This window comes from Palaemon carinicauda, chromosome 16 (genome assembly GCF_036898095.1).
Source record: "Palaemon carinicauda isolate YSFRI2023 chromosome 16, ASM3689809v2, whole genome shotgun sequence".
Lineage (NCBI taxonomy): Eukaryota > Metazoa > Arthropoda > Malacostraca > Decapoda > Palaemonidae > Palaemon > Palaemon carinicauda.
In genome coordinates this window covers 28,350,606-28,405,605 of record NC_090740.1, presented here as the reverse complement: position 1 = coordinate 28,405,605, position 55,000 = coordinate 28,350,606, and the positions used below count along the sequence as shown (strand labels likewise).

At 34.5% G+C, this 55,000-nt stretch overlaps 2 protein-coding genes and 1 long non-coding RNA gene across 3 annotated transcripts; 1 reads left to right on the top strand and 2 right to left on the bottom strand.

Annotated features, from left to right (window-relative positions):
- The first annotated feature begins 9,145 nt into the window (after positions 1–9,145).
- LOC137654982 (uncharacterized) lies at positions 9,146–11,341 on the top strand. The gene is made up of 3 exons (XR_011046771.1): positions 9,146–9,243; positions 10,219–10,412; positions 11,147–11,341. It is a non-coding gene; the product is annotated as an uncharacterized lncRNA (long non-coding RNA).
- An 8,528-nt stretch (positions 11,342–19,869) lies between these two features.
- On the bottom strand, positions 19,870–21,633 carry LOC137655708 (phosphatidylinositol 3-kinase 2-like). Its single transcript, XM_068389713.1, has one exon. The coding sequence runs from the start codon at positions 21,631–21,633 to the stop codon at positions 20,638–20,640; it is 996 nt and encodes a 331-aa protein (XP_068245814.1). The 3' UTR covers positions 19,870–20,637.
- A 101-nt stretch (positions 21,634–21,734) lies between these two features.
- LOC137655170 (mucin-2-like) lies at positions 21,735–47,546 on the bottom strand. The gene is made up of 12 exons (XM_068389052.1): positions 47,499–47,546; positions 37,638–39,355; positions 36,627–36,704; positions 36,125–36,228; positions 35,793–35,860; positions 35,131–35,606; positions 30,962–31,459; positions 28,409–29,974; positions 28,093–28,146; positions 27,476–27,538; positions 22,126–23,307; positions 21,735–21,924 (listed from the first exon to the last, which is right to left on the bottom strand). Exons 1-12 carry the CDS (start codon positions 47,544–47,546, stop codon positions 21,735–21,737), a joined length of 6,045 nt encoding a protein of 2,014 aa, XP_068245153.1.
- Between the last annotated feature and the right edge of the window lie 7,454 nt (positions 47,547–55,000).

The following is a 55,000-nucleotide window of genomic DNA, read 5'->3' as shown; positions in this document are numbered from 1 at the left end:
AAACAGCCGTAGACTTAGCATGGAGTTCAGAATGACTCCAGAACAGATTCTTCCTGGAGCTCCCTGAATGGCACCTGAAGAAAATTTTCCGAGATCTTCAAAAGGCTTCAGAAGACATAGCCGTCAACTTAGCATGGAGTTCTAAATGACTCCAGTACAGAATCTTCACGGAGCAGTTCTGAACGGCTCCGCCCCGAGATTCAAATGACTTCTGAAGACCTGATCTCTTTTTTTTTTCAAACTAAGCATTCAACGCAGTAAACATTGTTAATGGCTATTTTTGGAATAGGACGCTGACTGTGAGAATTGTGTATTACAACTACAGGATCAACAGGAGGCTTTGAAGAACATAATATACGCGCCTTGAATGATCCTTTGCTTGGGCTTTTGCAAACTATTGGAACTAAGGAAATAAGGACGGAGACAGAATGGTTCAACTGAACGGTGAGCGACCTGTGGTTCTTCAACAGGATAGTCCCAAAATTCGACATTGAAGAAAGGACATATCCAGATCGTTTTGGTAAATATATTATGTTGCTCATCGTTTGCTTTAGCGTGATGACGTATGGAGAGAAAATTTATAGCATCCCTGTCTTTACCTATCGCCCAGATGGACAAAGACATAGATGCCAACGATTTCTCTGAGGAATCTGACGAAATGCAGACACACGGCACTGAAATCTCTCTTGAAATCTAGAAGGCAACTGACAAGCTAGGACAGAATACGATGAAATCAAGAAGGAAATTGACGAACTAAGGAAACTGGAAGATGAAATATCTAAGGAAACCAAAAACCTAAAGATCATGAAAAACTAGAACAGACAGAGGAGAAGAACAACGAAGAGCCTTTAAACGAAGACGTAAAATAGCCTATAATGCTAGAGGTAAGTCACCTTGAAATAAAGGTAAAAAAACCCTAATACGAGAAATAAGGTACCTCAAAATAGAGGTAAAAACTCTTTAATGCAAGAAATAAGGCACCTCAAAATAGAGGGGAAAAAAAACCCTTAATGCAAGAAATAAGGCACATAAAAATAGAGGTAAAAGAGCCTATAACGCTACAAATAATGCACCCAAAAATCGAGGTCAAAAAGCCCCTAATGCTATAAATAAGGCACCTAAAAATAGATGTCAAAGAGCCACTAATGCTACAAGTAAGGGACCTCAAAATCGAGGTAAAAACGCCCCTAATGCTATAGATAAGGCTCCTAAAATTGAGGTCAAAGAGCCTCTAATGCTATAAATAAGGCACCTAAAATAGAGGTCAAAAAGCCTCTAATGCTAGAAGTAATGCACCTCAAAATCGAGGTCAAAAAGCCCTTAATGCTATAAATAAGGCACCTAAAATAAGAGGTCAAAGAGCCCCTAATGCCAAAAGTAAGGCACCTTAAAATCAAGGTAAAAAAGCCCCTAATGCTATAAATAAGGCACCTCAAAATCGAGATAAAAAAGCCCCTAATGCTATATATAAGACTCCTGAAAATAGAGTTAAAAAGCTCCTAATGCTATAAATAAGGCACCAAAAAAGAGAGGTCAAAGAGCCTCTATTGCTAGAAGCCCCTGATGCTATATAACAGGCTCCTACAAATAAAGGTAAAAAAACCCCTAATGCTAAATATAAGGCTCCTAAAAATAGAGGTCAAAGAGCCTCTAATGCTTGAAGTAATGCACATCAAAATCAAGGTAAAAAAGCATCAAATGCTATAGATAAGGCACCTAAATATAGAGGTCAAAGAGACTGTAATGCTAGAGGTAATGCACCTCAAAATAGAGGTAAAAAAACCCTAATGCTATAAATAAGGCACCTAAAATAGAGGTCAAAGAGCCTCTAATGGAAGAAGTAATACACATCAAAATCGAGGTCAAAAAGCCCCTAATGCTATATATAAGACTCCTAAAAATAGAGGTCAAAAAGCCCCTAATGCTATAAATAAGGCACCTAAAAATAGAGGTCAAAGAGCCTCTAATGCTAGAAGTAATGCACCTTAAAATCGAGGTAAAAAAAAGACTCTAACACTAGGGATAAGGCACCTTGAAATACAGGTAAAAAATAACCTCTAATGCTAAAGTTAAGGCACCTAAAATAGAGGTAAAAAAGCACCTAATGCTAGAGATAAGGCACCTTGAAATACAGGTAAAAAAAACCTCTAATGCTAGAGATAAGGCACCTAAAATAGAGGTAAAAAAGCGCCTAATGCTAGAGATAAGGCACCTTGAAATACAGGTAAAAAAAAAAACTCTAATGCTAGAGATAAGGCACCTTGAAATACAGGTAAAATAAACCTCTAATGCTAGAGATAAGGCACCTTGAAATACAGGTAAAAAAAAAAACCTCTAATGCTAGAGATAAGGCACCTAAAATAGAGGTAAAAAAGCACCTAATGCTAGAGATAAGGCACCTTGAAATACAGGTAAAAAAAACCTCTAATGCTAGAGATAAGGCACCTAAAATAGAGGTAAAAAATCACCTAATGCTAGAGATAAGGCACCTTGAAACACAGGTAAAAAAAAACCTCTAATGCTAGAGATAAGGCACCTAAGATAGAGGTAAAAAATCACCTAATGCTAGAGATAAGGCACCTTGAAATACAGGTAAAAAAAAAAAACCTCTAATGCTAGAGATAAGGCACCTTGAAATACAGGTAAAAAAAAAAAACCTCTAATGCTAGAGATAAGGCACCTTGAATTACAGGTAAAAAAAAAACCTCTAATGCTAGAGATAAGGCACCTTGAAATACAGGTAAAAAAACCCTCTAATGCTAGAGATAAGGCACCTTGAAATACAGGTAAAAAAAGACCTCTAATGCTAGAGATAAGGCACCTTGAAATACAGGTAAAAAAAAAAACCTCTAATGCTAGAGACAAGGCACCTAAAATAGAGGTAAAAAATCTCCTAATGCTAGAGATAAGGCACCTTGAAATACAGGTAAAAAAAAAACCTCTAATGCTAGAGATAAAGCACCTAAAATAGAAGTAAAAAAGCACCTAATGCTAGAGATAAGGCACCTTGAAATACAGGTAAAAAAAAACTCTAATGCTAGAGATAAGGCACTTAAAAATAGAGGTAAAAAAGCTCCTAATGTTAGAGACAAGGCACTTCAAAATATAGGACAAAAGGCCACTAATGCTAGAGATAAGGCACCTCAAAATAATGTCAAAAAGCCACTATTGCTAGAGGCTAGAGATAAGGCACCTCAAAATCAGAGGTCAAAAAGCCCATAATGCTAGAGATAAGGCACCTAAAAATAGAGGTCATCTTCTTCTTCTTCTTTGTCTGCATCTTTTCCCACTTTTATGTGGTGTCGATGTTTCTGGCCAGCGTTCTCCATCTACCTCTGTCCCACACTTCATCACCGGTTAATCCCTTTGATCGAAGGTCATAAAGTCACTAAAGCTAAAGTTAAGGCACCTCACAATATAGGTAAAAAAATACCCTAATGCTAGAGATAAGGCACCTGGCACTTAAAATCAGAAGTCTAAAAGCCCCTAATGCTCGAGATAAGGAACCTTAAACTAGAAGTCATAAAATCCCTAACGATAGAGATAAGGCACCTCAAAACAGAGGTCAAAAAGCCCCTAATGCTAGAGATAAGGCGCATAAAATAGAGGTAAAAAAGCTCCTAATGTTAGAGATAGAGCACCTAAAAATATAGGAAAAAAGGCTCTAATGCTAGAGATAAGGCACCTTAAAATAGAGGCAAAAAAGCCCCTAATGCTAGAGATAAGGCACCTTAGAATAGAGGTAAAAAAGCCCCTAATGCTAGAGGTAAGGCACCAAAAAATAGCGGTCACAAAACCCCTAAATCTAAAATTAAGACACCTAAAAATAGAAATAAAAAGCCCCTAAAGCTAGAGATAAGGCACCGCAAAATCGGAGGTCAAAAAGCCCCTAATGCTAGAGATAAGGCACCTCGATATAGAGGTCATAAAGCCCCTAAAGGGACCTAGAAGTAGAGGTAAAAAGCCCCTAATGCTAGAGATAATGCACCTAAAAATATAGAGGTCATAAAGCTGAAGTTAAAGTACCTAAAATAGAGGTAAAAAAACCCTAATGCTAGAGATAAGGCACCTCGATATAGAGGTCATAAAGCCCCTAAAGGCACCTAGAAGTAGAGGTAAAAAGCCCCTAATGCTAGAGATAATGCACCTAAAAATATAGAGGTCATAAAGCTGAAGTTAAAGTACCTAAAATAGAGGTAAAAAAACCCTAATGCTAGAGATAAGGCACCTCGATATAGAGGTCATAAAGCCCCTAAAGGCACCTAGAAGTAGAGGTAAAAAGCCCCTAATGCTAGGGATAATGCACCTAAAAATATAGAGGTCATAAAGCTGAAGTTAAAGTACCTAAAATAGAGGTAAAAAAACCCTAATGCTAGAGATAAGGCACCTCAAAATAGAGGTCAAAGAACCTCAAATGCTAAAAGTAAGGCACCTCAAAATAAGAGGTCAAAAAGCCCCTGATGCTAGAGGTAAGGAACCTCAAAATGTGGGCCAAAGAGGTGCTACAATTAAATAGAGCATATACTTCAGGTATTTTTTATGAATGAAATGACCCCTCTTCAGCCAGGTGAGTAGCGAACTAAACAGCCAGCATACCTCCCCTCACCATGCAGGCTCCTGCTACTTAACACCCGTTAGTGAGTCCCAGACCTTTCATATATAGCCATCCATGTCTAGACTCCGATAGATCGGACACAAATAGGGTTGTAACTTGGCAAGTGAATATATATATATGTATATATATATATATATATATATATATATATATATATATATATATATATATATATATATATATACTGTATATATATACAGTATGTATAATATGTATATATATATATATATATATATATATAGACTAACACTTTTGATTTTAATTAATGTAAATATCAACCACAATGGCATTTAATATCGAATCCTATCTTTGAGAGTAAATATCCATTAGAAATTCATTTAAGATAACAGCCTCTGGCTGGGCATAAATTCGAACCTATGCCTCTTAGCAGCAACCATGTTTGCAGACTGTAACCAACCATGCTATCAAGACAAATACAAGTTTATTACAAGTCTACCGTACATATTCCTGTCGAATTCAGGAATCTATTCTTAGATTTGAAATAAACTCATCTCCACTATGATAGCTGATTAGTGTTTGGAACACCGTATTATTGATATATATTCATGATAAATAACCACGCGTTGCAAACACACTAATCAGCTATCATAGTGGAGAAGGGTTGCTTTCAAGACTAAGAACAGATTCCTGAATTCGACAAGAATATGTACGGTAGACTTGTAATAAACTTGTATATATATATATATATATATATATATATATATATATATATATATATATATATATATATATATATATATATATAGAGAGAGAGAGAGAGAGAGAGAGAGAGAGAGAGAGAGAGAGAGAGAGAGAGAGAGAGAGAGAGAGAGAGAGAGAGAGAGAGAGAGGTCTTATCTCTTATTCTTTCAAGAAATGCAATCGTTTTCGAAAATACTTATCGAAAAATATGATGACACCGATATATTTAACTTCCTTATTGCATTTTTATATGGAAAATCCTTAAATATTGTGGGAACTGACTATTCCAATTAATATACGTCGGAATGATATATCCTTTGTTTGCATTATTCTAGCAGCTGCTCTCTCTCTCTCTCTCTCTCTCTCTCTCTCTCTCTCTCTCTCTAGAATAAGTTAGATAAGATCATAAGAACTCTCCAAATGCTTAAACTAAATCTTTCTACCAAAGAGCAAATGGAATCTGCGAATGGACTAAAAAGTCTTTGAGACATCCAAAATCCTTGTAACACTTTCTCTCTCTCTCTCTCTCTCTCTCTCTCTCTCTCTCTGTATTATAAATACATATATATATATATATATATATATATAAATATATATATACATATATATATATATATATATATTGTATTTCTTTCGGGTGAAGATTCTCTTGTTCCAAAGATGTTCAATGACCACCTAAAAACAATGTTAGAACGATATATGCCTGTTTTCATTGCGAGTTGGAATCATTGATATTTAATGTTATCAATAAGGGTATTACCATCATCATCATTACTTCATAAATGTTAATAAGCAAACCTCGTCAAGCCATACATTAAGATCACCCAATTGCCACCTCTCTACCATCATCTTTAACCCCCACCTGGTTATATTCTTCTACCCCAATCCCCACATGTTTGAGGTTTAGAGGTCTCCCAGTTATGATGAGATCCTTCTGGTGGAAGTTTTTTAGTAAATGAAAAACAAAATACTAAGATGACAATATTTCATACAGATTGTTTTCCAGGTGTTTAAAATTATATCAAAACTATAGATAACGAAGTATATATGCGAAAGATTGATTGAACAAATATCGAGAGTAATGGATTTCTTGAAGAGCTTACCGGGGGAACACTATTAAGGTGTTGGACATCAGGACAAGAAACGACAAATAAAATCGTAATAATACGAATACTCAACGCTAAGGAAATATTTCCTTTTGCCTTTGGAAGGGTGAAGCCAGCTAGACTCGGACCTTTGAGCATTGAGCAATCGTCACCAGGGAAGGGGGTTCGTTTGGAAGTGAGCGACTTGCCCAGATAATTTGATTGATTGATTGATTGATTAGGAGTTTTTTGTCATCCTGACATCTGAGGTTATTGATGCCGAACCAGATAATATGAGTAAACAACGTGTTGATAGTTTAATCTGTTATACCCTACATCCTATATACCACATCATCACTATGATAATGCACCAATGAACTTTCATTGCATGTCATTTCACATATTTTATTTTCACCAATCACTTCTGAAACAATATAGATTATGTTAACTGATGATGCATTTTAAATCTCCAACCTTAAACTAATATAATTGATATAGCAAATAATACCATTTTCTCTAAGAGGGCCGGAGCTAAGTAGCCCGTGACAAAAGCTGACTACAACCACACGGAGCTACGTGGCTCATGATCGAAATCAAACGAAAACACTGAAATTAACAACAAAACCTTTAAACCTCATTACCTTCGAAAATTTTAACAAAGGCCATCTATTAATGATTGGTGACCCAATAGGTGCTATTTGAAACGATACATTATAAGCCACTACATATAATGCATAGGCTGCAGTGTGTATGTATATGGAGAGAGAGAGAGAGAGAGAGAGAGAGAGAGAGAGAGAGAGACAGAGAGAGAGAGAGAGAGAGAGAGAGAGAGAGAGAGGAATTGCTTATGAAAATGCAAAATGAAGGATATTTCCATGTTATGAAAATTAATATGAGTAGTCAGTTCCAATATTATTCAAGAAAATTTTATATAGAAATAGGATAGGAAAATTTACATAACAAGTTATGATTAAATCTTTTGATGAATTAGTTTCGAAATAATATTAGATTGCATTTCTTAAAAGAAAACAAAAGTTCTCTCTCTTCATCGCATTTCTTCGAGTGATATCGATAATTTTCCTCCTCACATTCGAACCATCCTAACGATGTCTCGGTTGTTTAACGTCGGCCACCTTTCAGGGCAAGAGGGGCATGATCTCTCCAAGTTCGGTCTGGCCAGGCGACACCGGTTTTGCCGCTGGGTGTACATATAGCTGTTGAATTCATGAATCTGTTCTTAGACTTCAAATGAACCCATCAGAACCACCCCCCCTCCGTCAGAGCCTTTTCAAACTTTAGACCCCCCAACCGCCAGAGCCTTTTCAAACTTAAGCCCCCCCCCCCTCCCCCAACGTTAGACCTTTTCAAACTTTAGTCCTTACCAACCGTCAGAGCCTTTTCAAACATTAGTCCCCAAACCGTCAGAGCCTTTTCAAACTTTAGCCCGCTCCCCCTCCCGAAAAAACCTCCTACACTTCTGATGAACGACATTTAAACCTTTAGAAATGGATTTAACATTAGGATCCAGGTACAATAAATTCCGCTGAAAGATATCTCTGAAAATACTAACAAAATAAAGATACTTCTCAAGTGTTTGGGCATTGTGTTCCCATGCTGATTCAGATTATTATTATTATTATTATTATTATTATTATTATTATTATTATTATTATTATTATTATTATTATTATTATTATTATTATTATTATTATAGTAGGAAATGCTTTAGATGTTTTAAAAAAGGTACACAAGTTTAAGGGAAGTTGGTGGCCTGTAGGAACCAATCCATTAAGGTTATACAATATATTTATATATATATATATATATATATATACACATATATATATGTATGTGTATATATATATATATATATATATGTCTATGTATTCATTTATGTACATATATACCAACAAAATATCCTTAACAGAGACATTACAATAGTTCACAGGAAAGACCCAACTTTATAAATCTTTCTCAGATACTAGGCAAAACACTCTTGTTCGTGTATGAGAATGGGATAGAGGTAAATATTTCTACATTAATTTCATATTGAATTTGAAGCCTATTAATTTGAAGCGGTTTAGATATATCTAGGAAAAAGTTAAGCTGTGATATTTGTTATTCTTGGCTGAGAGGGATTATAGGATTCTGCATGAGTGTAAATCAATAATTTTATATTACAGTATCATCGAGTGTCCTTGGAATCTACGTAAAATGATTTCATATTTCAAAAATAACTTCTTTTTGGTTATCGACAGAATTGAGCAGGAATCTGAGGAGCGAATATGCAGAGGAGGACGTATGGTGGAGAAAATTTATTTGTGCAAAACACCTTCACCCGCAATTGGCCCCACTTAAGCTACCTGTTTTGTACAGGTGAGGTTTAGATTTCAGGCTGTCTCAAGCTCCGTTTCGTTTTATAAGTGGTAGTCTCTTTACACATGATTAGTTGGCTGGTGAAATAATGTTATGTAAATATGAAAATTTGTAGATAATTATGGAATAGACTAAATTGCCTTCCCGAAAAGGCAGCACTGATAGGAAGGTCCGGTAGGATATGAAATTTGGCAGAATATGAGAAAATGGAGTTGCCGAGCAGGCTATTCTTGGTCTCTCAATCTTTAAAACACTAGACACAAATCCAGCATAGAATCTCTCTCTCTCTCTCTCTCTCTCTCTCTCTCTCTCTCTCTCTAACCAACATTTATTCATATTATGATTCATCAAGAGAGATTTTCTTCTTAGCGATGTCACCCCTTCGAGACATAAATACAACATATTCCTAGTGGAGTCCTCGTGTGTCCGGCGACCAGCATATCGTTCGATCTGCTCAGTTGAGAGGTTGGTTGAAAAAAATAACATTTTCGTTTAATTTCTTTTCTACTGTAGGTGTACGTTCTTGCCATAGTCTTATTTAAGAAAATTTACATTACTTCAAATGGTCTTATTCTAAGATTCCATCTCAATTGTTTCAGTTGTATTCAATTTCCTATATATTACAAACAATGCACATTTCTATGAAGAGCCAGTTATAAGTTTCATGTTAAAAGTTATATAAGAGATCATGAAAATTTAGAGTAGTGATATACAGAAAAAAACCCCCAATGAATAACTGTAATCGCTTAATCATTTTGTATAATTTAAAACGACTATACATCGGTGCTACATATCTTTACCTTTTTTTTTTAAGCAATGAGACGTATTTTCTATTTATTGTCAGATTTCTAGTTGATTGCACACAGATTTTGAAAAGCGTTGAAATGAAAACAGAGAAACTTGCGAAATCTTTCGTTTTTATTTTAAGCTAATATTGAAGTAACGTTAAAATAAATCTGAAAACCAGAGGCATTTTCTGTTTGCATATAATAGATTCTGATTATTTTAAGGAAAAAAGAAAAGATTATTTCCCCTAATTGGCAGTAAAGTATTTGACTTCATTTATCTTATAATAAATCTACTCTAGATTTGATTCCATATGAACTTATCTATAATACAAAAAAGAATCTATAATTTTATTTAAATTTTTTTACCCAAGTAACAGAGGCTAATTAAACCTGACTTCCAATGTTTGATAATGATTATTTTATGACCATTCACACATTTACTATAAATGCAATGTTATAGAATAGTCTGTATTACAGTCTTTATATTCTCAAACCTTATTTTCAATTTTTGACAATGGTAGAGTTTTCCACATATTTTTCGGAAAAGCCAGCTAATAATGATACGGATAAAGAGTAACTTGATAAAAAAAGAGGAATATATAGACACTATCAGCAATTCTATGTCCGTTTTTTCCATGCCTCACATCATCAGCTATGCCCGGCAAAACCCCACAGCTGACGTGTGGTACGTGATGATAACGCCCGAAGCTGACAACGCTGACGGTCTCCTGACGGAACTACCGAAGCGGTACCCAAATCTACGCCTTGTCTCGGCTGACCTCGACCTGCTCTTTCGAGGACTTCCTACGTACAAGCTATTCTCCTCCCGTCTCTGGATGAAGTCTCGTTAGTGTTCATTCATTATTATTATTATTATTATTATTATTATTATTATTATTATTATTATTATTATTATCGTAGCTTTATTTTATCTCCAAAATTCAGGTTCAAGATTCTAGAGTAATATGTATACATTAGTGTACGTGACCCGTCAAAAATAACTGCTAGATATTAAGATAGACATTCACACACATGCACACGCATGCACACACAGATTGAACCCTTCCCACTCGTGCCACCTTTTTCTTGGCTACTATACGCTAGTTTGAATAATTTTGGAAGATTGTTGTTTTTCGAGTGGTTGCCGTTCAGCGTGACAGGAATATGTATATATATATATATATATATATATATATATATATATATATATATATATATATATATATATATATATACGCGTAATCATACACACATATACACACCCACACCCACACACACACAAACACACACACACACACACACACACACACACACACACACATATATATATATATATATATATATATATATATATATATATATATATATATATATATATATAAGCATACATTCAGACACTTCCTTTTTATCATATAAGGGACATACTGTAGATGTTAAGGAACAGAGAAGTAAAGCTGTGTTAACGTTATGAAAGATATTTTCATATATAAAACCAGATCTTTTTTATTAGTCAATGGTATAATCCGGAGAAAAATTAGAACAAAAGATAAATCATAATGATTTCCCATTTCGTCCAAAAGGTTGGCTTGAAATCCACCTGTCAGATATGATGAGGTTGGCCCTCCTAGGTCAAACAGGAGGTCTCTTCAGTGACACCGACACCGTCTGCATGAGGGACGTGACCTCCCTGACTAACTTCGTGGGTCTTGGGACGAAAGGTATGATCAACAACGCAGTATTCCACTTTCGTCGTGGAAATCAAATCCTGGAGAAGAATCTTCGGAGGCAAAATGAGATCTTCGATGTAAGTAATTATCTATTTTTTTTAATAACTTTATTATCAAATTTGGGAGAATTTTGAGTCAGTGTGAAATTAATGAAACCTAGAAAGCATAAAATAAGCACCATCACCTTCTATTTTTCTCTCGATATGAAAATAATAGCTGTCCTTTTCCTAATTATTCTAACTAGATATATTGTAAAGAGAAAAATGCAGCAAGAAAATTCTCTCCAGTGTACGTCAATGAGGACATCTTAATGTTTTGATAATCTAAAAACTTTATGAAACAAATTTTTCTTTTTAGTTTGAATTAACGAATATATATTCAGTAGCTGAGTTAAAGGGACGGGGGCGTTGTTGGTGGTTGATAGTACTCAGTGAGTACAATATTGTTTTATGATGAAGATTAGAAATAAATAAATTTTGGTACAGTGGTGATGATGACGCAAGCGATTATCTTTAGCTTTACCTATATTACAATTGTTCTTAAGTAAATGTTAAAGCTGTTAACTTATTGAGAATTATTACAGGAAATTTACCTTCATCATCAATTTTGTCATGTTCATTAGACGTCTCATCTATGTACTGTTAGGAGTTTCCATGTGCTATGAGAATTTACTATTTCAAGTAGTAAACAAATATTTCCATAATTCTAAGTCCATGATTACTCAAAAGAGGATATCTGCCCTTTTAAAGGTCAGTAAAAAAACCGAGGTTCAAAGGTCGCTCATAAATAGCAGAGGCAATGGACAGTAACGATTCCCTAGCTAGCAGGACAATTCCCTAGAGATTGACATTTATACATATGATCAGCGCCCAAGCTCCATTTTCACTCAAGCTAGGACCAGGGAGGGCTAGATAATGGCTACTGATGACTCAGAAGGTAGAACTATAAGATCCCCAACAAGGATGCTAAGGTTGCAGGCACTATTAGAAACTATTGAGTCGAGTAGGTCTTGAACCCCAGTCCGGCAGATCGGCAGGCTATTTACCCTGTTGGAGCCCTAGGCTTATAGAACCCTGCTTTTCCAACTAGGGTTGCAGCTGAATAATAATAATAATAATAATAATAATAATAATAATAATAATAATAATGAGGACGTTTCCAATAGGACACCACAGCCCTAGTAGTATGTCTAGTATTTTCCTCGAATTACGTACAATGAATCGAATACCAATTGATAGGATTCTTTTTTCTATTAACCAAGTAACCAAAAAAATTTAATTATTTATGTTTTACACCACAAAAAAGTAATTCTTTATGTTTTGCACCGCAAATAGGTGATTATTTATTTTGCACCACAATAAAGTAATTCTTTGTTTTTCACCACAAAAAAGTAATTCTTTATGGTTTGTACCTCATAAAAGTAATTCTTTAGGTTTTACGCCACAAAAAAGTAATTCTTTATGTTCTGCACCACAAAAAAGCAATTCTTTATGGTTTGTACATCAAAAAAGTAATTCTTTATGTTTTGTACCACCAAAAAGTATTTCTTTATGTTCTGCACCACAAAAAAGTAATTCTTTATGTTTTGTACCACCAAAAAGTATTTCTTTATGTTCTGCACCACAAAAAAGTAATTCTATATGTTTTGTACCACCAAAAAGTATTTCTTTATGTTCTCCACCACAAAAAAGTAATTCATTATGTTTTGCGCCACAAAAAAGTAATTCTTTATGGTTTGTACATCAAAAAAGTAATTCTTTATGTTTTGTACCACCAAAAAGTATTTCTTTATGTTCTGCACCACAAAAAAGTAATTCTTTATGTTTTGTACCACCAAAAAGTATTTCTTTATGTTCTGCACCACAAAAAAGTAATTCATTATGTTTTGCGCCACAAAAAAGTAATTCTTTATGTTCTGCACCACAAAAAAGTAATTCTTTATGGTTTGTACATCAAAAAAGTAATTCTTTATGTTTTGTACCACCAAAAAGTATTTCTTTATGTTCTGCACCACAAAAAAGTAATCCATTATGTTTTGTACCACCAAAAAGTAATTCTTTATGTTCTGCACCACAAAAAAGTAATCCTTTATGGTTTGTACCTCAAAAAAGTAATTCTTTATGTTTTGTACCACCAAAAAGTAATTCTTTATGTTCTGCACCACAAAAAAGTAATTCTTTATGTTTTGCACCACAAAAAAGTAATTCTTTATGTTTTGCACCACAAAAAAGTAATTCTTTATGTTTTGCACCACAAAAAAGTAATTCTTTATGTTCTGCACCACAAAAAAAAGTAATTCTTTATGTTTTGCACCACAAAAAAGTAATTCTTTATGTTCTGCACCACAAAAAAAAGTAATTCTTTATGTTTTGCACCACAAAAAAGTAATTCTTTATGTTTTGCACCACAAAAAAGTAATTCTTTATGTTCTGCACCACAAAAAAAAGTAATTCTTTATGTTTTGCACCACAAAAAAGTAATTCTTTATGTTCTGCACCACAAAAAAAAGTAATTCTTTATGTTTTGCACCACAAAAAAGTAATTCTTTATGTTTTGCACCACAAAAAAGTAATTCTTTATGTTCTGCACCACAAAAAAGTAATTCTTTATGTTTTGCACCACAAAAAAGTAATTCTTTATGTTTTGCACCACAAAAAAGTAATTCTTTATGTTCTGCACCACAAAAAAAAGTAATTCTTTATGTTTTGCACCACAAAAAAGTAATTCTTTATGTTTTGCACCACAAAAAAGTAATTCTTTATGTTTTGCACCACAAAAAAGTAATTCTTTATGTTTTGCACCACAAAAAAGTAATTCTTTATGTTCTGCACCACAAAAAAAAGTAATTCTTTATGTTTTGCACCACAAAAAAGTAATTCTTTATGTTTTGCACCACAAAAAAGTAATTCTTTATGTTTTGCACCACAAAAAAGTAATTCTTTATGTTTTGCACCACAAAAAAGTAATTCTTTATGTTTTGCACCACAAAAAAGTAATTCTTTATGTTCTGCACCACAAAAAAAAGTAATTCTTTATGTTTTGCACCACAAAAAAGTAATTCTTTATGTTTTGCACCACAAAAAAGTAATTCTTTATGTTTTGCACCACAAAAAAGTAATTCTTTATGTTCTGCACCACAAAAAAAGTAATTCTTTATGTTTTGCACCACAAAAAAGTAATTCTTTATGTTCTGCACCACAAAAAAAAGTAATTCTTTATGTTTTGCACCACAAAAAAGTAATTCTTTATGTTCTGCACCACAAAAAAAAGTAATTCTTTATGTTTTGTACCACAAAAGAGTATTTCTTTATGTTCTGCACCACATAAAAGTAATCCATTATGTTTTGTACCACCAAAAAGTAATTCTTTATGTTCTGCACCACAAAAAAGTCATTCTTTATGTTCTGCACCACAAAAAAGTAATCCTTTATGGTTTGTACCTCAAAAAAGTAATTCTTTATGTTTTGTACCACCAAAAAGTAATTCTTCATGTTCTGCACCACAAAAAAGTAATTCTTTATGTTTTGCACCACAAAAAAGTAATTCTTTATGTTCTGCACCACAAAAAAGTAATTCATTATGTTTTGTACCACCAAAAAGTAATTCTTTATGTTCTGCACCACAAAAAAGTAATTCTTTATGTTTTGCACCACAAAAAAGTAATTCATTATGTTTTGTACCACCAAAAAGTAATTCTTTATGTTCTGCACCACAAAAAAGTAATTCTTTATGTTTTGCACTACAAAAAAGTAATTTGTCATGTTCTGCACCACAAAAAAGTAATTCTTTTTGTTTTGCACCACAAAAAAGTAATTCTTTATGTTTTGCACCACAAAAAAGTAATTCTTTATGATCTGCACCACAAAAAAGTAATTCTTTATGTTTTGCACCACAAAAAGGTGATTCTTTATGTTTGCACCACAAAAAAGTAGTTCTTTATGATTTGCAGAACAAAAAAGTAATTCTTTATGTTTTGCACCACAAAAAAGTAATTCTTTATGTTCTGCACCACAAAAAGGTGATTCTTTACGTTTTGCACCACAAAAAAGTAATTCTTTATGTTCTGTACCACAGGTTGAAGAAAGAGGCACCAATGGCTTGATGGTGATGACAAATGTAATTAAAGAAGCCTGCAACTTTACTATCGCAGACAAAGGAGAAGATATGCCTGGTATGCCTGATATGCCTGTGAAAAGATGCCTTGGTGTCTGCTTAATGCCAAGTAAGGCATTCTACCCCATTCCTATGTCCAGGTGTGGAGATATCTTCATGGAAAATCTTGGAGAAGATCTAATGAAAGTATGTTTATTATGACATATTTCGAGTTAAGTTCTCTTCCTTTGGAGATGGTTACATATTGTATTTGTGCTTAGTAATATAATGAAATTGATATCCAGTGGCTATGATGACTGGAGACTCAGTGATAAAAACTAATCATTGAAAATTAATAATTGTAAAATTAATGATGGAAATTGATAATGCTGGTTGATCCTAGAGGAATGTATCCTTTTCAGTTTTAATTTATATCTATGACATTTTTTTTATCATAAGTATGGCGTCATAGCTTAATTCCTCCTGCCTTTTTATGGCAATATCCTTGAACTTCTTTGTAGTTTTAAAACGAATACTTAGGAAATTCTATAGTTTTCATTAATATCTAATATTTTTGTGACTAAAAAAATATTACTTATTGCCTTAATTGGTAATGATTTCATATGTCTACTTCTCAATCTCTATTCGAAGATAGTGTTTTTTCTCTGATTTTTTTTATTCAGCTATTCTTCCTCAAAAGAAACTAATTTATCAGTTACAAGCTTTATTGACTGATTATCATAAGAAATCTGACACCACAATACAACGAATATTGTTTTTTTTTCTTTAATTTGCTAGGTGTAGTTTATATAGATATGATAAATGTGACTTGATGATACGTAAATCTTTACCTTTCTTGATTGCCAGTGATAGATATCTCAGAAACATTTAGTAGTCAGCAGAGAAATGAAAACATTACTTGTCCCTCTGCAATAACTCGCGACATCAAAGTAGTCGTGCCGTTTTTCTATTGCTTGCTTTCATTTATTTTAAGTCTATGCTTCGTGAGCAGCTGTGCAATAGTTCTCTAATGTGTTTAACTTCAATACGAGAGGATCACAAGTTTATCGTTTTTATATGCAACAAATTTCACGTATAATGAATTACCTGTTTTTTTTTTTTTTTTTTTTTTTTTTTTTTTTTTTTGTCAACTAGTTCATCTTTGAAAGAAACCGATGAAATATATAATTTTTTCTTATGGAAAATTTTGTAATTTCTTAATTCTAGACAAAGAAAAAAAAAATTATATTATCGCTTATTCTCTGAAGGAAATATTTAACTTTTATTGGACAAAGGGCAAGGACAATTTAACCCTCCTTTCATATATATATATATATATATATATATATATATATATATATATATATATATATATATATATATATATATATATATATATATATATATAAGAATCTCTAGATAACCTCTTTATAGGCGTGTTAGAAATTGCTTTCTGATCAGGAGAAAACTCATGATGTCACTTTATGTTTTGCAAAAAACAAGTGATCATGCTGAAGTATGTAATGTATAACCTCTAACTAAAAGGACTGTACATAAATATTTTGGCCCTGTTTTCTTCACAATAAGAAAATATTGACATTATCCCAAACTGAAAGCAGTGCCATAGCCTCTGTACCATGGTCTTCCACTGTCTTGGGTTAGAGTTCTCTTGCTTGAGGGTATACTCGGGCACACTGTTCTATCTTATATCTCATTTCTCCTCCTCTTGTTTTGTTAAAGTTTTTTAAAGTTTATAAAGTGATGATTATTTTAATATTGTTGCTCCTCTTAAAATATCTTATTTTTCGTTGTGCCCTTTCCTCACTGAGCTATTTTCCCTGTTGGAGCCCCTGGGGTTATAGCATCCTGCTTTTTCAACTAGGGTTGTAGCTTAGCAAGTAATAATAATAATAATAATAATAATAATAATAATAATAATAATAATAATAATAATGACTTGCTTCTTTGTAGGAAATATCTTCAAGTTACATCGTCCACACCTGGTCTGGGATTTCAGCTCTCTCACCTATCAGAATTGGAAGCCGGAGTCTCTACGATACCCTTGCAGCTTCGTTTTGTCCTTTGACTCGAAGTACTGCAAACTCTACTAAGGATGCCATTAGATACTTCGGAGAAGCCTTGCCCGGTCGTGCGTGGCATAAGGGAGTTGGAAGGGCTTGAGTCACTTGTCATTTTCTTATGTTCATTGTTAAAAATTTGCATTAAAAAACGGTAAATATCTGGCAACTTATATTCCAGGATTTTTACCGGCTTAAAAACGGATATGTTGACGTAGAGGAGTGATATTACGGTCACCAAAGCCGTAAAAGATGATAACAAAGTATGGTGAAATTATGGTCGCCCGTATTTTATTGAAATACGGCTGAGAACAGTATATTTTTACTGAGAATTTCCGCTTAAAATTCCGGGTTTTTAACAGTGTTTAGAGTGGTCAATACAGGGTGGATATCCATCCTAGTGGAAAATCTGCCCTTTTAGTAACATATGATTTTTTTTATATACGAACAGAGTGCTGCTTTATTCCTCAATAAAGTTTACAGTTTTTTTATGGATAATAATATCGTAATGCGGTTGATCTATAGGAATTAATCTTTATTATTCGATAAGGACATATTTTGATAAACAAATAGAATGAAAGAAACTCTGTATTTCTTCTGTAACGTAAGGGTCAAAGTTGTCTCTAGTAAAGCTATTCGTAGTATTTATCAATTATTGTATTTTCAGAGCCAGAAAATTAATTTAGCTAAACGTTTCTATGAAATATTTAAAGCTCTTTTCTTGTAGCTTAAATATCTTTCCCCAGATAAGACCATTCATTTCTGTTGCTTATGTTTAGTAATATACCAAAGACTAAAGGCAATAAATGTTTTTTTTTCCTCCACTATAAGCTTCCCCAAACCCCCCAACCTTAACTTACAAGGATGGTAAGGTTGCAGACACTAATGGCACTAACGAGTCTGAGCGGGACTCGAACCCCCGATTGACAAACAGTACGGAGAGTCGTTACCTATCTGGTCACAACAACCTTTAGGTTGTATGGCATACTACCAACCACCTAACGCATCATTTATTGCCTTCTTAGAGATGATATGCCTTGGCATACCTAGAGAATATTATTACCTTCATAAGTCCATCTCAACATCAAGTAACTATTTACTGCAAATCATTATGCTCTCTCTTTTATCGACATTTTTACACATAATGAAAATTGGTTAGCCATGACCACTTTTCTGTCTGTCCATGGCATATTGATTTACTTACATCATTGATAATTGGGAATAATTCGATTATAAGTTCGAATCACTGAACCTAGAAATGGTGAATTTATACCAAATTTAAAATAGATAATGGTAAACTCTCTATTACTCTCTTGATATTTTATTCTACAGAACCCTTTCTAAGTATATCTCTACGTCTTGAAATCCTATTTTTTCATTGTCTGGAATTTTATTGGTGGGCTAATGAGTTGTTTTTATCCCTCTCTCTCTCTCTCTCTCTCTCTCTCTCTCTCTCTCTCTCTCTCTCTCTCTCTCTCTCTGAAATATAAAGTGCAAGAAAAACTGATATTTGAAATGAAATTGTTTAGACGATGAACATTAAAAAATGCATAATATCAATTCTTATTTCTTCAGAATGAAACAGCCTTTTTATTTGATTATTTACTCTACTGTATACACGTGCAATCAAATCATTAATCATGAAGAAAAGGCAATGCATGACTGGTCGATTCACTGGAAAAATGTACTAAATGGTCTAAAACCAGACATTGCCGTTTACAAATCTAATTTAACAGATATGAACAACTTCTTTTTTATTATTTATTTTTTTTAGCATTTTTATTCTTTATTCTAATTACAGCTGTGAGTTAAAGGCTAAGGGCAGAAGATGTGTCCAGTTATAATTTAAGAGTAGATCATCTCCTCCTACACCTATTGACGCAAAGGGCCTCGGTTAGATTTCGCCAGATTTCGTTGTTACTGTTTTTCGAATGATTTATCGTTAATTTGTTCTCATCATTTGTTTATTTCCTTTCCTCACTGGGCTATTTTTCCCTGTTGGAGCCCTTGGGCTTATAGCATCTTGCTCTTCCAACTAGGGTTGTAGCTTAGCTAGTAATAATGATAATAATAATAATAATAATAATAATAATAATAATAATAATAGTCGTCTCTATCTTAAGCTCACTTGGCTAGTGCCAATTGCCGACTCGTCCAGCGAGAGAATGAAGCAGGTCAGATGCATATGGTTCTCTGTCAAGTGACTGAAGAAAAAATGCAGTTGGAAATACACATTCAGTCACAAGCTGAGACAATTCAAGAGTAGATATTCTAAGTAAATCGCATATAGAAGTTAACTATAGGAGTGAATTACAGAAGATACCGTCAAGAGGATAAGGAAAATTTGCATTAAAAGTGAGATTTGTACTTTATTTACAAAAGAAAATTGTCTTATATAGACCACAGAAATGTCATGCTGATCAACAGCATAACCCTTAAAATTATCGTGAGGCAGAAAAACAGGATTACCAACCTATTTCTTTAGAAGATATTTACATTTCAGAATTCATTTCCTGATTAGTAATAAGTTATAAGCATTATCTAGACAAACATAAAGAAATAATGGATTTACTCAAATCTTGAGATACCACCAACTTGCGTACAGTAATACTAAAAAGAAATGTACAGATTTCATAAGTTGGTAATCCTGGTAAAAGGGTGGTAACATGGCAACGTATCTGGGCTACAAAAGTGACTAATTCTTGAAAGTTTATCAACATTTCACATGATGTACTTGAATTACATCATGCCGAGTTAAACTCGGAATTGCACATTGAAATGAGTTAAGTTCAAAGTTCTGAATGTATGTAGTCACCTTATAAGCCCATTACTTCTTATAGTACATATTATTCCAAAAGAGTTTATATGACTGTACAAAAGAAAGGAATATTTTGATTGACATTCCATTACACATTGCATTACACAACCAATAACAATTATAAATATCAACATTAACGATATGAGAAATAAAAACATTTTCTCCTTGAGCAGAGGATTTCCTTCTTAATAAAAAAAGTTTGAAGGAATTGTTTTCTTTAGCCATGAGTTTCAATGACAACTGGATATCTTGCGAACCTGGACTGAGTGAGAAGATAAATAGAAGCTATATACAATATATGGCGATGGATTCAGCAGCAATCTATCTAATCTCATATGACAGAGGTGAAAATGTACTTAATTAATGCGCTGCAACTCAATTATATTGTTCTTAATAGTCTCTTCCTCGGGATCCTCCCCTGGGAATCCCTCGGGAGCTGCGGCCTCAGGAAAGTTTTTGATGTAGTCTTCTGAAACAGGTCTTTGTGCCAGTCGGGTCAAAGGGCGCGTTTTTGGTGTAAGAGGACGTTGCAGAACTGGCATCTGATGGGACAGCAATGTTTTGCCGACTCCTTGGCTGACAGAGTTGAGGACAGTTGTCGGTTTGACTGAAGTTGGAAATAGTTTAGCTCTGGAGATAACTTTCCTGGTTACGGGTAAGGGATTCGCCGTAGTGTCTGGCTTCTTAGGTGTATTTTGGGATGAAGAAGAAGAAGAGGATTCCTCTTCTTGCTCACTAATTATGCTGTTGCTGCTGCTGTCTTGTGACTGACCAAGAAGGGGTTCAGTGTTGCTTCGGGAAAAATGGGAGCTGTTCATGTGGTGCGATTCCTCGTGTGACATTGACGAAGATGACGATGATGAAAAGGAAGAGGATGCAAATGATTCCCCATTTTGGTGGAGTGTAAAGGTTCCTGGAATCTGTTGGCTCGGGAAGAGACGCTGGAGGTGTGGTGGGTGAGTCGATTTTGTTGTAAGATGTGGATTTGGTGGAGCTAATATTTCACTAGGTACAGGTGGAGGATCAGATGTATCATTATTAGCAGGTGAGATAACTGAAGCAACAATGAAAGGCAGATTAAGCGGTGCCATAACAGGAAGCGTATCTAGTTGGAATGCTGCTGGGGATGGGTTAAGCTCGGATTTGTCAGTGGGAATGTTATTGGGGAGTTGAGGCTTTGATGGTGTGAGGGATTTCTCTGACTGGAATATTTGAAAGGGTCGGGTCTGGTCCAATGAATTAGTAAGGGTTTTTGTAGCCTGCAGCACAGGGAGTGTCTTGCTTGAGGTTAGTGGGGAGGGGCCTGGAACGAGGTCATAAGTTAGCCAGAAAAAAAAATAATTTAAAAGCATAAAATAGTCAGTTGCAAATTGTGTTACCTTTTAAGTCTATCTGCTACTCCAACTTAAGTCTAGTCACAGGTGTCATGCAGAGGCGGTATCAAAATGTGTTATTATTTACCAGCTGTAGGGTTAGTAAATGGGGAACTGGGTCTTGGGCGGGAAAGGCGTGTTCCAAAGGGCAGGATAGGATCACGTCTTTGAGGAAACACAAAGCTATTTCTTTGTGGTAAAGCAAATGAGGATTGACCACTTGAGATTGACTTTGCAGAACTTCTGACGTCTACATTACCAACAACAGCACTGAAAAATAGAGAAAATTGTTAATGGATTATATAAATGCTATTTCATATAATTCTAATTAATTGCTAAAAAAATGACGACATCTTATTTAGGGAAAGAGTTAAACATTGAATATGTTCTCTGTCAATGAAAATGTTATTTGTTCTGTCTTAATGTCTGCTACGCTTAAAATATGTCACACCTATGATGAGTCATACTTACTTCTGGGACTCGTCTGTAGTCCCTGCAAGAGGGTCCTCACTAGAGGTTTCCTCTTGATCTATCACTTTATTATTGGATTCTTCAGAATTACCCTTTTCTAAAGCTTGATTGTTTTCATTATTACTCTCACTTTCAGTATCACTGATAAGCTTTTTCTGTAACCCATTTTCTTTCTTCAATTCGTTGGCAAGGATCACAGGTCCATTATGCCTTTGCCTGGAAGCTGTACGGCGCCTTACGGAAAAGAGGCTAGTATTCTGCTGCCTAACTTGGGGACTGCCTTCATCAGCAGGTGACTGTGTACTAGAAGTAATTGGGCGACGAGAAAGAGGTCTGCGTAAGCGTTTACGTCCACGGAAACGAGGCTTAATTGTTGTTGTCTTTACTGTGGATGTACCAGTCTCTGGAATAGTAGTGAGTTCTGATGTTTCAGTTGTTGTTGTTGAGGGAGTTTCTGTAGTGGGTTCAGTCCTAGTAGAAAATGTCCTTATTCTAGGTGCTTGCTTTTCAGTTGTAGAAATTGTAGTAGTTGTGGGTGTTGGCGTCGTCGTCGTCGTTGTTGATGTTGTTGTTGTTGTTGTTGTTGTTGTTGGTGGTGGTGGTGTTGTTGTTGTTGGAGTAGTAGTGGTTACAACAACAGTATTAGGAGAAGAGGCCTCTGTGGTTGTAGGAGGAAGCTGCGTTGTAGTTGTGGACGATTTTAGTTTTGGTAGCAAGTTATTGTTTAGGTCGCTATCTTTTGAGCTACTTTTGTTTCTGTTTCTATTAAAAAGTGTATTACCAGGAGCACCATTAAGATTCACTGTACCTATGTTTCTTGCTGGTCTCGGATTTTCATTATTATCCCTGCTTGAGCCGTCAGATGATTTTCCAGCAACCTGGATCCGACTGGGAAAACCAAAGGATATCTGCACTCTTTGACCAGGAGAAGAATATTCAAATCCTGATAAGTCTCTACTAAGTGGTTCAAATGTTTGTCCATCTGTCAGTTCTGATGATTGGGGTTTTCGCACAGGTATTGGTCGTAAATTAATGCCATTAATGTTTTTATGACTAATAACACTATGTTGACTGTTTATTATATTAGTAGTTTGAGACGGAAATACACTCTTGGCTACTCTAGTATTGCCTGCTTCTTGCGGAGATGAGGCACGGACATCCACTACATTGCCAAGAGGAGCACTGTAAAATGATTGAATTCCGTCAGGAGAGGTCTTTCACAGTTAAGGCTTAGGTAATGAATGATAAGAAGAGGTTGAATGATACTTATAGGAGGAATGAGATTGAAAGTGACCGTGATGTTTGCAACTCATGCAAGATTATACGAAAGGAATAAGCCTTATGAAGAATTTTAAGAGGCCCATATTTCTAAGAAATCGTGCCCTTATACTAACAACTGCTACATACTTCTCTGATCGTGCAAAATTTGCCTCTAAGAAATGAAAATGGAAGTACATGCGTAAGTACACACTCGTGAAGAAAGTTAATAGAGATGTGTAGAGACATACTGAAGCCTTTCAAGAGTAAGAAGTAAGTTTCTAATGTTAGAACTACAATGTAACTTTCATCTGTGAAATAATTTCTTATTTGGCTATACACAGATGGACAGATATATTTACTATCAATGATTTCATGCTATTGTTCTGTAGAACAAATTTCATTATACTTTGATATTTTCAAAAAGTTTTTTGTTCTTTAACTATTCATGGATTATGACATCATGAAATGTAAGGTTAGGCCTACAAATTCCGAAACCTGACACTAAGAAGTTTTTTTTTTTTTTTTTTTTGACAATCTTTGAGAAGAAAATAACTGCCTGTAAGTTTAAGGCCTCATTGCAAAACGAAGATGATGAATTCGTGAAGGGTATTGGCCATCTAAGTTTTTTTAGATAATCAATCATATTCAAGTAGAAAACTTCAAAAGCGATCGTGTACTGGCTGTAAAAATATCTGTGAAGTACAGATTAAGAGTGTGCAACAAGAGGTAAAAATCATCACATGCTTATTTACATGCATTTTAGGGTATATTGGTAGGGGCAGAATTAATATTGAAAACAGTCTTCTTCACTGGATTAAGACAAAAATCATCTGTTGGATGATTTAATTTGCCTGTTGAATGAGATGAATTGGAGTGTGCTTATACAGTAAACGATGTTTTTTTGTAGTACTGACTACAAATTGAATTGTTTTGGATATTTTCTTTTCCTTGGTGAAGTCCCATTGTCCGGAGTTGCAAAATGACGTCCAAATATTCCGGACAGAAATTTGTTTCAAAGAAATCTTAAACTTTCTATCGTGAGCAATGTTTTTCCATGGACTTTTCCGACACACTTGGCTCAGGAAAGTTTATGACGTAGATTACTAGTCATTCATAATTGATAGTCTGTTTTCACTCACGAAGAAAGAACATATATTTTATCAAACAAATGAAAACAAATCAATTGTCCGTATTCCGTCTCTTGTCAGTAACCACAATACCAAATACACTTTCTTACCATTTTATCAGAAATTGGTTTATTTCCCATCAGTGTCACATTTAGTTCGTATGATTATTGAAACTATCTTGAACAAATCTCTGAAGATATTAGAATTACTGTAGATTTGATTTATTGATGAACTAAGCAATGTGACATAGGCCTACTATTTCATGCTTAGCAAGAAATATAATACTCTTTTTAGACAGCCTATTCAAGTCAGCATGGTTATTGATGATCTATGTTACTTGAGTTGATAAAAACATTATGAATCATATTTTTCTATGATGGATTTCATGGTGAAGAACTCTAAAGACTGAAAGTTAATCATAAAAATGGAAGAGCATCAACATTCTTATTCATTTAAAAGCATTGCAATTTTCTTTGATTTATTTAACTCTGGAGTCTCCAATCGCCATTGTAATTTAAGACCGATCCTCTCCAATAGAAGTAGCCAACATTATCATTCTAGTTGGAAAGGGATAAAATATTCGCAGAGTTTTACTGATCTGTATTATTAGAAAAATAAAACAGAGAACTTCAGATATCAAACTCTTCAAGTGATGCTGGAAAAAGGTAAAATCTTTGATTTTAAACTCTTTTAAGGGATGCTGGAAAAAAGTAAAATCTCTGATTTCAAACTCTTTAAATGATATTGGAAAAAGTAAAACAGGGGAATCCAGGTTTCAAACTCTTAAAGTGATACTGGGAAAAGGTAAAATCTCTGATTTGAAACTCTTAAAATGATGCTAGAAAAGTAAAACAGAAAACTCCAGATATTAAACTCTTTAAGTGATGCTGGAAAAGTAAAACAGAGGACTCCAGATTTCAAACTCTTTAAGTGATGCTGGAAAAGTAAAACAGATGACTCCAGATTTCAAACTCTAAGTTCTAAGTGATGCTGGATGATAGGCTGCCTTTACAAAGAATGCGTTAATTGCTGTGTATATACAATAATACATTAGAACCAAATAACGAAGGATTCTTGTTCAGTGAAGGTGTTATAAGGTTAATGGAAGTATTAACTCATAGTGGGCTTATTGTACTGTTAGTTATAATGGCAATTTACAATGAAATGTTAGACTACGCTTACAGAGGTCAACTTATTAATGTTATTAGATGGTCATACATAATGATACTTTATTATGGTATATATATTAATCTACCTACTTATCTGCAGGCAAGCAGAATTATGTACCAATGAATTATGATATATATATATATATATATATATATATATACATATATATATATATATATATATATATATATATATATACATATATATATATGTATATATATATATATATATATATATATATATATATATATATATATATATATGTATAAAAGCTGTATATGTGTGTGTGTATTTGTAGATACAAATACATACACAGATATACAGATACACGTATAGACAACCCAGGATATTCCACAAGAACAGTTTTCTTAAAAAATTTATTGTTTATATAGGAAATATTTATTTTAATGTTATTACTGTTCTTAAAATATTTCGTTTTCCTTTGTTTCCTTTCCTCACAAGGCTATTTTCCTTGTTGGAGCCCCTGGGCTTATAGCATCCAGCTTTTCCAGCTAGGGTTGTAGCTTAGCAAGTAATAATAAAGATAATAATGGTCATAGTAGTAGTAATTGAAACCTATTAGAAATAAACCCATGAACTTCATCCATTTAGATAACCCTTAAGGAATAAAGCCATCCGTAATCATATAGTTTATCATAGTATAATAAATACAGTTATTTGTTATTTTATAAATATAATAAATTTTATTTCCTCGTTTTGTTAATCAACAATTAACAATTAGTGTTCTTTTGAGTAATGTATGAGTAAATATCGAGGGTTGACTATATATAAAAACAATGGCATCTTTACTATAATCATTTGTATTATTCTAACATATATCATTGGGCTGCTCATGAAAATTATTTGCTTCAAAATATAAATAAGCAATTAAATATAAAGATTAAAAAGAAATTATTAAAATGTAGTTTATATTTAAACATTGACGAGACGCCCACAGTTGTATCAGAATTTTGAAAACAATAGAGAATAAATATATGACTATGTTTATTATGTGACTTCGTCCTATTAATTTCTCGAAATGGTAAATGTCTCTTCCAAGAACCTCTTTTGGTATATTGTAATATTTAAATTTTTTTTATCCATGTAAAGAACAGGATGTTGGCCTATTAGTTTAATATTGAAAGAATTCGTTTGAAATTGGTTAATCAGTAGATTGAATATAAATACAGTATATATATATATATATATATATATATATATATATATATATATGTATATATATATATATATATATATATATATATATATATATATATATATATATATATATATACATATATATGTATATATATGTGTCTATATACACATATATATATGATTTATATATATATATATATATATATATATATACATATATATATATATGTATATACACACATATGTATTCACATATTTATATGTATATATATGCATGTATACACACATATGTATTCACATATATATATATATATATATATATATATATATATATATGTATATATATGTATATATACATACATATATATATATATATATATATTTATATATATACATATATATATATATATATATATATATATATATATATATATACATATACATATATATTACAATTCATCTCGTCAGTTTAGCAAATCATTTTGTAAACCAAGTGTGAATAATTATTTATCTTGATTGAGCAAATCATTCTGTGAAGTAGTTCATGGAGTGTGTTCTTATAAAATTGCGAAGAGCCATTTTTTCCGAGAATGTAAACGAAGCTTAAATTTGATAGCAATGGAAGGGTAACTCACCTGTTAGTGGGAGGGAGGTAGGACAGCTGTGGAGGTGTCTCTCTTATGTTTTGCTGGAAAGACCTAAAGTACATGGAAGGAAAAGCAGTTTGGGATTAATCATCTAACAAAAGTTACTATTCAAAGTACAGAAATAATGTGCCTTTGAATAATCCTGATTTTTTATTCATCATACAGTTTTAGTTTGTATACCATGAAGAAAATAACTGAATCCACTTTTTTTTTAACACATACAAAAAATTCACTTATCTTGTCAGTCAGGTCAACCTTATGTCCATGAGAAAATTTCACCTTCACTTATGTATGCTGTTTCGTCTCCTTCTAATGATACCTATTAACCAATTAACTTACAAAAGACACAAAAGATAAAATCAAAAGTTAATAGTCCTTTTTTTTCTTAAAGTCAAACCAGAGTTAACCCGAACTTTGCAATGTCTAAACTACAAGAACCCTCCGTCACCTTGTCTCCATTTCTAGAAGGATGAAAAAAGAAAAAAAAAGGAGGTTGTTTGGAAAAATGTCACCCTGGGAATGCTGAACGTCGTATAGTAACCATTTTGGAAGTCATATGAGCTACTTATCCGTCCTGTTTATGTCGCTGAAGCAAACGAACTTACGGTGCAAAGGTGTCTTGAACTACAATGGCTGGTTGCGCTGGGACATCGACAGTACTAAAAGACATTAGAAATAAATGTTAGTATTAGAACTGATGTAATGAGACTTTTTTTATTGTAAAACATATCTGGCAATATCTTTCTACAGTGCAATATAATGAATTTGAAATTAAGAAAAAATTTATAAACTGATAACCAATTTAATCCAAATCATAGAGAAATTGAGTCAATAAATATAGTAATAAATGATTGAATTTGATTTTATGATTACTCAGAATTATCTTGTCTGAGGTAAGAAAAGTCTTCTGGTCTAACTTACTTGACTGGCTCGTTGGCTATGTCTTGAACAATGGAAAATGGCGGGAATTCAGGGGAGGAGGATGATAATGAAAAGGATGAGGTGTCTGCAAGTGGCAATGTGCTCATATCTGGCGTTTTAACTTGCGCAGATGTTGAGGTAATTGAAATACCAAGAGAATCTTGCAAATCAGCAGATGAAAAAGTAGAGTGCAGTAATTCTGGCTGTGATACAAAGCTAACTTGGGGTTCAGACAAGGATACCACCTGACTATTGCCAACGTCACCAAAACTTTCTCCAACAAAAGTCGGACCTGATATAAACTGATTATTCCCACTTGAAATGTCCTGTTGTATAGAGAAATTGTTATCTAACTGAGGCGAAGCTGCATTTAGGGGGACACCAATAAAGCCCTGATTGCCACTAAATAGATTCTGATTGTTTGTGAAAGAATCTTGATTGCTGATAAAAGATCCTTGATTGATAGAGGAAGAATCCTGACTGCTAATTGAATGAACAAATTCTTGCTGTGGGGCAGGTTGTGCTTGTGACTGGGATACAGATATTACTTGATTTTCAACAGGGATTCCAATTGATTGGTCGACAAATGAGAATTGGTTATCTCCCGCTGAAACAATGTTAGAATTAGAGAAGGACAATTCTGCTGGGATAACTGACCCCTGTGAACTTTCAAAGTTAGAGACTGTTCCTACCTGATTACCAAGATTTGTTTGCTGTGGTGCTGATAAAATCTGTTCACTACCTCTAGAAAAAGATCCAAGGTCATGTGAGGATGATGCTATAACATCGGCTTGAATTATTGAGCTACTAGGATTTGAATTGGAAACTAAAGATCCTGTCTGAGCTAAGCTGTGTCCTTCCCTTACTCCCGAAAATGAGTTCAAGTTTGGAGGGGAATAGGACAATAATTCTGCTGGAATAACAGATGATTCTACACTCTGAGATGAGACAGATTGACCCTCTTGCCTAAAATCAACAGTTTGCCCACTGGACACAAAAGGCTCAGGATTTTGGAGAGATGAAGAAATAAGCTCAGCATTGATTATTTGGGCAGGAGGTTGTGCTGCTTGGTTACTATGACTAATAAAATTATTCTCTTCCACTCCAGAGAATGAGCCAAAGTTTGGTGGTAATGATGAAATTAATTCTGCAGCAATGATAGACCCATCAGAAGTTTGTGAAGAAGAATGTGACTCTGTGCCTTGAACAAAAGTAGACTGTTGCTGTAAACCATTATTACTGAACTGAGATCCTTGAGCCACTGTTGCAGACAATGGAACTCCTACATTGCCAGAAAAAGTTAATACCTGAGGATCACTCACAGACACTATCTGAGGGCTGTCTATTGACACTACTTGACTGATCCCAGGAGTCCCTTGGCTTGAACCAATAAACTGGGGAGTACCAACACTCAAAACACTAAAACCGCCATCAGTTATTTGAGATTCAAGGTTCTGGAACTGTGCTACTTGCAGACCTCCAGGTGAGGAAGATATGGGAGAGGAGTGAATTGTGCTGATCTGTGGAGCGACGTTGTTTCCGTCAGGCTGTGTCACGGTCACTTGGCTGAGGGTACATGCAATGATGCAATTAGCATGCATTTTACTGGTAAGTCCCGAATCATGGGAGCCATAGGTACAGTCTACTACCACCAAATAATGAAAATGATTTGTATACAGTCTTAGTGCATGATAAACTTATAAAATGCATTTTAGAACAATTTCCAGGTTTTATGATATTGCTAAATCTGTTTAAAGACATGGATACCTTTTTATGATTGATGTGATGTATTTTCATTATACAAATAGAAAACATTATGCCTAAATATGGAGATTTAATGGAGGAGAATACCTGGAAATTGTTACAATTAAGACAGGAACAGAATTACCTTGATGAATATTAAGATATTCAATACAGTAATGATTATGTAAAACATGCTAAAATAAACTTTTGCATTCACATAGTCTTTATTCAACCTTCATTACTTCGTGCAAGTGCCGAAATTTGTCAAATGAATAATTATGGTGTCAAACATGCACATTAAAATTCATTTCAGTTACCACAGAGCACAACTAAAATAATAAAGGTAATAATTTCAAGTATTCTAAATATTACACAGAACGAGCTCAAGAAGATTTTTTTCTTTGTGGTATGTTCGAAAAAACTAAGTGATTGAATTTTGTGATCTTAATAAGGTGATATCGATGACTTTGCTAAGATTAAAATACCAGAAAAATCTGCAAATGGAATGCTTTCAGATGCTAAATTATACTAATGATGTAATACAGTTGTTAAACATACAAAAAGGTGCTTTAATAAAAAAAAGACTAAAGTGGACTTCTGAAGAAATGAAATGTGTTGTAAGTATTAGATTGGAAAAAATGTTGCTGTGGATTGGTTTTTATGTGCAATACATGATAGTTTGTTTAATGTTAGTAGAACTTGTATGATTGATATTTAGAAAAATCTAGGTGTATTGTTATTGGGCTAATTTGAGACTGGAAACGGATAAATGTTGTTATATTACGTTATTCCCTCAATTTGGCTACATACCTCGGCTGCTGCTGAATTGCTTGAAACTGGGGCTGTGAAACAGATAGAATCTGAGGCTGAGAGACAGAGATTACTTGAGGTTGTGAGACGGAATTCAACTGAGGCTGAGACACACTCAGAGGTATCCCTTGTTGTGGTTGTCCAAAGCTTTGGTCTATGAATTGGGGTTGACCCACATTGACGACATTTGCTGCTCCGATATTCTGGTTAACATTTGGGATGATGATTGGGGTAAAGCCTTCTTGTACCTGAACAGCGCCTATATCTGTTTGGGTTCGTGGCTGCTGGACATTCACTACATTAGGATCAGAAACAGAAATAGACTGTGGTTCCCCAACACTAACAACCTCTGGATTACTTATTGATACAAATTGAGAAGGACCAGCGGTACCCTCACTGGATGAAATGAACTGAGGTTGACCAATATCTGCCACCACAGGATCTGTCAGCCTGAACATAACATCATTTGGGTTGAGTTCAAATGTATCCTGAAGAACACTGTAAAAATTAAAGATTATATAAGTTTTGTTTTCCTATTAGGGGTAAGTGTATAAAAATTACATTACATTCATTCAAAAATATATCAAAAATATAATATTATGCAATTTTGAAGGTATGAGTATCATGTAGTTAACGTAAACATGCTGTTTAGTGTTATATATTTAGATCCATGCAAAAAGAATTAGTGTGCAAACATATAAGCATAGGAAATTTTCCAGCAAACACCCCCAACCTTCTATCTGGATGATCTTGGAGGCTGATGCTTTTTCCAATAGTTTTAGCAACAGGACTATTCAGCCTTTCGGGCATAACTTGCTGCTCATGAACTGGAGCTATAGAGTTTTTCTGATGTTCTATGGTGGGTGGAATTGGGAAAAGGAAAAGTGGTAAAAAGGCCTCTGAAGAACTGAACTCCAGTAATTTCTGTGCCCCATTAGCAGGCAGAAACACGGGAATATTTACAACAGGGAAAGGTAGAGATTCCATTATTTTGAGGGACTCTTTACTAGGTGGTAAAAGGGTCTGCAAAAGACTAATATCAATAAATGCTGACGCTGAACCACCTGGTGGTCTCGTATCTTGATTTCCTGTTTCCATGAAAGGTATGGAAGCTGCTGATTCGGAAAAGCGAGGATCATGAAAAGTTTGTTGAAATTTGACTTTTTCCACTGAAGTTCTTGATGACTCTTGCAATCCCTGGTTACTTGAAAAATTCAAATCAATACCACCTTGCTCAGTTACTGAAGATTGAGATAATTCCTTGCCATTGGCAACAAAGTGGCTTTCATGTAAACCATTTGACATCACTCTGGAATCTTCAATTGTCAAAATGTCCTTTGACATCTTATTAAGTACTTCTTCATTCAGCAACCCATCATCAATATTATCACTACTAATTGCTGCTGGGTTTTCATTTAACTCTAAACTAAGATCATCTTCCGTTGTGTTTTCTATATTTGGATTTCTTAGTTCACTGATGGGTAGCAGCTGCTTGTTATTGTTATGAGAAGTAAACATTTCATTTGTCAGAGGATTGTTATTTGATTCAATTAAAACTGCTTTTGCTGACTTCTCATTTGTGTTTACATCCATATTTGAAGAAAAGGAATCAAATAACATATTTGAATGTTCTTGAGTCACTGAGGCATCTTGCAGATTAAATGTTGTATTTGTTAGAACAGCAAACTCAACTTCCGGGAAGCTTAGCTGTCCCAATAAGATACTTTGGTGAACTCCGCCTGAAGATTGACTCTCATTCGCTGACAAGTTTACGTTAAATGAAGTATCTGTAGATTTTACAGAACTACTTTGTAGAGGTTGGGTAGATAACTCCGCAGCATTCCCTTGAGATAAGGGGATATCTAGTGGTATAAAAGATGGAGGTATTATTGAACCATCATTGTGCATATTGTCAACAATTATCATAATATGTTGGCTGTCTATTGTATTTAGATTTGGATTGATGTGGTTTACATCATCTGCATTTTTAAACCCTAGATCCAGTGGTGGATCTATTAATTTTGAAAAATTAAATGACATATCTATAGACTCCGAATCTGTTGGCACAATAGTAGTAAAACGGAGACTAGCTAATTCATCTTCATTAATAATCAATGGAATATCAGTTGATACCTCAAGGGACTCTGGACTATAAGTTACTGTTGCTTCCTGGATTTCATTTGTAATGGACATTGTATTCACATCTACATCCGGGGAAATTGTTTCATACTCTGCTTGATCCTCTTCTATGAAATTGGTGAAAGCCTCGCTAACAATAGCAGAGGAAATTGTTTTGAATGATTCGGTTATTGCCATATCTGGTTCAACAGTATATGAAATTTCAGTTCGATTCTCCTCCAAGTTATCTTGAGATGCTAAAGGCTCCTCTACCATTATGATAATGTGTTCTCCAGTCATACCACTTGTTTCCTTGGAATGTTTTAGCATTCCTTCGTGAGAAAATTCAGAAGTTAATTGTTCATCTAACTCTTCACGAAGTGTCACTGGAATAGCCTGATCAGTTGTGGGCGACTCTACCATTATGATAATGTGTTCTCCAGTCATACCACTCGTTTCCTTGGAATGTTGTAGCATTCCTTCGTGAGAAAATTCAGAAGTTAATTGTTCATCTAACTCTTCACGAAGTGTCACTGGAATAGCCTGATCAGTTGTGGGCGACTCATCAAAATCACTCTCAGAAGTGGTAGATTCAAGGGTCGGAGGCACCAACTCTGTTGTCGTGATGACTAAACGTCCAAAAGGTCCCAAGTCTACATTGCTAGGCTGTTGATATCTGTTGATTCACGAAAGGGGTTAATAAGGAGGAAAGCAATGACTTTAAAATCCACGTAAGAGCATTATTGAATATGTTATTCTGAGGAATTAGTGGAATCAGTGTCCTTTTAGGGTTTATTCATACTATCGGTCCGGACACGCTCCAGTCTCGGTTCGCTCTCAGTTCGGTCTAGGTACTTAGGTGTTCAAGCCTTCGGTTCGCTCTAGGTCCAATCAGTGTCTTAGCAAAATCATAGATATAAGGAAAAAGCATAACTGTATAGGAATAATGTTCACTGATACTAGGAAATGTATTTACAAATTGAACTTTAGCCTATTATTGTACATATTGATTTTTTTCTATCATGACCGGGGCGAGACTAGAGCGAGAGCAAACCGGAGCGCCAGTATGAATACTTCCATTTAGAATCATCTAACAATATTTGACCGGACCGTGACTGGAGCGAGAACGGAGCGCGACCAAACCGATAGTGTGAATCAACCCTTAGTAGACCACGTAAGAAGTAATATCTGAGAAAGATCTAATTACCTCTTAAAAATGTATCTACGATTATGGTTAGTTATGTTATGGTTGTAGTTAATCTAAAGCAAGACAGTTAGTAACAATCTATCACCAGTTTGTAAATTAGCATAGTTAGCAACATTCAGAAAGTCATTATATACAGTGTTGGTTATTTATAGATTTGCCTTATTTAAGTAAAATGTTAGTATGATAATAATAATTAAACATTTAGTAATGGAACTACATCCCTACTGTTTGCCTTAAAAGCTTGGCATCTAGTTGGCAGATATTGATGTAATGGTAAATTTAGGAACATCCTTCCATATTAAGAACACTACTATATTTTCTCAAGCTTATTATTAGAAATATGAGACTATGGAAATTAAAATATCTGAGAATAAAAAGCAAATAATTTCATTAATAAATTTTGTGATTCTATTTCAAATAAATCATATAAATGAATCGAATATTAGAACTATTTCCATGTTTGAGCTTATTTATAAAGAATCTAATGAGAAGAGCCTTTTTTTCCTCATAATTAATAATAGCCTTTTAAGGTTTTCAAATTCTCCCATCTGTACCATATCATCATAGTTGAAAAGGCTTAATACATAGAACCAGTAGTTTTGGGTATGAATCCAATGACATTGCACCAATTAAATCTGCCATAGATTATCTTGCAGCTATGCATTGCCAGTATTCTGAATAATGAAATAACAAATTTGTTATCAACAGTGTGTTGCATGAAGCTTTTATCTACAGTGTGCAACCTATATTAGTGTTAATTATCAAACTATCCCTCGTACTTTTAAACAGAGCATTTAAGACACTATCAGTTTAGTGTAGTCATGATCAAATCGGCTGTACTCACGCTGGTGTAATAAGGGGCTCTGCAGAATTTTCTGGGACTAAACTATTGACTCGAACATCAACTACAGAAAGATCTTGCGTTGCTACAGGGACTTCTGTCTCAAATACAGGTGCCGAAGGTTCGGTTTCAAAAACAGGTGCTGGAGCTTCTGTTTCTAGGACAGGTACAGGAGCTTCTGTTTCTAGGACAGCTACAGGTGCTTCTGTATCGAAAACAGGTACAGGAGCTTCTGTGTCGAAAACAGGTGCAGGAGCTTCTGTGTCGAAAACAAGTGTAGGTGCTTCTGTTTCTAGAATAGGTACTGAAGCTTCAGTTTCTACAGGTTCTTGAGTTCTGGTTTCAAGGAAGAGGCCTGGGGCTTCAGTGTCAAGGACAGTAAGAGTAACTGGATCTTGAGCTGCAAGGAAGACTGGGGCACTTGTTTCTACAACTGGAACCTCAGTCTCCAGAACTGGTGCTTCTGTATCCAAGATAACCTGAAGGAACAGATTAATGAATTTAGTTCATTATATTTCTATAAATGAAAGAAGTACTGTTTTTAATCATTAAAGATAAAGAATGAGGCTCATCTTTGTGAAGGCAATGAAAATTGTTTTTCATATTTCATTTACATGTAAATCTTATTCAAAATAAAATTTACATAAAATGAGGGATATACTTACGTTATCCACTTGGGATCTTACGTTAGCAACTTCCAGAAACAGAGGGTCCGATAACCCAACGTTTGGTTCTGTGAATTTGTGAATTAAAACAATCAATTCGAAATAACCAAATATTCGTCTGTGTTTTATAGAATAGGATTCATTATTGTGATCTAAATAAAATCAACTCATTACATTTGATAATTACTTAACAAAATTATGATTGTATCTCAAAGCATGCTAGAACATATAGTTGATAAAATTCTGAAGAGTGTGGAAAATGTAATATGTGAATATAACATTGCTGTGTTATATAAACTATGGAATTCTAGGAGAATCAACTAGTGACCTACCTCCTTCATTAACAACGAACACTGTCTCAGTTTCAATGACGTCATCAGAAGTTATTGTAGTTAATGGAGCATCATCAAAGACCCTTGGATCTCGTGCTCCTGCCCTGGAAGCATATGCAGAATGGAATGAGGCTTTCTGACAATAAATATATTTTTACGCAAATAATTATATTTAAAGATCTTTGTAGATTAAATAACTTTTTAAATAAAAATTTAGTGGTATTTTTTACTTCTAAATGTTGTATATTTTAAATTTAGTGCTTGGGAACTCTTGTAAATTTATACCATTTCGCTATATATGATTCTGAAATTAATTGGCGTCTCTGTCATTTGAAAAAGGATTCCACTGAGGGTTAAATGAAGCCTGTTTTGCTGGGGAATGATCAGAAATGTTTGATTGTTAACCAATTTACCTCTTCTGCAGTCATATCCAGAAAATTATTTATTTAGCTTCAAGAAATTGTATTTAAACGTAGGGAATACCTTTTAACTGAATACATACCCATCATCGACAATGAATATTGGTCCTTCAGTTTCTACTGCGGGTGCTGTTGATACTAATCTGATATCGATTGCTGGCCTGAAGAAGATAAAGTTTTCATTTTAATCCAAAGATGATAAATATTTAGTCAAAAGATGTTGATTTAAGTTCTGACTGATAATCGTCTACATATATTGAATAATCACGGAAGTCATATGGATTTCTTGAGTGAGCTTTTTCTTATGTTAATTTTCATATTGACCTGATGAGTAGAAAATAATTTTAACATTATTAATATATAAGGAAACAATGAAGCTTAAGTGATAATGGCTTGAAGAAATATATGAGATGAAATTCTTTATTTTGAGGAAAATTAGATCTTCAGAAAAAGGAACCTACACCCTTTCATGAATTTTTTCTTTATACTAGTTTAATGTAAAAAAAAAAAAAAAAAAAAAAAAAACTATTGAGCTGACTTGAGACAAGGGAAACTAATGGTATGACACAAAAATTATGTAACAGGCTAATGAAAATTATAAATCCAAATGAATATAAAGAGAGACACCTGGAGCTGTATTTTGCTCATGATACTTAAAACTTCTTAAATTTCATTTTTTATATACAATGCTTCACTGGCTAACTTTCCCCAAACCAGTGCACAATTGAGTATGTTCCTACTATTTGCAGTTTCATTGTTTTTTACTTTATTATTATTATTTTTATTTTATTATTATCATTATTATTACTATTATTATTACTATTATTATTACTTGCTAAGCTACAACCCTACTTGGAAAAGCAAGATGCTATAAGCCCAGGAGCCCCAGCTGGGAAACATAGCCCAGTGAGGAAAGGCAACAAGAAAAAGTAAAATATTTTAAGACCAGTAACTACATTAAAATAGATAATTTCTATATAAACTATAAAACTATAAAAACTTTAACAAAACAAGAGGAAGAGCAATAAGATAGAATAGTGTGCCCGAGAGTATCCTCAAGCTAGACGAATCGGAAATTCTCTAAAACTACTCACGCTGGGGGATAGATGTCGATGGGTGCTGGGGGGCTGGTAACAACCACTGGATCTGCTGGTACAGGTGCTGGAACAGGAGGTACAGGTGCTGGTACAAAAGGTACAGGCGCTGGAGCAGGAGCGACGGGACCAACTACAGGCATGGGGACCCAAGGAGCACTATCACAAGCTTCACAGTCAGGCTTTGAAGGAACTGGGATATTTTGGATATTTTGGACAGCCGGAGCAACAGCAAGAGGAGGAGCAACTGGAACAATAACATTCTGGGTAGGAGCAACATAACCTGTTGGAGCTACTGGTGGGGGTTGGGGAGGGAGAGGCACACTATAGGAATCTGTAGGGGCGTGAACATTTTCTAATGGAAGAGGAGCCACAGCTTGTTCTAGAGGAAGTGGGGGTGGAACATAGTTACCGGAAGGTGCAGGGGCAGTTTCAAGAGGAAGGGGTGGGGGCACATTATAATTGTTTGATGGAGCAGGAGGAGGATGGCCAACATGATTGGAGGGGGGTGGTGGAATAGAATGTCCGTGTGAAGGCGAAGTGAGAACATCACCTGGCTTGGGGGCACCATACCCAACATTTATGTTGACAGGGGGAGGAGCAAAAGAAGGAGCAGGAGCAACATGGGGAGGAGCATAAGAAGGAGCAGGAGCAACAGGGGGAGGAGCATAAGAAGGAGCAGGAGCAATTTGGGGAGGACCATGATTAACAGAATGATGACCATGAGAAGGAATATGACCATCAGAAGGACCATGAGAGGGAACAGGACCAACAGAATGATGACCATCAGAATGACCATGAGAGGGAACAGGACCAACAGAATGATGACCATCAGAATGACCATGAGAGGGAACAGGACCAACAGAATGATGACCATGAGAGGGGGCTGGGGCTACTGAAATATGACTGTGACCTTTAGGAGGTCCAAAGCCACCTTTAGGAGGTGGGGCGTGTCCATGGGATTCATGTATGGGAGGGGGAGGACCATAATTTCCCTTTGGAGGCTGTGGTGGTGGACCATAATTTCCCTTTGGAGGCTGTGGTGGGGGACCATAATTTCCCTTTGGAGGCTGTGGTGGTGGACCATAATTTCCCTTTGGAGGCTGTGGTGGTGGACCATAATTTCCCTTTGGAGGCTGTGGTGGTGGACCATAATTTCCTTTCGGAGCCTTTGGAGGAGGACCATAATTGCCCTTAGGAGGTGGTGGAGGAGGTCCATAGTTCCCCTTTGGAGATTTTGGAGGAGGTCCATAGTTGCCCTTAGGAGCCTTTGGAGGAGGACCATAGTTGCCCTTAGGAGGTGCTGGAGGTGGACCATAATTCCCTTTAGGTGCCTTAGGTGGAGGACCATAGCCATGACTAGGAGCGGGAGGAGGCCCATATGACTGCCCACCTTTCCCGCCATCACCTCCTTTCCCGCCATCACCTCCTTTCCCGCCAAAGCTAAAGAAGTCCTTTATGCCTTTGAATATGTCGAAGTCGAATAGTCCTCCTTTCCCTTTTCCCTGACCCTTCGAATCCTCATGTGGAGGTTCAGGGGGACCATAAACTGGCGGTGGAGGACCATAAACTGGCTGTGGAGGACCATAAACTGGCTGTGGAGGCGGAGGGGGGCCGTAGACGGGAGCTGGGTAGTCTCTTGCTTGAGCATGGTAACCGATAAAACGGGACTCGGGAAGTCCAAGGACTCCCACTGCCAACACTACTAACACCACCACCTGGAAGAAAAGAGAAGACCTAAGTTATACATCTTCAAATTGTAATGATAAAGATAAAATAAATAAGACAATAGTATATCATAATATACAGTGAAATCTAAATTGAAATATCCTGATAGGAACTTTAAGAAAGTATTGATTATTCCATGTTCAAGCAGAATTTTTTTGTGCATTTTTCACTTATACAATGAATGATTACTGGCGTGGTACTTTCACGCTCAAGGATACATATTTAGAATTTTTTTACTGCATAAAATAGCTTAAGAAAAATTATCAATAAAGCTATGTAAAGGCAAAGTATGTTTTTCTAACATGTGGGTTTGGAGAAAAGAGGATTCTATGATATGCAACGATAAAACAGCTACGATATCTTGAATATACTCAATTAAAGGTGAAAATAGTTTCAGCAACTCATTATTCTTATGAAATTTAGTTGGTAATTAGTAACTACAAGGAAGGTTTTATTCCTTCAACAGGCTGGGCATCTTTTAACGCGAGATATCTTTAAAGCCCATTAAAACTGTTGATTTTCCTTATTTATTAATATACAATATTCAACTGATTCATGGACGAATAGCCATCATACTGTATAGCAGAAAATCCTTTTTTTTAGACTTGAAATTGCAACATTCAAACCTGAAGGTTTTCGTAACATATTTGCAAAAGAATGAAATTTTAAGATTCATCAATAGAGAAAAGATATTTCGAGATTAAATCACTACATTTGACGAAGATTATTTTTTTCAAAGACTCGTCAAACTGTGGATAATTGGTTCCAATGATGTGAACATTATGTGAAAAGTGTGATCATAGCGGGCGAAAAAAGGTAATTAGATTTTAAAAAAATATCATTAACATGACTGCATCACGAATGAACTATATATCTAGATTACAGCTTATAAAATAGTGCAGGCAACACATAATGATGCTTGGTAGTAAATAAGATAAAGTGGGAATTAGAGAAAAGAGAACACAAAAACCTACATAGCCGGTGAACGAGTACCAAGCGGGCCAGTCGTGGCTAATGTCAAATGTTGATCAGGGGGATAATGTCGAATGTTGATTAAGAGAATAATGTCGAATGTTGATCAAGAGAATAATGTCGAATGTTGATCAAGAGAATAATGTCGAATGTTGATTAAGAGTATAATGTCGAATGTTGATCAAAAGAATAATGTTGAATGTCGACCAAGAGAATAATGTCGAATGTTGATTAAGAGTATAATGTCGAATGTTGATCAAAAGAATAATGTTGAATGTCGACCAAGAGAATAATGTCGAATGTTGATCAAAAGAATAATGTCGAATGTTGATCAAAAGAATAATGTCTAATATTGATCAAGAGAATAATATTGAATGTTGATCAAGAGAATAATGTCGAATGTTGATCAAAAGAATAATGTCGAATGTTGATCAAGATAATAAGGTCGAATGTTGATCAAAAGAATAATGTCGAATGTTGATCAAGAGAATAATATCGAATGTTGATCAAGAGAATAATGTCGAATGTTGATCAAGAGAATAATGTTGAATGTTGATCAAGAGAATAATGTAAAATTTTGATCAAGAGAACAATGTCGAATGTTGATCAAAAGAATAATGTCGAATGTTGATCAAGAGAATAATGTTGAATGTTGATCAAGAGAATAATGTAAAATTTTGATCAAGAGAACAATGTCGAATGTTGATCAAAAGAATAATGTCGAATGTTGATCAAGAGAATAATATCGAATGCTGATCAAGAGGATAATGTTGAATGTTGATCAAAAAAATAATGTCGAATGTTGATCAAGAGAATAATATCGAATGTTGATCAAGAGAATAATGTTGAATGTTGATCAAAAGAATAATGTCAAATGTCAATCAAGAGAGTAATGACGAATGTTAATTGAGAGAATAATGTCGACTGTTGATCAAGAGGATGTTTACTTTTGAACGATTATTGACAGTAAACCAAAAACTGGAAGCGCAAGGTCTCTATTTTTGTTGCTTGGCACTCTGCTGCCACTTTGCTGTTATCTGATGTTTTCTCTCGCATTCTCTCAACTTCGAAAGAGCTCCCACATCAAAAGGTATGATTACATATCCACTTTAAAAGCATAACCTATAATTCAAACTGCATTCGTGAATTTATCCTGATTCGTGCGCTAACTATACTCAATTATACTTAATGAGGCGCATTTGCATCGCCTCGGAGCGGTGGCCTTTTAGCTTGGAAAAAGTTTCCTGCTCTCTGATTGGTTAGAATTATCTTGTCTAACCAATCAGCGATCAGGAAACTTTTCCGAGCTAAAAGGGCATTAATGCGAGTCGGTGCAAATCTGCCTCACTAAAAAGAATTGACTATAGTAGAACGCTACACAAAATTTATGACATTTTTTTTACGAAAAAGTAATAATTTCACCTCTTCTAGGCCCTGAGTGTCTGGTTCTATCTCTATTAAAATGTCTGTCGGACCTTCTAATGTTGCAAAACATTTAGTTTAAAGTGATATTTCTCTTTGACCTTTAGTTATAAAAAAACGGTAATAACACCAACTCGCTTCAAAATAGAAAACCTCATAAAAAAAACAGATATAATGTGATAATGTTGATTGGCAAAAACAAAAGAAGCAAATGCTACATGATTATTTTGAAGAATGCATGGTGAAATATACAGCTATAAAAGTAGCCTCGATTGCAAGATTCGCCTGAAAAAATTATCAGCAAGAGATTCACCCCATAAAACGGGTTGCGACTGCAAAGTCCCATTTAAGAATGCATACCGGAAAATGCAGCTAGAAAATACCTACGTTTTGAAGAATCCCCTTCGGAAGAATGAATAGCGAAATAAATGTAACTGTAGAATGGCCACGACTACAAGGCTTTCCTTCTGAATAAGTGGAAGATTCAACTAAAATATTGACTAACAACAAAAGGATTTTCCTGAAGAATGCACAGGGGAGGCTATATCTATGAAAATTTATACAACAATAGGGCTGTTATCCTAAAGAATACATTGTAAAAAGTCCAACTATAAAATATCTATGGCAGCAAGGTTCCCGTGAAAAGTGTACAGTGAAAGAGGGAACTACAAAACGGGGTATGAAAGCAAAGATATAATTCTCAATAATACATAGCAAAAGGTGAAACGAAAACAATGTATATGATAACAAGGTATTCTTTTGAAGACAATATTACAAGAGATACAACAAAAACAATGGCTATGACTATTAAGTTATATTTCCAAAGTACGCTTAGTGATAAAAAAAAAAAAATCTGCTATTGTAAAGATCTCTAGAAGATTGCACAGCGAAACGGTAATAAAAGTTAAAAGGTTCTCGTAAGAGTACATAACAAAAGACTGTCTGAAATGTTATAGAGGATGTATAGTGGAAGATATAGCAAAATTAAACAAGGCTCTGAACATGTAGTAAAAAAAAAAAAAAAAAAAAAAAAAAAGGCTGCAAAAGCATGGTTTTCCTGAAGAACTTTTATCAGAAGATCAATAAAAAGAAAGACAAGGGCTATAATTGTAAGCTTCTAATAATGTAGAAAAAAAAGTCTTCAGCTGAAAAGTTGTGTTTTCGTATAATTTATGGCAGAAGGTGCGGCAAGAACAAAAACTTAGTTTGCAAGAGAAAGGTTCTCTCTTTGAAGAATGCAGGGTGAGATACAAAATTGCAAATGCAAAATTTTCCTCAAGAATACACGGTGAAAGATACGGCAAGAACGAAAAAAGAAAGCTGCATTTATATAAGGTTCCACGTCTAAAAAATATAGGTTGGAAGCTACAGGGAAATAAGGAAAATGAACAATTTTGTATAGAAGATACAACAAAGTATTGACTTTGACTGCAAGATTCTACGTTTTGAAAATTGGTTTTGTAAGACAAAACTAGAAAAAAAAGAAGAGCAAAGACTGTAATGGTCTCCTTTCGAAGAGTGCGTGGTAACAGACAGACCAAAAAAAGGTATGAGAAAAGCCTTTCCGAACCGGAAAACAAGACGTTTGACGATGGGAGCCTCACGCTATGTTACAACACTGCCGGGCCTCTGTTGTGGAGCCCCTGGGCGATGCGAGTGATCTTCTTCACTTTCGCTGTGTCAAGAATTTAGTGCTATGATTTTTCCCTCGCCGTTTTGGACCGGGGGAGGAAAGCAAGAATGTGGCAATGCCTCATGGGCTAATGCGTGTCTTTGCGTTGTTTTTTATAACTTCTATTATCTTTTCTTATCATTTATATCGATTCTTTTGGGGTTTGTTATTGTAAAACGTTTTTCAAGTATAGTTCATTTAAATATTTGTGTATTTGAATGATACAGGAAACATTGATAGCATTGAAATACAGCTACATGAAATTTGGACGATTGTGATGTGAGTTTTGTTATTAACATATGATTTATCATTTTTTTCGAGCTAATATGATTAAAAAGCACATGTAGAATACAGTTCTGTTAGTATCTCCAGGAATTATAAAAGTTATATTAGTGGCATTTTATACAAAACAGTACTAGTATGATTATATATTGAAAGGTGGCGATCAAAAACCCGATTACAATATTGTAGCTCATTATAAAGATTAAAGAATTATTTGTAGCTTTAATGCGTAATTAAAACACGAGGTAGCATTTAAAAGTCACCTGCAGTATGCAAAGAAGCAAATAAAATTTCATAAGCCTTTGGAAAATCATAATTGCGTTTAGCAATCTCAGATGGTACATAAATATTTTCGAAGTAATCTAACACAGTGTTATTGATATTCGTGATGGCTGATATATCATTGTTTCTTTGACGCATCTGTAATAAGCTTACTTGTTATTGAAACCAATTATTTACTTGACATAAATAACATCATGAATTATAATAATGAAGATGATGGCGATCATTATAAGAGGAAAATTGTTACCACGAGGTGGTTGCCTGTCTGCGTATTGCTCTAGGCAAGTAATTACAGAAGGGGATGAAGGATTTGGGTGTTAAGAAAATGAATAAATAGCCCATATGCCGTTAAACAAGATTCGCCTTTCGAATGATTTAATCCTGCATCTATTCTCTATTCACTTACACACACACACACACACACACACACACACACACACACACACTTATAAAAACGTAATTCTAATCGGAAATTCTCCGTAAAAATATAGTTCTCATTCGTATTTCAGAAAAACACAGGCGACCGTAATTTTACCTTACTTTGCTATCATCTTTTACGGGTTGCTGACCGTAATGTCACTTCTTTAAAACGATAAAAATCGTGGAATAAATGTTGCCAGGCATTTACCGTTGTTACGGCAAATTTTTAACAGTGCACACAAACACAAAATCCAGTATGAAAAAGTAAATAAAAGAGAATGGCTGTTTTCTTTATTCTATCGAAGCTAAATATTCCTTAAATGAGATCTCCATTTTTTAAGAATTAAGAAACGACTACATACTGAGCTCTGACCCAACTTGAATAAGAGAAAGAGAAAAAATATGTCACTGATTGACATTCTCATACAATCTTCTTACTTTCAAAGGCTGCTAGGACGGTCAGACTAATCCAAACACAAGCACAAATCCAAAGAAAAGAGAGTATACTGGAGGTAAATTATGGGAATAACCCTTCCAGGATTTGCCGAACATTAACCAGTCTTTCTTTTTATGATTCATTATATCACGATAAGTTATCTATCCTGGCTTTCATCCTTGATTCGTGATTTTTCAGTGGCTTACTTCTTCTTCTTCTTTGTCTGCATCTTTCCCACTTTTATGTGGGGTCGATGTATCTGGCCAGCGTTCTCCATCTACCTTTGTCTCACATCTTCATCACCGGTTAATCCCTTTGAACAGAAAAATAACGAGATCTATTCCTATATTTTTTACATTGGCACTAAATGAATTTTAGAGGGCTAAGTCTTTAATCATGTAACAAACATCTATTTACGACTATTATCTATGCTATGCATTCTTGTATTGCTGCTTCCCGAAAGCACAAAACACAAGACTAGCAAAAAAGATACAAAATGAATAAACAGAAAGCGTGCACTTTCAGACCCAATTTCGTAACCGCTAACACGATAAGAGATAACGAATGATTGCGAAAAGGAAGTTGGAAGAGATGTCGCAAAGAAGAAGACAAGAAATGACAGGAGGATGAAAAGAGTCGTGAAAGTTTTCCCGCCATTAGAGCCGGTATAAAAAGGATACTTAAATCGTAAAGTAAATAAAGTTTTGTGAACGAAAACTTTTGTTACTTAAGATTGTTCGACGCGTCAGCTGTTTGTTAAAGAAACTGCATATGATCATTTATGAGATGATTTATTGAAATATATGAAATTCATGGATGGGTTATATTTTCAACTGTATATTTGTACTGAGTGAATATTGTATGATTATTTGTGAGATGATGTGATCAAATATAAAATTTGAATAGTAATGATATTGTCAGGTCTACATGTTCAGTTTTATTATATCATTAATTGGAATATTAGAAAATCTTCTGAAAAATATTAATATATTTACTAAAGAATATTCACAGATTCATACTATCTACCTGCTTTGAAATAACTGAGTTATTTAATTACGTATCTACCTTAAAGAACAGGTAATTGTGTCCACTTAGGTCTGTGAAATTACTGGTATAAATTATGTCACGATAATTACTGTCATCTAAACACCAGCATAAGAAAACGTAATAACTATCATTAGCATAAGAAAAACCTCATACCAACAGCTGGAGCAATTCTGAATGTTTTAATTTCCCATTATATAATTCTATCATTATGCAAATGGTTACTGGAAAGTTATGGAATTTTCTTATTATGATTTTCATTTGTTTCTGCGCAATGGGTTTCCTCTTTATATTCAAGGTGGAATCAAGAATCTCGATTCACAATAGCAAGAGTTTCGAATAATTGTCCAAAGCTTGTGGAGTAACTTACTTACATGTTTTGTTTTGTTAAAGTTTTTATAGTTTATATGGTAGATATTTATTTTAATGTTGTAACTCTTCTTGAAATATCCTATTTTCCTTTTTTGCTTTCCTCACTGGGCTATTTTCCCTGTTGGAGCCTCTGGGCCTATAGCATTCTGTTTTTCCAACTAGGGTTGTAGTTTGGCTAATAATAATAATAATAATAATAATAATAATAATAATAATAATGATATTAATAATAATAATAATATGCGTGAGTGTTTTCTTGCTTGTATCCAAGGCGAAATGTATAATTAAAGTTTTCCTTCGTAACGGTAGATATCCTTCGAACAAGAAGAATGCTATATAGATTCTAGCGGTTACATTTTACCGGTCAGTGAACTGTTATGACCACATTGATCTCACGTTTTCTCTGTTCCATAATATATCTGGATATGTTGTCCACTTTAAATCGAAAAAGGGGGTGGCGACTAAGAGGAATAATGGTGTATTATTCCTCCAAAGGGTGACGAAATTTTCAGTGCTGTAGAGAAGGATGCCATAGCAGGCTGGTTTCGATACAATGTAAACGATTTGATAATTCATTCAGTTTAATGATACTAGCATGCTATTAATTTTTCATTTCATTCTTTAAGTCATATCAAGTTCAAGTATAGGGCCATAAATTTATTTTTTATTTTTGGCTTTAGATTTTATTAAAAAAAATTTTTTTGGCTTAAACCGAATAAAATTTGATTTTATTTCCTTGGTCTAATGCAGAACAGTAACCCTAACGAGATTCAACCAGATTATGAGATTCATAGTGTTCTTTAGTAGCGCTAACTTATCATTCAATTTTCCTTCATTTGGTGTTATACACTATCTCACTCTATAAGTCCTATCTAATGATTTTAGGAGTCTATGATATCTCCACTTCCTTTGCGTAATCTTTTTAACTCAATCTTTTCATTTTCCTTAATTCTGTTTAAAAGATTCAGAGGCCACTCAAGAATGACAGAGGTAAGGGACAGTGAGATTGCCATGTCGAGCAGGACAATGCCCTAGAGACTGACCATATAAACATATGATCAGCGCCTAAGCCACCTGTCCAGCCAAACTTGTACCAAGGAGGGCCGGACAATAGCTGCTGATGACTCAGCAGATAGGCCTATAGGCTCCCCTAAACCACCCATCCTTAGCTCACAGGGATGGTGAAGTTATAGCGTCCAAAGAAGCTAACGAGTTTCAGCTGGACTCAAACCTCAGTCTGGCGTCCACCAGTTAGGGACGTTACCTCATCGGCCAGCATGCTATTATATAAGCTCAGGCGCTTACGAAATAAGACATCTCTTTAAATGAATATGATTTCCTCTTCCTGATACCAAGAGGAACGATAGATTAATTAAATCACAGGTACAGCTGTCTTTAATTGTGAGAGTTCCGGCCCTCGCAGCATCCGCAAGTCATCTGATTACGACATGAACGAGTCTGGTACGTGACTAGCATTCTGAATTTTTTTTTTAACTTTTTTTTTTTTATCCCTCGAGATAACAGCCTCATTGTAAATAACCTATTATTCTTCTTTTATTAAGAGGCTTCAAGATCCACCAATACAATCGACTAACTACCAGGTACACAATTGTTATTATTATTTTTATTATTATTATTATTATTATTAAATGCTAAGCTACAACCCTTGTTAGAAAAGCAGGATGCTATAAGCCCAGGGGCCCCAACAGGGAAAATAGCCCAGTGAGGAAGGGAAACATGGAAAAATAAAATATTTTAAGAACAGTAACAACATTGCAATAAATATTTCCTATATAAAAAAAAATGAAAACTTTAACAAAACAAGAGGAAGAGAGACCAGATAGAACAGTGTGCCCGAGTGTACCCTCAAGCAAGAGAACTCTAACCCAAGACAGTGGAAGACCATGGTACAGAGGCTATGACACTATCCAAAGACTAGAGAACAATGGTTTGATTAAGGGCAATATGAATATATGCAAATCCGAATCATTGTTATTTTCATAAATGATGTTTCTAACCTTGTGTGTAATAAATCATTAAGTGAGAGAGAGAGAGAGAGAGAGAGAGAGAGAGAGAGAGGAGGAGAGAGAGAGGAGAGAGAGAGAGAGAGAGAGAGAGAGATAAATCCCCTATATGTGATATTTACTACATTCATATTTGAATAATGATAATAACTGTTGACTGGTTTATACACTCATACCCAAACTCCTTCTCTCTCTCTCTCTCTCTCTCTCTCTCTCTCTCTCTCTCTCTCTCTCTCTCTCTTGCAAATGTCTTTAGCCGACGGTGATGGATGTACTGGTGATAGATTCACTATCTTTTTTATTTGAGAATTATTATTTACACAATTTATGTTCTGCTCCTGACTTGATTTATTATGTAGGCCAAACCTCTTCTCTGTTATTATCTTACTAGTGTACGCAACCCGACAGAAACGACGGCTAGATAGTTAGATAGATATGCACACACACACACACACACACACAGATTTAACCCTTCCCGAACCCTTCCCCTTTTCTAACTACAACACGTCAGTTTGGGCAGTTTGTGGGAGATTATGGTTTCCGAGTATATCTCTTAGGGTAGCCCCCCCCCTCTCACCAGGATATGACTGCTCTCTTTTCCTAATACCCGAGGGATGGGGAGAGACTGAGTAGTCAGTGTGTCAGCAAATATATGAATATATATATATATATATATATATATATATATATATACATATATATATGCATATATGTATATATATATATATATATATATATATATATATATATATATATATATATATATATGTATATATATATACACATATATATAATTTATGTATATATATACATACAATATATATGAAAATATAGATATATATATATATGTATATATATATATATATACATATATATATATATATATATATATATATATATATATATATATATATATATATATATATATATATATATAGGGGAGATTCTCCTATCTACTTTTCTCGTTCGGCTAAACGGGCACTTTCACCACAACGTATAAAGTCGAAGTAATTCCTTTCTTGGAACGAAATGAGATCTTTCAAAATAAGCGCAGGATGAGCACATACGCACGTACGTACGCTCGTGCAGACCCCCACCGAGGGAATCTCAGCAAGCACGTCGACATACACACGCACACTCAAACTCACGTTCACTCTCACACTTTGATCGAGTAAACTTCACTCACGACCTGAAACAGTGTTGCCAGGTTTTCTAATTGAGAAAAATGCCAACGTCGAATCAAACGCGGCTTAAAAAGGCCAACCCGTTAGTAGAAAAGGCCAAAAAATATAATATTTATCGTGATATTACTAAAGATCAACCAATTTAAAAAAGGCCAAGTTTGAGGTTTTTTTGGCCTGAAAAATGGCCAGCTTGGCAACCCTGACCTGAAACCAGGTTCTCAGTGAGGAGAATGGCTTTGGTAAGTATGATTTATCATTCTTTATACTTATCGTTCATCATCGTCATTGTTGTCCGCTCTCATCTCACCTGGAAATAAGAAATGAGGATTAGAATCAAAGCAATGTAATAATAATTGACATAATGCAGAATTTACTGGATTTTATGAGAACTATTTCTTTAAATGCAAGTTATCAATTATTAAATCCATAATGAAATATTATCCCGATATTGATACTTTGACAATGTTAATTAACCAAGTGAAATTCAACACATTGAAAAAGAATTAGAATTAACTTCGTATAATGCATAGCGAAGGAAGAGACTATTAACGGAAGAAGAGAGAAAAATCAACTGGTTAAGCGAGAGAGAGAGAGAGAGAGAGAGAGAGAGAGAGAGAGAGAGAGAGAGAGAGAGAGAGAGAGAGAGAGAAGGAAGTACGAGAGGAAACCTTTAATTATTTCAGTGGTACTTCCTGAGTCTTCTTCAGACAACAGCGCCACAGATCTATAGTGGCGGAAGTGGGAAAACTGTGACATCTCTAGAGCTATTAGAATTTTTTTCTTAAGTTTTTTTTTTTCTATTTCCTTTTTTATTTCTTTGCAATGAAACAATATTTAAGTGTTTCGGAGTTTTTTTTTCTTATTCATAGAAATGATTGGAAGGTAATTAATATATTCTGTTTTTTTTTTTGTTTTTTTTTTTTTTAAATCCATGTTAGTCTTGTATAATTAATATTTTACTCTCTCTCTCTCTCTCTCTCTCTCTCTCTCTCTCTCTCTCTCTCTCTCTCTCTCTCTCTCTCTCTCAATAATAATAATTTTAATAATGATAATAATAATGATAGTAGTAGTATTATTAATAATAATAATAATACATTGTTAGGTTAATAATAATAATAATAATAATGATACTACTACTACTACTACTACTACTACTACTACTAATAACACCTTGACAGGTCAATAATAATAATAATAATAATAATAATAATAATAATAATAATAATAATAATAATAACATCTTGACAGGTCAATAATAATAATAATAATAATAATAATAATAATAATAATAATAATGATAATAACACCTTGACAGGTCAATGATAATAATAATAATAATAATAATAATAATAATAATAATAATGATAATAATAATAATAATAATAATAATAATACCTCAACAGGGTCAACATACGTTAAACCAATGGAAATAGAAACTGAAACAGAATTCTGCTAACAAAAGAAGCAGTTCAGATAGAAATTTTTCCGAGAGGAAATTTCCTTTTGTGCAAAGTCAACAATATCCATTTTGTGCCATGCAGCTGCATTTCGTCAGCCTCGCTATTGTTGTTGTTTCCGTTCTAAACAATTTGAGCTTAAGCTCAGCCACTTCACATGTTGATGATTTATGTCTGTCCCTTTCCCTTTTGTACGTTTTTTCATGTTCATCTTTTAAAAGTTTCTTTTCCCTCTTTTTTTTGCCTTACTACTTTCTTTCATTTGCTCTTTATCCCTTTATTTCCAAAAAAAATTACACTCATGTCCATTCTAATATTGTGCTTTCATTACTTATCTCCGCCTTCTTCTATTTTCTCTTCTGTCCCCTTTCTTTCATTTATTTCAGATCCCTTCTTCAATCAAGTCATCCAAAGTCTTTTTTTTTTTCTCATCACTTTTCATCATCCATAATTCCCAAGTATCCTTCCTCTCTTCCAAATTCTCTTGTTCCATACCCTCTCTCCCCTTTCTTAACTTGTACGTTCTCCAACTTCCCCATTACAATCACCATCATTTACATTTAACCATTTCTATAATTCTTTCCTTCTTCGCACCTTCTTCTCTTGCATTGCATTGCATTTCTCCCACCTAGGGTCCTTTCATTTTTTCTTGCGTATTAATAATTAAATAAATAGTGAAAAAAATATACCCGGGAAAGATGTCAGGTGCTTCCCAGGAACACATTCTTAAGAGGCCAATGCTAAGGTCACAGGATGTCAATGAACGTTTGACCTCGTTTGACCTCGAGTGTATTCGATTATGAGAAAAAAAAAGATAAGTTGAGAAATCTTAGAATAAGATGGTTTCTTTTAATTCTGAACTTTCTAAGAGGTTTAAAAATATGTAAAAGATTTCTCTTCGTAAAGATTTGTGAAAAAGGAGAAAGACAGATAACAGGCAGTTTCAGCTATACCAATAAGCTTATAAAGATCTTTGCACATTTTTAGTTTGTTTGTTGTCCAGTATTTTCTCTTAAAATATTGTGAAAAAGATATAAATAGTTAAATAATTCTCATTGCTACTCTGACTCCCCTATAAATAATAGAACAAAAGTACAGAGGACATTTCACCGCAGGTCTTTGGTTTCCAAGAGTCCTTATTCCTAATATTACAGAACGGGAAAATAAGTATATAGTATCTTATTTTCAACATAGCATAGCTAATAGAATATTCACACGGATTATCTTTTTTTTTTTAGAACTAGCCTATATTGTAGAGATAAAGATACTTATTTATCAGGAGAGTCATAAAAAAGAAATTTTACATAATTCCAGGCCATTAATCTATGCACCAGAAATTTGATATAATTTCCAGAAAGTAAGTTTTAGTTAAAATTCCCATGATAACGATGCAAACAAGAAAAAGAACGATGAAAAGGACTTTCTTTCTGTAGTTCATCACCTCTGTTGGACCGCAAGTGTCAAATTTCGTTTTCAATAAATTTTCTATTTCAGAGAAATCGAATGAGAACAGTTGCTGTAGATTATATATCAGGGTTGAGACAGACACCAATTGGGTTACGTTGTCCCGTTCGGCAAGAAACGTTTGAGATAGATTTGGTGTGTTTTACTTTTTGGCTTCAATTAATCTATAAAAGGTAAAAGAATATATAATGAAACTGCATTGGACGAGCATATATATATACGTAATATACTGCACCAGGTTCCTACAGGTAGTTTGGCAATATAGTTTTAAACTTCAGGTCAGAAATGTATTTGAAAGATATGATTTAAATTATTGTTATCATCACTCAGTAATATATTATATAAACGGAAGCTTCGTTGATATGCATATAAAAGATGCTAAAAATATTTCATATATCTTCAGTCTATCCTCTAAGACTCGTCTATTTCCCGAGACCCAAATCACGTCTCGGGCACCCCAGAAGAGCCAGAAATAACCATCTCCCAGGTCTTCCTCAGCTTTCCCCTGGATCCAAGACCCAATCGACCCCCAAGCCCTGCACCTGCGGCCTTATTTTCTTCGCAGCGTTCGGACCTTTCACAGGAAGGCGTATGATCCCCGAGGGAGGGCGATTTCGCCTTTAGAATCAGGACACGGAAGACGTGCGTTGCATCGCTGATTCTGGCGGGAGAAAGTTTATGAGTAAAAGCGCGGTAAAAGGCACCTCGCTGCCCACCACCTCCTCAAGCCACTTTCCCTAACCCATCCCATCTCGCGTCTCGACGTAAACATACGAAGAAGAAGAAGAGGAAGATGGGGTTGAAATGATGCAGAGAGGTGAAGCCTTGTGGAAAGAAACACCTGTGGAGATAGTTATATATTTATCAAATAATTCATTTTGCCTGGTCAGCTTTTGCCACTGAATATAGAATGTTATATTAGAAGCTCTTCCTTTAAAAAAGTCAGAGTCATTTAAATGCGCAATTTGTTGTAGACTCTTCACAGGTGAAAGAAGGTTACAGAAGCCGAAGGGAGTGAAAGTGGCTTTTGGCGGGGTAAAGTGAGCAACATAAATCAGAGAGAGAGAGAGAGAGAGAGAGAGAGAGAGAGAGAGAGAGAGAGAGAGAGAACAGATGGTGATGCTTATCTCCAAAGCCAAATAAAGAATTCGCTCTCTTTTTCTCACAGTGAACAAATGGAGATAAGTTTGATTACAAATATTTTGCCTAAAGAATTCAGAATGGATGAAATCCCAATTTGGAAAAACCGCCAATCAAAAAGAAATGAAATATTTTCTCCATTTATCTTAAGAGCAAATACAATACTTGTCAGTTGTAACAGATGGTATTAGCTCCTAGACTAATACTATAAACGATTTTATCTCTGACAGTTCAGATTGGCAGACTTAAATACACATTGATCTTACAATTAACTTATGGAACCCATTTTCGTTTTAGATTATAATTTCAAGATTTTAAATAGTTAACCAATTGGTTATGGTGGCTGATGTGGTAACGTCCCTGGCTGGTGAACGACAGACTGGGGTTCGGGAACCGCTCAAACTTGATAGTTTCTTTGGTCGCTGCAACCTTACTATCCATGTGAGCTAAGGATGGGGGATTTTTGGGAGCCTATAAGTCTATCTGCTGAGTCATCATCAGCCATTGCCTGGCCCTCCTTGGTCCTACCTTGCATGGAGAGGAGCTTGGGCGCTGATCATATGTATATATGGTCAGTCTCTAGGGCATTGTCCTGCTTGATAGGACAATGTCATTGTCCCTTGTCCCTGCCATTCATGAGGGGCTTTTATGCTTTTAAACACGAACAACCTAATTGACTTTCTTGGCTCTGACCTGAATTAACATAAAAAAATGTTATATATGAATGTGGCACCTCTAAAATAGATGAGAAAAATTAGATACTAAGTCAAATTGATATTCCTTTTATAGTTTATGTATGGAAAGTCTGTTTTAATGTTGTTAATGTTTTTGAAAGATTTCATTTTAATAGTTCATTACTTCTTATATCGTTTATTTATTTCATTATTTCCTTTCCTCCCTGGGCTATTTTTCCTTGTTGGAGCCCATGGGCATGTAGCATCTTGCTTTTCCAATTAGGGTTGTAGCTTAGATAATAATAATAAATAATAATAATAATAATAATAATAATAATAATAATATGAAGGGTATTTATATTCCTCTTTAGTGTTATGAATATATGATAAAAACACGACAGGTTTTGCACAAAAGGTTACTTCCATTCTCAGTTTGTGGAAAGTGAAGACGAACTTGACTGCAAGCACAAAAAACTCGCCATGATTCACATTTTTTTCCGAATGTGTTGAGTCATCCCCTCTTCGGTAACAGGTCCAGTTGTTAAGGTCAGTAGAAGAGAGAGAGAGAGAGAGAGAGAGAGAGAGAGAGAGAGAGAGAGAGAGAGAGAGAGAGACTAATCCTTTTTAGTTAAATATTAGAATAACTTGATATTTTCTTATTACTAATTTCAATTTGAAAAAAAAGATATATTTTCCCGAATAAAAATGAAGGTTAACATGAACCACTTTGGCATATTTCAATATACTGTATATCACTTGACACTAATTAGTGAAAAAAAAAATTAAGACA

Coding starts and splice junctions, on each gene's coding strand:
- LOC137655708 (XM_068389713.1), bottom strand. CDS start 21,633: ATGCTTTTAAATTATTTTTTTTTCTGGCTAACTTATGACCTCGTTCCA.
- LOC137655170 (XM_068389052.1), bottom strand. CDS start 47,546: ATGCTGGCCGATGAGGTAACGTCCCTAACTGGTGGACGCCAGACTGAG. Junction 36,229..36,626: donor ATATTCATTGTCGATGATGG/GTATGTATTCAG, acceptor ATATGCTTCCAG/GGCAGGAGCACGAGATCCAA. Junction 35,861..36,124: donor GTTCGTTGTTAATGAAGGAG/GTAGGTCACTAG, acceptor ACAAATTCACAG/AACCAAACGTTGGGTTATCG.